The 70,160-nt window shown below is 36.7% G+C and overlaps 1 protein-coding gene across 1 annotated transcript; it reads right to left on the reverse strand.

The window, feature by feature from the left end:
* Nucleotides 1-8,137: 8,137 nt before the first annotated feature.
* On the reverse strand, nucleotides 8,138-58,476 carry SLC9A3 (solute carrier family 9 member A3). The gene is made up of 16 exons (XM_053949416.1): nucleotides 58,287-58,476; nucleotides 33,538-33,840; nucleotides 28,689-28,849; nucleotides 26,662-26,740; nucleotides 25,700-25,877; nucleotides 24,475-24,695; nucleotides 22,376-22,578; nucleotides 21,480-21,569; nucleotides 19,590-19,660; nucleotides 17,271-17,400; nucleotides 13,339-13,454; nucleotides 12,605-12,734; nucleotides 11,915-12,091; nucleotides 11,250-11,325; nucleotides 9,764-9,877; nucleotides 8,138-8,385 (listed from the first exon to the last, which is right to left on the reverse strand). The coding sequence occupies exons 1-16, from the start codon at nucleotides 58,474-58,476 to the stop codon at nucleotides 8,138-8,140; spliced, it is 2,487 nt and encodes an 828-aa protein (XP_053805391.1).
* Between the last annotated feature and the right edge of the window lie 11,684 nt (nucleotides 58,477-70,160).

Consider the following 70,160-nt stretch of genomic DNA (forward strand, 5'->3'; position numbering starts at 1 on the left):
GCTAGTTTAGAGGGTGAACAACTCTAAGGAGATAGAGAGATGATGGTATTTAGGGGATTGGTTGCATGTGAACAGGTTGATGGTCAGTCTGCTCATCTGGTCATGCCCTTCAATTGGTTACTGCATTCTATCCTATCTTATCAAAATCCATTTCTATTTCCTAGGTGAAACTCTTTCTACTCTATACAGAAATGTTCTGAGCCAGTCAGTATGGGATGATCACAAGTTGTGTAATCATCCTGTTGTTTCTTGTTACCTTCCTGCAGTCACTAGATAAATGAGTTTTATGTCCTTGTTAAAACTTCTATGAATTATTTTTCTTGCATCTTGGTTTGTAGATCCAGGATTATTTGTGACTACGTTATTTGGCATTTCTACTGCTTTTACACTGAAGGAAATATTAGTATTAAGATGTCAGCTAAAATTGCACATTATAGAGTTATCCTTTGAAAATATGTATGTGTGGGTAGGAATTAAGCATTGGTTATTAGGCAGGTGATATAGATGTGTTTTTCACCTTTCTATGTTATCTTCCTTTGAGGTCAGTTTTACCCATTTCTGTTTTCATTGTTTCTATTGTGAGTATTCACACGCACATACTTAGCCCCATAAGGTTTCTCCCCATTATTAGCTACTCACACCTTAGCAGCACTAAAGTGATCCTTCTGCTTCAGACTTTCTTCATTTTTTCAGTCATGAGTACAGTTACTCTGCCTTCCAGGATCCCTTTTCTACATGCACACGTGTGCTTCCTGAAAGCACTGCAGTATTCAGTGATGGGGCTGAAAAGCCTCTTCCCTTGTTGATAACACTTGGGGCATTATGCTTTAAAATAAACTATAAATACCTCCTAGAGCCAGTAGGATTTTGTGTTTATCACTTAGCTTTCCTGAAACTTTGCTGTAGCTGATGAAATAATTTTCTAAGACTGGTCAGAACTTTGCTTCTATGATGTTGAATTGCCCCGATCCAGGTGCACAATAATAATAATGATATGTCATATGTCCTTTATGTAAAATTTAAATTATAAATGTTAATTATAAATTATAGATGTTATGATTACATCTCTATATATAACTTGAGAAAATATGCGCCTTTATGCTCTATGGATGAAAATACTGGCTTATAAAGCCAATTGGAATTCTGTCATTGACTACAGTGGGACTAGAACTCTACAAAAAGTGTTACAGCTGTCAGAATGACCCTCAGGAAATCTACCAGTTTTGTTGCTGCTTTTAATGATTTGTGTTTTATAAATGACATGAATTATCAGCTGCACTCTGTTGTCTTTTTTAACTTTGATTTGGGAGCAGAAATACATACTTCTTAGAAGTCTTGAATGCAAAATCTTTTCTAAGTGTAATAAATAAACTATTTTCTAAATCACTTACCAAAGCAGTGTGATTCCACCAAAGTGATGCAATTTATTGCCAAACTTCTCATTCTGATATACTATTAAAACATTTCTATAAAGACATTAGCAGAATAACTTGACTTGTTTAAAAATATATGAAGTAAGTTGACACCTTTTGGAAAGTACACACAAGTATCTCCAAACAACAGCACTCTAAAGAGTGATGATTTAAGGCACATGATTGTTTTGCAACTTTGTTACATAAATGTCTGACTAAACCATGTATTTGTAAAACATAATTTCATATATTTCAATAAGTAGGTTCACAGCTCAGGGAGACAGAATTCATCTCAATGCAAGCAACACTTCTGGGTTTTTTTAACATTGCTAGACCATAGTGCAGCATAATAAACATTATTAAAAAGAACTTTATTCATGGAACAACATATTTAGAAGGAACATAAAATATTTCTCCATTTCACATTTTTGCAAGAAGGTAGTCCATAGTTATTTATTAAATAAATTTATTTATTTATTATTAAATAAATAGCATCTGTGGAATGCCAGGCTTTCCTTTTTCTGACAGAGCATGTCACAAAAAAAATTTAGAGACAGAGTTTTCAGGGAAGTAAGAACTGAATTGGCCTCATCAGAGGTGAATGAATTGTCAGCTGATCATTCCAATCTGATAAACCAGGCCAAAAATAGCTGATACTTACAGCCATATCGTCAGCAGCTCTGAATTTATATTGCTGTGATAGAAATTAGTGGTCCTTGACTGATTAAAGCGTGCTGAAGAAGTAACCAAACACTTTCACCCACTGCAGTATGGTACACATACTGCAGGAAATATGAATGTACAATGAAAGAGTATGCAAAAAAAAGAAAAAAGCATGACAAATTATCAACTGTTATAACTTGTTTTTTTGTATCTACCCTGGTAGAGAGTGGGAGTGTCTATTTATCAATTGCCTGTGATTAAAAAAGGAATTATATTCCACTATTGTGAGTATTATGAGCTATGGGTACATTCTCAAGTGTGGAAACTGAGGACATGAAAGTTTTTTTCATCACATTTCAAACTGAGAAATTACGATAAACAAAAGCTTGCTGTAGACTCAATTCTACTAGAAAACCTCTTCCAGGGGCAGAAGAGCTTCAGGAATTATGCAAGATATTCCAGGGAAAAGTCTCTTTGCTATCAGAATGGCCTATTTTATCCTTCATTTGTTCAGCTGTAGTGATGCAACATATAGAAAATGCTTAAGGCCCTTGAAATAGAGAGGTAAGCCCTTTGTATATAGCGTCTTTCCATTTCTGTTGTTTGAAATGGTGTGATATTCATCTGTTTTATAATACTACAGCCCACAGCCCCCTCGAAAACATACAGGGTCCTGCTGACTTTTCACAGAGACTGCTGTAATGTTTCTGTGTAAGTATGGTAATGTCTATGGATCCTTTTTTCTTTAGGCTAAAAACTTACAAGAACAATAAAAACATATCCTCTAATTTTCAGAATTGCATACTGTTGTCTGTGCAACAGTTATGTGGTGAAAACTCCCATCTGCTGATGACAACTTACAAATGTTTCTTTGGGGTTCCTACCTTTGAAGTATACCTTTGAGGTGTACAAAACCAGATTGGCAATGGTCTAACAAGCATGCAGAACACAGTCCACAGTGTAGTTCTCTTTCTGACTGATGCAGAGCTGATGCACAGCTGATGACCTCTGCGTGATACCAATAAGAAAGGAAAGTTTTATTTCAAAGCCAGCACCTGATGAGCATCTTGCCAATTTTGGTGTTGGTACTTCAGCATTATGCTATGAGACAGAAGGGTAGATTTTTGGCACATTGCACTTCACCTGTACTAACATTCGGGATCAGTCATGGTCCTGTTACATATCTATGCCAATTACTAATATACTTGTTCCAATTATAATATATAGAATGGCATTAATATGCTCTACTTCATCAAAATAGTATGTTTACATATACTCAGTTTCACAAAAATGGTATTTATATAATTGAATTTTAACAAGACTACCTCTGGGTGATGAAGCTTTCCAGTTAGGGACAATGATTGAATCATTGCCCATGATGACAGACAAACAGGCAGCTGCTTGTGGGTTGATACCAAAAGAACCACTTCTCTCTGAGTCTAGTCTCTAGAGGTGTGCGTTTTATATCTGTCTAGGTTTGTATATGGTATTTGCCATCACATCTCTGCAATTTGCACCAGCCTAACATACAGATTTCGGATACAGGACAAAGATAGAAAAAGGATATGGGCATGAGTTTTCACACATTGCTCCGCTCTTCTTGGGTGTCAGGGTAAATCTCAGTTTTGATATCTGACACAGAATCATCTCAAACCCATTCAAAATCTGGGTAGGTAGAGTGAAACAATAATTAATTTCTATAGATAAAGTAAAATTTACCACATAAAGGCCCTGTCTAGGATCCAGTCTTAAACAATTCAGATACCTCCCTGAAGGTGACAGCTCATTTACAAATGTTTTACATTGATATTAAATACAAAGTAGGAACACATTAGGACCACAGATGTGGCTAATCACTTTCCTTCTATTAATGTCATAGAACCTTTTTGATTTATATCACTGAAGATTTCAAGCCAAAATTTCAAGACTTGAATCATCCAAGGCAAAAAGGCCAGAGGACTATACACAGGCATGCCGTATTATACATCTATGAGAGGTCTCAGAGTTTTCACTTTTATTTAGTCTTCATCTGAATTGGCTTTCACTGATGTCTCTATCTGTCTTGAAGGTGATGTAGATCTAATTCATATGCAGTAAGTGTCTAGTGCAATCATAACTATCATTTGACAGAAAACCATGTACAAAAATAAAGGACATTCCTCATACAAGTAGGTGTATACATGCACAGTAGCCAAACTGCCTCTGTACGATACTTTGAACCATCAGCATCCTGAGTCTTTGTGGCACTTAAACCATGTGGCAAAATGCAGAACACCATCTGAGAGACGACTATCTTGATCAGGTATTGAAAATGATACATAAATTAACATGATAATCTAACAGTATTTGGAAGGTATCTTCCAAAGCAGCAGTAAAAATGACAAATATTTACACTTCTGTCTGAGTGAGGCTATTTAAAATAGAGCAGCTTGATTAAGAATATGAAATGAATTGCTTCTGACCACGCAAAGTAAAATTCTGAGCTAATCCTGGATGTTCTTTCATTCCAGTGCTACCGAGTTGAGGCAGTGAAGATGAAGGAAGGAAATGGCCCTCCTGGAGTACTTGATAAAATTTCAAGATTCCAGGACTTTTCTCTCCCTGGAAAGTTTTACGTGAGAGTCAGTATTCCACAATTACTCAGTGACACGAATATTCAAGGATAATATTTTTCTGTAGCTTGCACTTATAAAAGGCACTGATCCATTTCAATCAGAGTAGACTTAGCAGGGAAAAGGTTAACCATTGGCTTCTTCTACTTTAAATTCATATATCATAAATGCTTAATTCCATTACTGAAGCAGCAAATGCAGCCTATTCCTTTAAATGTATTTATGGCATAATGACATAATAAACCACCTCCATGTCAAAAAACTCAAGGATTTACCATTTGAAAATATTATTGGTTTAGCCCTCCAAAAACAATAGATTATTTGTAACAGTCTACGTGAAAAAATAATGAGTCATAATTTCCTCTCACTATGCACCCTTTCATTATGAATAAGAACTAAAAAATGTAAGTGCAGCAGAAAAGCTCAAGTGTTTCTGATATCACAGGACCCTACTCCCTTTCCATCTGAAGCCATCCTAGAGCAGATCCTCTGAACCAAAAAGTTGCTGTCTATTTTTACAAAAGCCTTTTGTTCATCTTCTTTCAATTAAGTCTTTGCTCACAACTGTGTTTCCTCCTGTTCCAAGGTATGTGGCGGGACATGGCAAGATGCTGGAAGAGATGCCAGCTTCTGAAGCTTAGGGTGTTGCAGAGGTTTTGGCCTGTGGAAAGAACGTCGGCTTTGTGCACGTCTCGCTGCAGCAGACCTGTAATTTCCTTCTATATCAAGCAACATTTTCTTCTCTTGGGGCTCCTTCATGTAAGAGTCTTCCAGCCCTTCAAACATAAGCAGAGTATTCTCTTCTTGTGAATTCTCTGACTTGAAGCTAACTTCAGAACAATAACCTGAGTTTACTGTCTCTTTGTTATTCATATCTGTACCTGATTCCCAGAAGAGATCAGGTACATTTGGGTCACATGAAGCAATGTACTCAGAGACAGCAGAAAGAGATATATTCCCTCTGTTTTCCAATGAAGAATAGTTTTGCGTCCAAGGCATTTGAAGGCAAGAGGGGAAGAAGTGGAGGGGATTCACTGAAACACTTCCATTTTGGTTTAGTTGATCATCTGAAGAGGAGTATTCTGTCATTTCAACATTGTGGTCCATATCACCTAGAGAGCACAATTAAATAGAAACACTTGTTTTCTATTTGTATACAGTTTATCTGTTAGTATGCTGGCTATTGGGCTTTGCTTTTGGCTATTTTTATGTAAGTCTTACAAAAGTGAATGGTTAAAGATTGTTTTTTTTTTTTCCCTGAAGAACTCTTTGCTGTATCCAATTCTATCTTGGACAACCTGAAGTGAATTGATTAAACTTCTTATCCTTGCTGAATGTCAGGCAAAACTTAGCTCAATGTTTAGATGAACAACTACCTGTTTCAGATAGTTAGGAGATGGAGCCATTGTCTGGTCACTAAGGTGTATCTTGAAACAGTCCTGATTCTCAGCAAGGAAATATTTCAGAGATTTTTGAAACAAATTGTACTCTTTCAATTGAGTAGCAGAGGGTTTGACTCCAGGGAATCAATCTCTTATTGATCAGAACCTATGATCAGTTTTCTGTATACATTAGGTGTGTAGAGAAACTTAACATTTCCACTCTTGGCTTCCAGTTTCCATTGTTTTTTAAAACCTTTTAATTGAAATTTTAATATCATTCTCCTATTGGGAGAATTTTATTAAGGAGATCATTCAGAGGACTGTTTCAGACAGTAATAAAGGTGTATGCTTACTAGATTGGGAAATCTAACTTTGCAAAACACTTATTAAGAAACACAGTCATCAAAAATCCAGTGATTTTGACATATCAAAGATACCCACAAATGAACTTACACATACCATTTCCTAATAATAACGTGAATTATAAATACAGTAATTAAATGGAGGAAAAGAACAATGGCTTGCAAGAAAATGTTCTGCAGGTCATATGTCAATATTCTGTGACAATGTTCTCAGTGGGGAAGAAAAAGTGAAGAGAATTTCAATGTGGATAAGTGTCAAGGTGAAATTTTCCTTTTGGAATGCTGCTCATTGTTCACACTTTTAATCAGGATATTGGACTGTAATTCACAGTCATTTAACTAATGCAGTGTTTATTGTAAATTATAATTTAAAAATAAACAAAGATGCACTATTAAAAAACTCAGTACTGAAACCAAGCACAGACCTACAAGCCACTCCAGTAAAGAAAGTGATGTGCTTCCTCTAATTACCCTTGGACTAGCACATCTTCTGAAGGGACAGAAGCCAGAACAGAAGAGAAATGGAACTACCTTTTCTACTTCTTCTTAAGAGGTTGTGAAATTCTTCTTATGTCAAAATTAGCAGTATTTATTCATAGCCTGAGGTATTTGTCTGAACAAAGTTTCATCAACCAGCTACAGAATATATTCAGCTTACTTTTTTTGTTGATGCACAGAGGACACTCTGTGACATGTATTTGTGACCATGGATTCCACAAAAGTATATTCACGATGACACAGACTTGTGCATTTCATTGCACAATCCCTGAAGTGCCCAGTGTTCTCTTCAATTACAACTGAACTGTGGACCTGACCCACCTCGTTAGAAGCACTACCTGACTTGATTATAAAGATGAAAGCTGATTTTATGGTGTGGAAAATTTCCATGCAGCAGAAGTTAAGGGAAATTGGGACATTAAATTAAACCCAGAGTCAATTTAATTTTAAGCCTCTAACACATTAGAAGCAACAAGGTATTTGTTGCATCAGAAAGCCAAAGCTTTTCTAGTTTCAAAATAAGGTATGGATTAAGGTAAATTCATAGTTTAAGGATAAAGCTCTAAATAGAAATCTGCTTCTCCACGATTCCGTTGTATAATTATCCCCACAAGGAGACTCTGATGCATTTCAGTAAATATAATTAATTTAAAACCCCTTTCTTATGTAATTTAATGGTACATCAGTAGTGTCACTTAATAGTTGCATTGTACCAGTGTGGCATTTTTTCTTCCTGGACACTGGATAAATAATCTGGAAAAATGTTCACAGGTAACTCAAGGCTTCTTAGCAAGAGAGTAAAAAAATTTTATTCCTTTTAGGGAATTCTGTTACCAATTTTATCATTTAGGACTGACTAACCAGGAAACCTGAAGCATTTTGAAAATGTATGCCTAATATTCTGGTACTTGGAATACTATATTCTTGGCATTTAATATATTGAAGTGAAAACAAAGAGAATGACCCTTATCTGCTGTAAAAGTAGCAAGGCATTGGACCCCAAATAGCTGAACAGCTCTTCTGCAGAAGGAAAACAGAAAGGTGCTTTGTTAATTAAGTCAGAGGGAAATAAAAGATGTTTAGTTGTACAAAGAAATCAGGAAAGAAAGACATTTTCTGAAAGAAGAAAAAACAGAAGAATAAGTTTGCTTCTCAGGATTGATAAGAAGTCTGGTTAAAAAATAAATGTGATAATATCTTTTAAAATATTACATATGTGTTGATTCTGGGAGAAAAGATCTGGGTCGGTCCTCTGGGCCATCTGCTAGCAGGAAGGAATCTGTTGATTTATTGCTGAGCCGGATTGGAGTGAGTCGTCTGAAGTTGTCTGGAGAATATGGGAGCTGCACTCGGGCCCTTTGTGATGGTACCACAGTGTCTTCACCAGATAACCATGGTGAGAACTTCATGTAGATGCTTTGGTCATCATCAGCTGAAAATACTGGGTTATCAATTCCTAAAAAACATTTCACGAGTGACAAATAAAAGTAATCAAAATAATTTCTTGATAATACAGCAAGATGCTTTATAAAAGGAGAAAAAATGGGCTGATACACTGGTATGTGTGTGACTAAGTCAATACACAGACCATTACATATAACCACATATACCTTGGTTATAGCTAGACATATACTGGATTTCAATAAAGAGAAAAATCGCTTGTCACATTAGATTTGCAATTATGTTAGGGATATCTTGAGACAAAAAATAAAATTAATAAAATAAATAATCAGTCCACAAGTGGTAAGCAAGAGAAAAAAAAAGAGCACAACATAAAATAACTGCAAAAAATTCAAATCAAATACATAAAAAAGTAATAAGATATGGAAAAGAAGTGCAAAAAACCCCCAGCTTCACAACTCCATAAACAGATGAGTGTGAGGTAGCTATGGCAGGCCACAAAACAGTCAAAAGTAAGATACAGGAGCTTGTTCATAGAGTTATCAAGTTTGACAAGCTTTTACATAAACATTTTGCATCTTGCCATCCACTTATTTCTAGGTGTCTTTATACATACTCAGACATAGAATTTATCATGAAACAGTGTCATGCATAAACTGCATTTAAGGATGTCTGCCACAAAAGTATGGACACAAGCGTTTTTCTTCACTGTAGGTACCAATTACACATGGAGCAAACAGTGGCATGCTGAAAAAATTTAAACAGAGAAGGAAATAAAAGAGAAATAAAGAGAAATAATAAATTTTATAACTCCATAAGTCATATGATATGGTTCCTGTTATATATAGTTATAAGCTTCCAGTCTAATATTTTGGAGTCTTTCAGGGCTGGAAATCAAGGGCATTAAGTGCTCCAGAAATGCTACAATCTGTCCTTTTCAGTGACTTCTATATTAGCCTGAAAGGATCTGATGGGATTGTGAAAATAAAAGTAGAAATCTTGCCTGAAATAAGAAGAACAAAATTTATCACAATGAAGTTCCAATGCAAGAGAAAAACAATTCCAGAGGGTTAGTACTGGTCTTATGAGATAAGACAATTCTAAAATAACATTTCCTGCTGCTAGACATAATTACTGGCTTTAAAACTGGTTTTAAAGGTAGTCATGTTCACAACTGCTGTCAGTTTCAAATGTGATGTTCTCCATACCTCCAGATGTCAAAAAATCTATATTTTCAGACTGAACACATAAAATCACTCAATAAAAAACGAAACGAAACGAAACGAAACGAAACGAAACGAAACTAAACTAAACCAAACCAAACCAAACAAATTAAAACAAAAAAACCCACCCATGCTAAGTCATCAGCATTTCTAGTACATTTTGTTATATTTGAGGAAAAAAAGATCTTTGTAGGTAATAAATATTTTTACCAGCAGGAGCATCTGTGAAATTTTGTTTTGTCACATTAGCCAGGAAATCAACTCCTTTGCCTAGATGTAAAGTCTCATAATCATTATTTTCTTCTGATTCAGAAAACTCCAAATCTAGAGGGAAAGAAAAAAAAATTAATTTCATTAGAGACTTGTATCAGTTCTGATAGAAAATGCTATTTCCTGCTGGTTTGATGCTGTCATGGTTATCAAAAATACATCTTTAACAAGGACTTTCATCACTTGACACAGGTCAGCATTAGTATAATGACTAGTTTCAAACCTAATGAGGTTATTGCTGCTTTTACTGCAGTAGAATAAGTTTTGCAATAGTTGCTAAATGACTTGCTAAGTCTGTCTTCCAACTAAACTTTTTTGGTGTTAAGTAGATGATGACATCACTATGCAGAGTTCTTTAATAAGACAATATTGAATGACCTACTAATGAATATTTGGAAGGCTCTTCCCAAGCAAAATAGTTCTAGAATATTACACTTGGGGAGCCAACCTGTACTGCTCCTCTCAGTCAAATAAAAATAACACTCAGTAAATAATTCAAAGAAGGTACATAACGAAAAATGTATTTATTTTCTTGGAGGCACTGAGAAAAGATAAATCCCTCTCTATTTTACTTGAGGTGTGTTTGAGATCAAGGAGTTACAGGAATAAACAGAGGGAAGAACACAAATCAAAGTTAGTTCAGTGGCTTTTAACCACATTTCAGTTTTGAAGTGACGTGCATTATTTTATAATTGTATAACAAACATGTTAGCACCCATCACATCTTGCCATGCCTGACACCAGTGCCAAAAAAATGGCTAAAACAGGAAAGAATTTTGGGCTTTATACGCAAAACCAGCTTTTGCTAGGGATAGTCCCCAGGCTGGTCAGCTTCCAGTTACACTTCCAAGCCTGATCCATGTGATAGATATGTTCATAGAGGGTGGAGCAATGCTGGAACTGATCTCTGATTATGTGTTCCTTCCAAAGCTACGCCTTCCTTGAGTTATATCATGCTTGCTTAGCCTTAGCTCTGATTCAGACCCTTCTAAAACAGTGGACTTTAACTCAGATAAGAATGCAATCTCAGCTACTTAATTTTATATGGCTGATGTTTTAAGCAGACATATCCTGCTGTGATGAAAATGTTAGCAGCTCTATGTACCTTATCCAAACAGAAGCTGAAATTTCATTTATATTGTAGCCACTGCATTGTTTTATTTACAGAATATAAATGTGATATTTTTAAAATGTGAGCAAAAAGGCCAACTAAAATTTTGTTTGTCATCCAGATTCCTAAAAAAACAAGTTCTAAACACTATATTTAAGCATGAAACAGATCACCACTCCAAGTTTTGAACTATGACTAGAAGTTCCTTTTTACTTTCAGATTTGCTATGGCATATCATAAAATCTTTTAGTGATGCTTACTGGCAATGTAGCTAGTAAAATTCAGTCAATGAAAACAGTCTAAGAGTCTTTTTACCTTTTTCCTTCAAAGCAAAATCTTGTACTGGATTTTCTGAAGGAATGTTTCCATTTGGTATGACACTGCTATTTCTCTGAAAAGAAAGCAAAAAGTGACCAAAAATACTAATGTCATCAGATAGCAATGGCAGTGACAACCTTTGAAATGATGAGTTCAGCAGAATAAGCCTAAAATCCATTGTATTTTTTGTTTGAGACTCAATACGGATGCCACTAATTTCCCACCTACACTTGAAGTGTGTACAGACAGGGTAAAGAAAGAAACTTTGGCTCTTTCTATACTGTGTGTTCTCTCTTAGTTTCACACAAATTTGGTTGAATGCTCCATGCTATCCTGCTACCTCTATCCTGCAAAATCTCCCCACAGTAGTAGTACTCCCCACAGTAGTAACATGATTCAGAGTCTGTTGTTTTTCAAGTGATCAGAAATCTCTCACTCAGAAGAAGAGTCCCAAAGCATAGAGAAGTGCAGAATGTGAGAAGAAGCCCCTTGAGTTACCTCCTAGTTTTATCTCTTCTTGCTTAGGTCCTCTAAATTCATGAAATTCTATAGGACAGAGATAAGTGCAGGACATAGGACCCTTCAGAATCCTCCCTACCCTTCCCACCCATTAGTTTGTATAATAGGTAGCTACATCTGGGTCCTTGTGAAAGTATTTTTACCCTTTTTTGGCCCCGGTCTCGTTTGTGGATTTTATTGAGCTTCTTTGAATTGTTTATTCCTAGTTTGGTACTCTTGAAAGATTCTAAGCGCTTCCTCATTGTCCTATGGAAAATCTCCTTGTCTTGTTTGTCATCTTCACTGTGCATGATCTCATGTCGACTGTACAGGTGTTTGTGCTGTGGCCAGGAAGGGAAGACAATATTCATTTACTTAGAAATACAGGTGAAAGCCCTGAATCAATGTGTTCAATCAGTGTAATGAAAATGTAAACAACTCTGTAAGAAAGAATGAACTAAAGACTAGCCTGAAGACATTAATGAAACTCCCATTTTTCTTTTTTCTTTATGAAACAGGTCCAGGATTATTAAGTGTGTAAGAGTGGACTGTTATTCAAAGTAAGTTTCTCCCCTGTAAGTGTCTGAATCCCTTCAGTTGATACACTTCATTTAATCCTGATTAGAACCTTTGCTGTCCACAGTTCTGCATTGCACTGGCCCCAGTGATTTCAAAGGCACTAGTTTTTAAAATGCCATGTTCTTAAATGAGACATCATACAAAGAGCCTATCTTCCTCAAGGGTGCGGATTTTGCAGTTGATTCTTTCCTTTTGAGTTTCACTCGCAAGTTTGGTTCCTATTTCCTCTTAGTTTTAGATTAGAAAACAGTCCAATGCTAGCCTCTTGCTCTCACCTCCTGCCTGGGTTTATACAGGTACTGCTGTAGAGTGTGATGAGCGAGGGTATCTTCTGTGTCCCGGATACTTTTCCTTCTTTGCTCTAAAGCTTGCATGTCAAGGCAAACTGGTCCAGCTTTTTCTCTCCTGAAGAAAAACAAAACAGTGGTTTTTGAAATCAGTGATTACTGAAAAGGAAGAAAAACCAGGAAGACGAGGAATGAAAAGGAGAAAACAAGATGAAGTTAAAAAAAAAAAAGAGAGGAAGAAGTGGCTAAATTACAAAGACTGAGTAAATGCCTAAAGGGAAATGTGAAAAGGTCATTGTTTTTTGTCTTTCAGGGGGATGTAGCATTAATTAATTTCACAGTTTACATGACACATAGTCTGTTCAGTAACAGATTCATCAAAAAGTTAAGGAAGGGGCAATTTTTTTCCTTGCCGCTCTCCTTACTTTTTCTGAAGCAAACACAGAAATAACATCTAGCCCCGTATATAACAGTTGGTGAACCAAAGGCAAATGAAACAACTTTAATGTGGATGTCTGCATCATCTTACCAGTCTTTACCAGAAAAAACTGTGTGTAAAATATGACATTATAAATCCATGTATACCCATTTTCTGTGGGAGAAAATATTAATTAAAGTTCAAAAAAGTAGTGATTGAAGCCCCTGTAATTTGCATTGTTCAATTTTTTTAGCAGTGTTTCATTTTCCTCTCATATACCACCCCGTCAGTCCACCTTACTTACAATAAATAAGAGACAGAGCTTTCCACAGTGCTTGGGAGCGGAGTGCTGAAATCCACATTTACCATGTTGTCTGTACTTGGAGAACGTATAAATGCCAGTGAACCTCTACGTTCTCCCTGGTCATGGAAAGAAACAAGACATATTGCAGCTGTAAAAACCTAGGAAAAAATGCGTATCAGAATACAGATAATTTGTGAGACTGTATTTATGCAAATGACACAAGAAGCATGGGAGGAGTTGTATCTAGGTAACACATAAAAACCATTATTAGGTTTTATGGTTTCTTTACATTGAGTGACATTATCCCAACAAACAAAGCAAAGAGAAAATCTATTCCACTCTTAGAAACTGATTTTGAAGAAGTGAATGAATTCCCATGCCTCGGTAGATTTGCAATTTTACTTTGTACAATGCTGCAAGCCAAGAGCATAGGAACATACATAAGGATGATTATGTTTCAACACATCAACACATTATCATTAGCATTTTCAAAGACACAACATTAAGTTTTCTGTTCTCTACCAGACTGGAAGCAGCAAATATTAAGTGGTGGTAGAAGTCTACAAGACTATTAAAAAGAGTTTATGGCATGACAAGATGAGATATTGAAGAGATGAGATTTTCTTTCAGTTTTAAAACTGATGTCACAAAAGTGGACTACTGGAAAAGCTCAGTTTATGTCTTGATATTTTTCCATACACTTTAAGTAATCTCTTGTTTAGCTAAAATATATCTCTTGGGTGACATTGTGGTTACACAGGCTGAAAACATCTATGGTTTTGAATCACAGTGGAGAGAAATCACATAGCAGGTCTCTAGAAATTAAGCAGTAATAATCAAGAAAAATCACCTCACTTGCAGAACAGTGATTTTATCTACATTTCTCCAACTTTAACTGTACTGTGTTCCCTTTACATTTTCATATTCATGGAGCAAACAAAAAAAATGTTTTCTTTTGATGTGGTAACCCACATACGTATCGCGGTATGTGGATTACCAATGGCATTAAGAAACACACTGTGGCCTCTACAGGCAGAAAACTTGAGATTAATAACATCGAATTCTGGAAGAACATTGTCCCATCCATTCTTTTAAGTGAATCTGACTTTCTTTTCAAATCAAGTTTAGTGTTTCATACATACATCATACCATATAATCAGTGAAGGTATTTTGACCAGAACAAGTTATGAACCATGAGTATTTTAAATCACTTCCCTTCAGTTGCTCTGGGTTATTTTCATTTTTCTTGGCTTAAGTTCTCCCCTCTTAACTGTAAGAAATTTACTTAGATAGGGGCTGAACTCTTTCAATTCTTACTTATTATATAGATGCACCACAGCAGCACAGTTGAACAAAGAAAAAGTTATAAAATAATTTTTAAACTCCTCAGTTTCTTGCAAGTAAGAAGAGAGTGAGTAGCTGGGGGAGGCAAGTCTTTACTTGTCTGTGGTAGTCTGTTATTTTACAGTTGGTTCTTCTGTAGTAGGTTTTAATATTCCTTGTTATAAGTTGGTAATGATTCAGTCTCTGTACCCCATTTGGCTTCCCTAATGGTTCAGTCCTGAGTTGTTTGCCACAGTTTTCCCCACCAAAATGTATGTCAATCCACATGTCGATCTACCTGTATATCTCCCTTGTTCCCTTGTCTTACCCCTGTCTGTCAAAGATATCACACTCCTTTGGTTCTGGAGAGTTGTCCTTCATCCCTTCCTCAAAGCAGAATTGGGTTGTAAGGTTTGCTCCCTCCCCATGTTGGCTTCTATTGGGGAGACTTTACCCTGCACCCCTCCCCTAATGCCCTCCTAATGTCAATGGTTGTGTCCTCCCCATGTTCCCCCCATCCCTACAAAAGTAGCCCCTTCAGGTTCAGATTGGGTTCACTTGCTTTGCCCTGACTTCGACATTAAATGTTTGGAGATTCAGACAAGTGTCCCTCCCTTATTCCTTCGCCTTGGTTTCCTCCTGCCCTGTGCCTCTGCTGTGCTACCCACGCTGCAGCAATCACCGCCACCTGCAACAGTCTCGGCAGAGACTCAGGGGCGGCCATGCGCGTGTCTACCCTGCGGCCACAAGCGGGACAGCGAGCTGGCGAACGTCCATCCTGTGGCCGCCAAGAGCCAGGCGCACTTGTCCTGGAAGAAATAACTTCAATTTCAATGTCAGCTTGTAATTCATAGATATTTAGTTCAAAGATATATTTGCAAAGTGAAGTTTTCTTTTAATACATTATTTGATACATGTATCATTGAAGAAAATATTAAAGTGAGAAAGGTGAAATTACTTTAGGATTCACAACTTAAAATTAATTTCTGCTGGAAGAAAATATCTTGCAAAACTTCTGTAGAACTTGGAGAACTTTCAATTTCTTTTTCTATTATTATCAGATCAGTAGACATTTGCCCAACTGGCAAATTGGCAAAAATTTTCTGCAAGGAACAATATGCACAAATAGGATTTGGACTAAGGTAACAAAAAGCAGCTCCGTTGTGTTTCATCTCCTAAAAAATTATTAGTCGAATTTTTAGAAAGCTGTCTTTACTATATGGGATCAAAGACATTATTGGATAAAAATTCTGACTCTAAATCTGCATGCATTAGTGATCTATGCCCAATGCAACTGTTAAAGAGAAAAAACACTATAATGAATCTACTGAACAGATTCAGCAATGAATCTGAACATGAGCTTCATGGTCATCCACCTCAAAGTCATTATCCAACTTTCTTCCTCTGAGGTGTAACCCACAAAGAATCACAAGAAAGAAAATTAGTTCTTGAGCTCAGATGGTCTAAAAACCAAATGGATAATTTACAAAATCTCAAAAGGAAGAATTTGCTTGTCTTGTTGAATTATTCTCCATCTTCCATACTAACATAATTTCTGAATTTCATCTTGTTTTCTCAGTTCAATCTCCAAAATCATATGTTTCATTTGAAGATGACTGCCTGGCTGTAGCTCATTTAAAAAAACAAAAAAAAAAAAGAGCTTAGCAGTAGTAGTAGTATCAATGATAGTAATAGTTTTTACTTAAATTAAAATAATTAACTGATATATCACCTAACTGTGAAAATTAATTCAATTGAAAATCATGGGCATGGATAGATGATACTTTCAAAGACCACTTTTAAAAATATTCCATTTAAAACTATTCTTTACACTGTATCAATAATGCACTTTCGTGACTGTTTGAACTGAGGTGACTAGTTTCATACTGAAGAAGATTAGAAACTCTTACACAATTGGGCAACATTGCCGTAGTACTCCTGCAGAAGGTCAGAAACTTTCTTCAAATCTCCTTCAAAAGCTTCTGTTGCAAGTCTTAAATTTCCCTAACTTCACAATTCTTTGATTGCAATTGATATTTGTAGTATATTTTGCCCTAATTACTGAATCGTGGGTGTTATGATTCCATTGAATTAAAGTTACACTTTTTTTTTTTTTTTTTTTTTCTTTTGTGCATGTTACAGTGATCTGGCAGATTGAGATTAGCAGTCCCACTCTTTGGCCACATATGCACATCATTTGGAAGTGAGCTTCTTCAAATCAAATTTGTCATCATGTGGAACCACTATCCTGCAGGAGCCAGACCCTGCTGACACATTTAGAAAGATAACACCCCTCCAGAATTACAGCATTTTTTTCATGTAATAAATACAGAAATAAAGATATTCAGTAAAATGCAACAGAAATGTACACTGAAGTAAGTACAATATACTAACATTTGGTGATCAGGCACAATATTGAGAATTACAGCTTCTCAAACCAGCAATACTGGCACTCAAAACACATAAAAAATAAATAAAAGCAAAGCGGAAAAAGAAATAGTTTTCCTTTGGGCATCTTCTGCAATAGATCACTTTTAGGTCATAGTACAAATTCAAAAAAAACAAATTCCAAATGACGCTATAATATGTCAACAAGTGTTCATAAGTACCTCAGCCACATAGCTAATTGCATCCTTCAAGTTGAGTTCATGGAAAACATTAAGGATTTGGTCCCTTGATTTTTGAGCAGACCTTCTCATCAGTATTTTTCTGAGGTATTTCCTATCAAAATTGGACCACCTGATAATTTAAACAAACTGTGTTAATGGCAACAAGCAATTTTAGTTTCAAAGCATTTTTAATTTAGCATAAATTATATTTTTTTAGCTAAACACTTTGAAAAAAAGGGTGAACAATGGAAAGTGAGGGATTTGTGTCTTGAAGTTTTTCAATTAGTATGTAAAGAAAGTCAAGGAAAAGCCTGCTACAGACTTATTCAGCTGTCACAAAGCATTTAATCAGTTCACTTACCCAACACTACTACAAGAGTGCTATGATTACAGCATCCAATTTTGGAGTCAGTAACACATTTTATACTTTGGGATATTATGCTACCTTATTTTTTCACTTCTGATTATGTTTAATTTTCTTTTCTTGTTGAGAAAGTAATCTGCTTTTTCCCAGGTGTATTGTAGGACAGCCAGACTAGAAAATCAGTTCAGAATGACAGTGCCCTTCCAGAAGCTCTACCAAAGGGCATTATTCATGCCACTGATGTGCCTTTAGGGATAGTAGCTACGTGTATTTTCAGTGATTTATACTTCCAAGATTGTCTGATAGTAGAATATCTGCCCTGTCATGTTTAGGGTCCAAAAAATTAAAGGCTGTTGTAGTTTCTTCCAACTTTCTCAACACTTCATATAAAGGGCATGAGGCAGCTTTGGTGACTACTGCTCAGAATTACTCTATCCATCTCGCCCAATGGCCATTTTGAGCTTTTGATTCAGATTGCTTAAACCTTTTTGTGTTAAATATTATTCACATAATTGGTAACAATTCCTCTTCTCTGGCCAGAACATCTGACCAGAAGGCTCTAATTCAGGTTGCCACACCTGAACCCATCAGTTAGGATGCTAGGGGTTGCCATTTCTTTATGGAAGCAGCACTTTCATGTACATAGAGTCCAAAAGGCAGGCTTAAGACGGTCTCATTCAAAATACATTTGTCATCAAACCACATACTCAACCATGAATCTACATTAAGCTATTCCTTCTGTTCTTACTCAAGGGGATTACTTCCTGACATGCAAGATCTCACATGCTAATCTGCCACTTTAAAAATACAGCTCTGTCTTTGAGGCAATATATCAAAACTGGAGACGTATTTGCATGTATCATATATAGCCTACTGAAATTTATTCCCAAAAAATAATCTATAAATGTAGACCAAAATAAAGAAGATGCTCTGTCTGTAGTGCCTCAGAAAATTTTTACTGCATAAATAAATGAAGATCAAAAGGAAAGGAAGGAGATTGTCTCTATAACTGGATGCAGGTGAGCAATTCTGCTTGAGTTCCAGTACAAGCTAGCTTCAGCCTAAGAATTTTATTGTTTTGCATGATAATGTGAAACCTAGGCTAACAGACTCAGCTTCTCAGAAAGCATTAAGGTTGCTCTGCAGAAAGCTAACACAACCACATGGCTTTTGGATTGGAATTGGCATGTTGAGTCAGCAAGAGTTTAGCGGGTCAAAACTGTGACTCTTTGCACCTGTGAAATGACCTGACTTCAGGGAGAGAATGGCCTAACTTGAAATAACACTCTTAAGGATGTCCAGATTTAATGTCTTTTTTTCCACATTTATTCATCTAGGTATGGAAATGTGTTCATCACAAGGGCAAATCTTCACATGTAGGAAGGAAATAGTGTATCTTTCAGCTGAGTAATTCTACTTCTCTCTAGATGAATCAATTATAAACAGAGGGGATCGTTCACTATTGGTTTCAGACTAATAGGCTGAAACTGTCAGAGTAATTTCAGAGCACCCTCTGCCATAACTTTCAGAGGTGTTGAACACATCCTTGTAAAGATAGGATAAACAGCTAGCGTAGTTGTTGGTGAGGATTTTTAGTGCATCCACACATAAATAGTGCTTATGAAATGTAGTAGTACAAAGAAAAATCAACATTTACATTCTAGGTGAAAACATTTGCAAATAGTCAGTTCTCAAATCTTGAGAGAATGACCCCTGTATGTGAACTGAGGCACCTGCAAAGGCATAATCTGAACTGTGGAAGAGAAAGGAAAGATTCTAGTTGTAAGGGGACAAAAATACACTGTTTTGACAGTTTTTCCACTATTTTCAGTATTTAACCTCTTTAACTACATTTAGCATCCTTGCTTTCCCTAAGCTCACAGGCTTAAAAAGTTATAATGTACAGATAATATTTCCTAGCAGTATTTCAAAGTTCTAAATTGGTTACTACTTACTTGTCTCTCAGATAATGATGCCCTATTTGTCCAGAAATGTCTTCTATAGCAGAAAGAATGTGATCAAAGGCCTAGGAAAGTGAGAGTGGAATTAATATCTTTACAGAAATGAAAAAGCATAAATAGAAAATAGCTCAATTTATTTCAAGTTCTACCATGTGACTATGGAGAATAATTTCATGGCTGTTATAAACTTTTTCCCCCCATTTACAGAAGTACTAACTACTACAGGCTTTTCTGCAAAGGTCCTGAACTTTCTAACCGGTTCTTCATAAAATCACTTAAGTATTCTTGAATTACAAGGGTCTCAGGGAGAAGGTACTTAAACCTCCATTTTAACATTCAATTTTAAAGCTTTTATGGATTCATTTTATCATCTCCATTTCTGCCCTATTAAGTACATCTGCCACTATTAGTGTAGGTGATTATTTCCATTGAGCAGTTTCCACAGTGATTCTTTTTCAATATTTCAGGAGTTCATAATCCCCTCAGAGTAGAAGTAGGCACCATTCTTATAATATCTAGGGCAAAATTTCATACTGAGTATATTAGCTGGCTGATAGAAATCTGGAGGCTTATAACTCTTGATTCAAACCAAGGCAGCTCCAGGAACAATTTGGCCTTTTTCTGTGTATGGTTATTAACATTTCACTCTGAACATTGGAATGATTACTGCAGAATATACAGGTGCCAGGTTTGGAACAGCAGGGCTGACATTTGGCACTGGTGAGGCTGTATCTCTAGTCCTGTATGCAGTTCTGGGCCCCTCACTTCAGAAAGGACATTGAGGTGTTAGAGTGTGTTCAGAGAAAGGCAACGAAGCTGGAGAAAGGTCTGGAACACAAGTCCTGTGGGGAACAGCTGGGGGATCTGATGTTGTTAAACCTGGAGAAAAGGAGGCTCACTCTCTAGAACTACCTGGCAGGATGTTGTAGGCAGGTGGGTGTTGGCCTCTTCTGCCATGTCTCAAGTGAAAGGACAAGAGGAAATGGTTCTCAGTTGGGCCAGGGAAAGTTCAGATTAGATTTCAGAAAAAAAAGTTTTCCCTGAAACAGTGGTAAGCACTGGAATAAGTTGCCTAGGGAGGTGGTGGAGTCACTGTCTCTGTAAGTGTTCAAGAGTTGTCTGGGTGTGGTACTGGGGGATATGATTTAGGGGTGACTATGGTGGTGATGTGTTGATGGTTGGACAGGATGTTCTTGAAGATCTCTTCCAACCTTGATGATTATGTGATGTCTTATACTCTTCCATCCTTTAACCTATATTTATATTGAAAAGTTATGTTTTCTTTTAATGAATGAAAACTTTATAATGTGGTGTGAAAGTCAATTGGAAGAGTTTGTATTTCAAAATATTCTAAAAGGGCAAAGAAATCCTGGGACATACAATATTCACACTGAATTAAAACTGTTGTCATTAATCTGGAATGTCAGTATATAATTATTCTGTACTGGGCAGCAGAGTATTTTTCTATGTAATATGCAAGCTAAAAAGCCTGCTTTCATGCCTTTCCCAAAAATTAAGTTTTTGAAGAGGAAAAATAAAATTTTTTGGACATGCTTTGCCCTAGCAATCATCAATAATTCTCCTCTTTTAGATGAAGACAAAGAAACATATTCCATCTGCGCTGTTTCCCCAGTACTCACAGCCCCATTGAATTCTCAAGTGAAAGACCAGAACTTTCATTTGAATATCCTCTCACAGGACTCCAATCAAAGAGAAAAACAGCAATGTACAAATAACTTTGGAAATGTTTGAAGGATTTTGCTGTTGAATTTTGATAGGCCACTCCCTTACAAAAAAAGACATTTTCACTAACACTTTTGTTTTCTCTTAAGGTGGTCTGTAAAAATGCAAAAGATACCATTAGTTTTTTTTTAAATATCTTACTCTGCCATGAAGTTTCTCATTCAGTTTTGGTTCTCTGTGTTCAGTTTTCTTCACTTTCAGCCACTGTACCAAAGGTTTGATAGTCAGTCCCTAAGGATTGAAACATGACAATAAATGCTTGGAAGTCCTCTTAGACTTTCCTCCAGCTGGTTAAACAGAAATAAAGCACATTTGTGTTTTATTTGGTGGTTCTCATATTTTCTCAGTTGATTTCTATTCCTTCTAATAGATAAAATAATACAGTACCCTCAGTTCCTATTACAAAGGTTTGAAAAGACAACAGTGGAAAAATATATCATTTATAGGAAAAATATGGTAGTGGAAGAGTAGAAGTGTTTCCTACGCCACTGAATGTGGTATTTTCTCCACAAATCAGGAGTCTGTGAACACAACTAAACTTCCTGTAATACAGTTCAGAAAATATTGTAAGCTGCCATCTACTGACATATTTTCATTTAAATTACTTTTTTTTCATCCAGAAAGTGCTATTTGTTTGGATGTTAAATACTTTCTTGTCCCACTGCTTGCTGCTATTTTTTAAAACAAGGACTGAGACTCAGGTAGATCAGCTTAATGACTGTATCTGCCCATTAAAAGCACTGTTCCCTATAGTTATTCACATGAGGTGAAGGATGTTTAATCAGATATTAACTTGGCACTATTAATACCACACAGCTAAGACTGAACAATTTTTAGCACAGAGGAAATTGTGTTTTGCCCCATGTGGTCCCACATGAAAACATAAAATAGGATCTTTGTTACTAAAATTACAAATTCAATTATGCTTTCAGTTCAGTGAAACAATATGCAACCTTCAGCTGAGAACTGCTTAAGCATTCAGTACATTTGAGGGACTCCTTCTCCTTGCAAGAAGCATGCTGGAGAAGTTAAATTACCTGGAATATAACAGTAAAAAACACAACAATGATAGTTGTGCTGACAAACAGGTTTCTGTCTTTTACTTTATCCCCATCCAGAAGTGCAACAAGAGCAAAAGCAACTGCTCCTCGTAGCCCACCGTAGGACATCACCACCTGGTCTATTATCTCCAGCTGGACAGTTCTGTAGCGGTTAAGAATCCATGTCTGTATGATGACACCTGTAACACACGAATGTCAGTATGTCTAGAAATATCCTTATGGAACGTGGCTTTGAGTAACAGAAATGGTGCCACCAGACTTCCTTTATAACAATCTTCACCATCACCTTCCCCCCCGCCCCCTCTTATCACTGTGTTGCCCACTTGGTGCCTTCTCATTACATCAAGCTGAAGGAATTAGGTGAAGCTGCTTCTGTGAACCAGCAGCTCTTCTGAGAGTGCTGCCCTCTGGCACAGGCACTCCAGGGAAAGTTCTGCCATGTGCTGACCTTGGAAATTCTTTAAGAAATAACAGGTTTTCTGGTACTGTAACCAGTGATATGCAGAGGGTCACTTAACAGAAACAGGTTAAACCAGCACTGATTTAGGGAGTAAGTGTGGTACCTTTTTGCAAATCACTGAAAATTATGTGTAAGTCATTGTCTTATGGAGGGTTGTTTAGTTATGCTAACACTGTCTCCAGGCCTACAGGTAAGATGCTGCCTGCTGCAGGAGACCTAAGGCTCTAGCTGTCTCAATGTATCCTAGAACTCCCTCCATGCAGAGGAAAAACAGCTTTCACCACTCCTGTAACGACATGGCATGTGTGTCCCACTGCAGTAGGCCAGGGCTGTTAACCAGTGCAAAACAGATTCCTCTGTTTTTAAAGAACTTTGAACTTGCACCAAGAGAAGTGTCTTGTAACTGTAAGAAGGGCCTCTGGGGGAGGGGACCTTGGAAATGCTACCAATCTGACTCCTCCACAGAATGAGAACTGCAATTATGTAATGCCTAATATCATCAAGTATTTAGTAATTTGTCAATGTCTAAGATCAATTACTTTAGTGGGTGCTTATTGTTATTGCTGAATATTTACTATTTACTTATTGATTACAGGATTGTTAACCACTCATTTGAGGAATATAAAAAGTGTCAAAGACAAGACACTTTTAAAACACCTCAGGTGCATTTGCAGTTACTGAGAGGCAGCTAAATTAACAATGCTTGCAGAATATTTAGAAAAAGAGGGCAAGGAGCTAGGCACTTCATTCAGCTTAGGAGCTTCTAGACAGAATAAGAACACAGAATCTAGGAAAACTGTCATCTAGGTAGATGTGTGACCTGTCATTTGAATTTAAGTCAAGACAAACAGGCAAATAAGCTGGTTTAACTTATTCCCAGGCATAAGTACATACATGAAATTGCCATGTGTGTTACTCTCTACAAGTACTTCATTCTACACCTTTTTTGCAATTTTAGCAAAACTACAGCAGAACTATGTAGCTGGGCATATCATCACTGGCATTTTGAAGTATTTGCAAATTTATATAAACCCAGTAAATTGACAGTAGGTAATCCCTACCTGCCACAGCCTTATTTACTCAGTTTTTCATCAGTCGCTGAGAATTATTTCGTAAGCCAGAGAACCTGCAGTGTGATTATGTATGGTCTGATATCATTGTGTGCCATAACCTGAAGTCAGCTGTAACATTAGCTTAAGACAATCTCTTTAGTGCCAAATTGAAAGAGTTGAAGGAAAGATATGGCTGACAAGAGTCACATCTTTTGTTAGGCTGCAAGTTAAAGAACAAAGTCCATGTTACTGGGAGATTTTGCCAATACCATTTGCTGGGTCAGCAAAGGTTAGCCACTGCATGATTCATGTTAACTGCTGGGCTACTCATATCTTCACACATCATCAAAAATGACATCCTGCTATATTTTCAGCATATGACAGAACTTACTGTAGAGCTTACTCTACAACTCTAACCCAAATCCAGCAATAAATTCAACTAAAATAAATTGAATGTTTCAAACGGAATAAACATAGAACTCCAAATATTTTTGGTGAGAGGGCTAAAGAATATGTGATTGCATCAACAGTACAATGCAAGGACAGGAAGGTCACTCTCTTACCAATAACTCTATATACAGAGATGAAGACCAGAGTCAACAGAATAAAAGCTGTATTCCAAGTCCAGATATTTGGATCCACAGCTGAAATACCCAGGAACATGAAGATAATAGTTTCTGCTCCACTGGCTAGCATTTTCATAGTATATTTTACAGTTGTAGAAGACTGTTCAGATATGTTAGCCTTGACATATTTCTGACAGCAAATGCCACAGAAAGTTATCCTAGAAAAAGAAGCAATTGTTCAGAAAATATGTGTTGCAACATTTAATATTATTTCCATCTGTCTGTCACATAGTGATAAAAATCCACTATTAATTCCTAAGAAAAGATACATTCATGAGCATTTGTGGAGTCTACCCTTGGTAAAAAGCATATCTCAAACATACATGCTGATGTGACCTCAAGTGGCCTGAAGACAGCATTTCATTAGAACATAACAGACTGTAATTCTCTTTTGATTACCATACTGCTTTCAATGCAAATTTTTGAACCTTGTTTACATTAGTCATAAACTAATGATTTGTTTGCAAAAAGATTTTCAGAACTTGAATACACTTACTACTTACATCTACAAACATGACAAGCAAAACTGAGAAGAAAGGTTTGCTGGGAATCAATGGAGACTAAGAGAAGAAAGACCACAGAGGTACTCAAGCCAAAACAGGCAACATTTAGGCAAACCCTAATGGTCAACCAAGACAGAGAGAGAACAGAGAATAGTGACATTCACATAGTCCCTTAGAAAAATATTGCTTCAGTTTCAAGTTATAGGGAAAGATGTCATAACAAATGGACAACGGTTAAGTTTGCAGTATTATTAATAACAGAGGAAAGAGTCATGTCTGTATTTTGTGAAGGAGTCCTCATGTTGCTCAGCAGGTACTGGAAAACTTGCATTCCTTTTCAAGGCTGAATGACAGGATTGGCAAACTATAATCTAATGCAGTGTGAACATAGTATTATCCAGCATAAACTTAATGAGTCCCATATAATATTATATATGTATATATACTCATATAAAATATATTATACACTTTTAATGTATATAGATATAGATATATAGATATATAGATATATAGATATATAGATATATAGATATATAGATATATAGATATATAGATATAATATAGAGTTGTCCCATATAATTTAGGTTTTCCTTTCAATGTTTTTAAAAACCATATTCCCTTCTCATCTGCTTTGTAGGCAGTAGTAAAAGGAGACTTACGCTAAGATCGCAGAAAGAGAAAGCATCTCTGCTGTGAGGTAGGACAAGTAGGAAATGATAAACACAAATCCAGGTTCAATGATCCTCACGTGCTTGGTGAAACGACTGACCAATGAGAGCAGGAATGCAAAGAAAATGCCAACCAGTGTCCCACCAAGACTCACCACGAAGAATGACACTGAAAAACAAAACACCTAACACAACTTAAACCATAGAAATATAATTGTTTGAACTAGTTCTCTTCCAGAGAAAGGACAGCAAATGGCCAGTAAATCACAGAAAAATTTGGAGGATATGTCAAATTCATTTCTGTAGAAAAACAAGGCTACTTCTTAAGTAAAGAAGTTAAGCCTCACCGTTTTACTTTTATTCAAAACCACTGCATTTCTTTGTACTATTTTTTCCCATGTTCTGTAAATAAATGCTTTTTACAAAAGCATATTATAGAACATGACAAAGTCACTATTAAAACATTTATTCATAAGATAATTTAGTTTCATGCAATGCTTATAATGGGAAATAGTGGCTAAATTTTCAGGCAAAATTTCTTGATAGCTACTGGCAAACATTGCTTGATGGTGATCAGTGATAAGGAGTGGCAGTGCCTGTATGCAATCTCGATTTTCCTGGAATGCAGGGAGACCATAGGCTGAAATTAAGGAAATGCTATTAAATACAAAGAAAATATATATAGCTGTCAGGTTTGGTGTTCTCAACAAATGAACTCCACATCTGTTGAGTGTCCTCAGAAGAAAACAGATCTGATTAAGTTTCCCAAATATTCAGAAATATTTATTTATTTATTTTCTTAAGACATTTGCCTATGCCATACGAGTGTGTGAATATGAGTAATAATGGAAAGGGCTGAAAAACAACAGTTGCCAATAGCATAATAATAATGTTTTGTTTAAAATATTGCATATATACACCAATTCTGTGATACAGAATTAATTTCTACCCACCTATGCCTTTGAGACATTCAATCCCTGTCACATTCGTTGCACCTATCGCAACAAAAGAGTCAAACACATTGTACAGCACCTGGAAAGAAAAGTAGACTAATTTAATAATTGCTCCTGAATTGAGTCTATTAAAATAATCTCCTTAGGGACCTCAACATTATGAAGTCTGAAATTGTGTTTGACTGAGGGAAATTCTATCTGGAGGGAGAATTTTACATTTTCTCAAAATAAAAGAAATGCAGCGGGCCAAGAAGAAACAAAAATTTAAAAAAAGAACACTTCACAACAATACATTTCTCTCTTCAATATGTCACCTATGAAGCATTGTTACATATATTTGTGTTTTCTAAAACACTTCTTGCTGTAAAATCCAAGTATTTGAAAGATTCATTTACTCACATGTATAAGATAAATAAGATACTTAATAAGACAGTAATAAGATGCTAATAATAAGATACTGAATTATGTTGAATATATATAAGTTGAACATAAGAGAGAATATAATAATTGTGCTAAAACTTTTAAAATAATTGATTAGCAGTGATTGAGCTGAAAGTAATGAATTTATCTGATCCATCACCTTATCCTTATATGAGTATAATTTTTGAGACATGCCAGTTTAATCTGCTCTTAGTTCCTCCAGTGGTGAATGAGGCTTTCTCAGCTTTCCTTGTTGCAGCTAAACTTGATAATTCTTATTGTATTCATGTAGTCATGGTATACAGGCTACTTTTTTTCTGTAACAGTAGTCTTTTACATATTTATGTCTAAAGAATGCTATACCATCCACTTTCTTCTGTCTTCCAGTCTTCCCTTTTTCAAGGTAGTAACTCCACTGTTTAAAATTTCCTCATAGGCTGTGCTTTGTAGCTCTGGATCATACTTGCTCTTCTGTTTTTTCATCAATGAACAATCAAACTTTCTTTTATTTGTAGACTGTTTGTGCTAATTTCACAGTAACAAAATCTCCTTTTCTTCTGAAAGCCAGTGATGTTGATACTTGAGCTCATCAGAGGTTTATTTTAATTCTGGCATTACCTCAGAAGTACTAAGGATACCAATATCCAAGGGCAATTAGGTTTCTCTGGAAGCAATACTGTCATTTTCAAACTCATGTGAACAGTTAGGCTGCTGTCAATGACTTTAGAGTGCTTTGCTTCCTTGGCTGCAAAAAGTTAAGTCATTGAGCCTCATGAACATGTCTTACCCTCCCTTGAAGATAGGCAGGAGCAGGAATAGGAAATGATCCAAAAGTGAACTGAAGCTGTACAGAATCTTGTTTGCATAGCATCTTTCTGCCTTAGGATTTCCTGGTCCCTGACCACTAGCACTGCATTACAAAAATATTGACAATTTTATTTGGGAAAAAAAAAAGTGTGAAAAGAAAAGGTGTTTCAATCAAAATATCAGTAGAAATCTGGGATTATTTTACGTCTATTACAGGCTTTCTAAATTTAAAAAATGTTTGCAAAAAAAACCCCAGAAACTTTCTAAAATATCACACAATTTTTTTCCAAACTACCTCTTTGTTATATACCTGTTTGATAAACATCTGATCAAAGTAAAACTAAGGGAGCAGGCATAAACACTTTGAAGAGTATTCTCTTTCTCTCTTTCTCTCACTGGCTAAGGTATGCATATAAATTATGAACATAATACAGATATGGAGAAAAATGTATGTGCATTAAAAAATAACAGCAAAGGAAGGCTTAAAACCCCTGGAACTGATTTCATTAAGTCATGAAAGCCCTACTTAAACAGCAAAGGCATATTGAACATGCACCCCTGAAACTTCATTTGAAGTGTCCAATTCAGGACTGTGTGTTTTATGTCACTTACCAGCTCCAAATAGCTTTCAAGCTCAAAAATCTAATGTTTGTAAGCAAGAGAGAAAACACCATGAGATGCGCTACAGTAGCCCATGAGTAGATATACACAGAGAGTACAATGTTTCTTTAAAGGGAAAAATGCGCTTCAGAAGAAATCCCCTTGAGTTAGGTTGACTTTGGGATATATAATTTACTTACCACAGTTACAGCATCATTCAGAAGGGATTCTCCAAAAACAATGATGAATAGAACTTCATTGACGTGGACTTCTTCAAACACTGCCAGAACAGCTACAGGATCCACAGCAGCAATTAAGCTGCCAAAGAGGAGGAAGTCCAGCAGCCCAGAGTGCAGTTCACCTTCAAAAACAAAGCAAACAAATTATAAGCAGAATAATCTCTGTATTAGCAATAGTACTGACAGACTGGGATATTACAGATAATGCCAAATACTGGAAAAGAGAGATGCCAAGGTATCAACTGGAAAGCGTGTTACAGCGACTACTTAAAAAGTTCTGCACTGAGTCATATTGTATCCTACAAGTTTTGTTGGATTCAACATTGGCCCCTGTGGATCAAAGTTACTTCTGGGAGCAGAAGCAATACTGGCCTGTTCTTGTGACCAGACAGTTCCAGATCTAAACTGGCTTTCTATTTGTGTGTTGCATGGTTTGTCTAATTTGACTAAATTATCCGAGGATAACTAAGAACTCACAAGATGTTAAGAGGGCCATACCAGCACTTCGGAAGTAAATATTCCAAAATATTTCATGTCACAGGTAAAATTTGACTTTTGGTCACTAAGAACCGCTACAGTGGTGTTTAACTGCACTCAGTACAACTGAATACCCATAGTGGCCTCCTTACTCACTGACAGGTGTGGTTAAGCTCCTTGTTTCCAAATTAGGATTCATGAGGCTGTTAAATTGTCTGCAAGTGGACCATAAAAATAGATGAAGGACCAAAAGGTACCTCAACATGTTTGTGTTGCAGCCCCTAAGGAATTTTGGCAATGATTTCAAAAGTTTTGAAGCTACAAAACTCTGGTGACAGTGTAATTCGGTATTTTTTTAAACTTACTTTTAGTTATTAAGGTTATTTTGTTCAGTTATACAAACAGACCAAGACAAGCATTCACTGTCATTTTAAAAGTAGCAGAAAAAGAAAAGAAGCATAGCCACAAAAAATGCTTTGCTCAGCTCCCTAAATACCTAGCAAAATCTACACTCTTCATGAAATCAAAGTCGTAACACAGTCATTTTTTTCTAAGGAAAAGATTTCTGAGCAGTGAAATTCCCTTTGTGTTTATTAATGGATGGAGGAAGCAAGGTTCATTAAGAAGTGATGTTGCCAAAAATTATATGAGGAAGAGCAAAGAAGGAACAGGTTGAGAATTCATTCATTATAACACAATGCAGAAGCCCATGCCCACAATTTTCAGGCATGATTTCTATAGGTAAAGAAGAAATTCAACTATTTAAATGGTTTTGAAGCATGAGTCAGACAATGACAGTCAGTAGCCATAGCCACAGCCACAGGATCAGTAGTGCCTGTAAGGTACTTCAAGAACAGCATGGCCACCCCTCTAGAAAGAACTCTGAAAGGTAATTTTTCAAATTCAAAATGGTTTGTGCTTAGAATGTAATTGAAACGGAAACCAGATTCCAAATAGTTTTGAAACAAAATGGCATAGGCTTATTTACTCAAGAAAAGGATACTTACATGGGCAGTCAGAGACAGGAGTAGACAACACCCTGTTATATGTGACAATGCCCAGTACTCTGGTGGAGCTGCAGATGTATATATTCTCTTAGCTACAATCTGCCAATCAGAATATCTACAAGGTTTCCATACAGTTTGTAGGGGGTATGGCCCTGAAAACAGAAATTCATAGCTTGCACAGATGTATTTTTCAAGAAGATAAATAGTCTTGTTCACACTTGGACCTATGGGGCTGTGAACAAGAACTGAGCCTATCAGTTTTAGTGTGTGAGTGGGATTGAGGCAGTGACCTTAAGTCTGTGCCAAAAATTCTGAGAACAGCCTTGAACCTAAATCTAAGCAATGGTTCCACCAAATGTTGTCCTTCTCAGGCAGGCCTAAGGAAGGAACAAGACCAATGACAATAACTATCAATTATCATGATATAATAGAACATAAGATTTGAAAATAAATTGGCTCACTGAGATTGCTTATCTTTTTTATGTGTTACCAATTATAATAATTGGTACATTCTTTGAAGACTTGCAAATCTAGTAAGGAAATATTTATGGGGAGATTAGGACACATCTATTATTCCTACAAAGCACTGTCAAGACGCCTGGAGTTTCTAAATCAGACTTTCATTTAGAGTAATAACAGCATTGATTTTCAATTGGAACACAACCATGGCTTCCTCCAGCTCATCAGTGACACCTGACCAAGGTAAGTTCACTGGGCCCAGTTTAAGACTTTTAGACACACTCAGCATGTTGCAGCTATCACCTAGATTGTGTCGGAAAAACTATTCTAAGCACTAGTTACAACCACAATACTGCAAGTGTTAGTTCTCCCATGAACAGTGAACAGTTCACTGCAATCAGCAGTTACATAATTCTTCCTATTCAGTGGAAGCAGACTGATGGTTAACAGGTTAATGTGCTAGTCTTTTTATTTCAGTTCTAAAGAAGGATTTCTTCATTACCACTTTCTCCATTTTCCTTCTGCAAATTATTATATCTCAAGGGTATTGAATGCCAACAAAGAGCTGCTTTTATGTTTATTTATGTGGGAAATCTATGCAATCCAATTTGGATTATGCATTCTTATATTGATGGACAGTACTACAAGCTAACTGAATGGCAAAGCTAGAAGTCATTTGGTTTTAGTTCCTCTTAGTCTGAGTGGATTTACATTTCTACATTTTAATGATATTACTTTTATCATTATTCACTTCAATTGCAGAACAAGTGGAATAGAAATAAATATACGCCATGGAGCTTCAACCAGAAGGTACTATGAACTCTTCTAGAAACTGAGCAACGCAACATTCTCCTATCTTCAGCAAGTAACAACAGCAAGGTTTTTCACAGTGTGGTGGTTAGATCTTGTTGACCTCTTTGAGGTCAACACAATAGATTTAGTGGATTAGTAAGTCTGTGCCATGTAGGTATTTTAGACTCCTACTTAGCTTTGCTGGAGAATGACATAGTTTGAATCAGGGGCAGCCTTATCTGGCCTTTTTCACAGCTGGAATTAGAACTCTAGTAGGTCTTCATGGAAAAGACAGGTCCCCACAGTACACAAATAATGCTCTTTATAAACATTGAAGTTTGCCAGACACATCAGTTTATTGTTCGCCTTTATTAACATCCCCAAATTTCTCTTGTAGAGCTTTAGCTATGACCTGTGGTAGGGGCTGATTGTCCTGTGTAGCTGTAAGCTCAGAGTTCTAGTACACATTGTCACTAAAAGATTTGCATACTGATGAAGCAGAACATATAAACATCAAACCCAGTTTTGCAGCTAGTCATGAGTTGTTTACAGACTGGGAGGAGAAGAATAATTTAAGTGAATTTTTCTCCTAAAATAATGTTTTTTTTGGAAAACAGTCAACTTTTCTATTTCACATGTTGTAAGGAAATCAATCCTTTCCCTTTAATGACTTATAGCAACATATTTTTAAAGTAATTATCATACATTATATTTCTGAGAACAAGTTTTTAAGAAAATATTTTTGGTCATATTTTTAAATTGGTCCAAGCATCTTGGATATTTAAATAAAGAAATCCTTTTCCAATCTGCAGTAGAAATATCCCTGTCATATATTTTCTTTCTGAACACCTGATTTTAATTATAAATGTGATATTGTGGATGAAATATATTGCTTAAAGCACAGTAAACCTCTTATCTATCTAAAATTGTCAAAGACTTTTGCATCTGAGCCGTCACCTTTGTATCTTCCTAAGAAAATATTACTGTTTCTAAAATAAGACTTAGAACAAGGTAAATATCTAAAATGTATCCACCATAGCTGTCTATATTACAAACTGCAATTATATAACGTGAGTCTTAAATGAAAGTGGTGATTAAGTACTGCTGGTCTGTGCCTCTTCTAGCAGACCTGTGCTCTTACATCACACTGTAATTAAGACAAAGTGTGTCTTAGAATCATAGAATGGTTTGTGCTGGATGGGACTTCTTACAACGTCCAGTACCACTACCTGGGATACCTTCTGCTAGACCAGGTTGCTCAGAGCCCCATCCAACCTGGCCTTGAACACTGCCAGGGATGGGCCATCCACAGCTCCTCTGGGGAAAGCACTAGCAATATGAAACCCTCACTTTTTGGATTTGTGGTCTAGAAAATTGTGTTTCAGCTACCCTTTCAAGCCCCTTTGGATTGCTCCCATTAAAATGGCTTCCTTTTTTTCTTTTTTTTTTTTTTTTTTTTTTTTTTTTAGTAAGACATCTGCTACTTCATTTTATAAAACCTCTAAATCTTCAGTTACAATTTCCAGACTCAAAAAATGCAAACGAGATATGTAGATGGGTCATGCATATATACCCACTTAGTAGCCACTTAATATTAGATAACACTTATTATATATAACTCTTAATTGCATTAATAACATTAAATACAGTAATAACATCTATTATTAAATAGCAGTAAAATAACACATAATACTAAAGCTGACTTCAGGAAGACACTTTCATTTCAGAGTAACTTATAAGGTTTCTATCACAGCAGAAAGAAACAAGCCCTTTAGTGTGTGTTTTTGTCCAGATGTCCATTAGCAGAAAGAATCCTGAGTTTTATCCTGGGCGTGTGTGCACACATTTAGAGCAGGACAATATAAGAGACATGTATTCAAGTAGCTTTTATACTTTCCTTAGGGAAGATTTTTCCCTAAGGAAAAGATCATTCTTAAATTTGATAAAAATACTACAAACTGCTGCCATTAAAATTGAATTTTTCTGCTGGAAAGTGTTGTTACATTGTAACTTATCACCCATCTAACAGTATATACAGTGGCATTCATAATTGTGTCTTCACAGATCAAACTTACCCATTATTCCTGTCAGATAGACACCATAGAGGGATAAACCAGTTGTGGCAGCATTCCATACTGTCCCAATGACAGCATACAAAAGGATGGAGCCAAGATTTCCAAAGAACAATCTATTTGGCATAAAATACCCAGCATCCAAAACAATGGGGGGCAGCAAATAGAAGAAAAATACGGTTGGTGTCAGGGAGAAGGAGGCAAGGTGATCTGCTGCCCATACAATGCCACCGAGGAAAAGACCAAGGACAATCAGCAGAGCACTTTCTGGTACCACCCGAGTGACTTTGTGGGACAAGTGGAAAACTGCAAGGAAACACAAAAACAGTGAGTCAAAAATTAAATGGAGAAACAATTTGAGCAATGACTGTTGTTTGCTGGCAATTTTGACTCCACACAAATTTTTGCTTTCATTTTGATTAGACCCAAAAGCGTACGTGGAATGTTTGGGATACAGACACTTATAGAATAAAAAAAACCAGAGTTGATCTTCAGATTTTATCCAGCATATTTTAACTTATCTGAAGCCAATATTCCATCACATTTATATCCTTCATTGCATTATCTTCTCTTAACAAGATCTGTTTAGGGAAAGATGATGTTCTGTGCAAAGCAGTAAGTGCAAGGCTGAAAAGCAATGGAGAAGTCCTGGAAATGGATGACATTATGGTTTATTTCTGTAACTAAAAATACACACCCAAAATCCTAATTATTGTCTTTAAAAAATGATCTGTTTATTAACAGGCTTATTGGAAGATATGATAAGGATGCTGAAAGAACTAGTTTCAAGACAACTCTTTTTAAATGTATAAATATTCTGATAATGTAGCCTGCAGCAGAAAAAGAATGAAGCTTAAATCATGGGAGATCCCTTTTGGGCCTTTTCTTTAAGACATCCCTAATAATGATTTCGCATAATTCAGAGGCTTTCTGAAAGAAATGAGTCTTTGTGGGGAATGATTCTGCAGTAGGCTGCTTTCTTTTGTATAAGGTGTCACAAAGTTTGTATGTTATGATAGTACGTAAAATCTGTTAATAACGACAAACTGTATATGATATTTATCACAGCAAAACGTGTAACAGAATGGTGTGGTCAAATTATTAAACTAGCCAATAATTAGAAGTAGGGAAAATTACTGAGTTCTATGAGCAAATCTAAAGAGACAGAGAGATGGCATGACCAGACAGAAAAAAACAAGACTGTTCAAGGTGACAGAAACACAACTAAGACTGCAAATACATGTGGCAACATATGCATTTGATAGGTATCAGATAAAAGAAATTATAGTGCATTTGATAGGTATCAGATAAAAGAAAATAAAAAAGCAGAGAGAAGAACAGAGAAGTCAAGTCTACAAAGATAGATAGGAGGAAGAGAAGTCAAGTCTACATAAAATAGGAGGAACAGGCAGAAGTGTTTGATAAAAAGTAAGGATGGGTGATTTCATTGACTTTCTTGGGATTTCTGTAAGCTTGTCCTTCAGTTTATCCTAAGTAATGATGTGTCCCAGATGGCCTGAACACTGGTACTTTGTGAAACTGACCCAATAAATGTGGCTTTACTTACATAGCTTTGTGTTGAAAATGAGTTACACTTCAGAAAGAAAATTTTAGTAAAAGCCACTAAGTTTCTCCTGGTTTGAACAATAGCTGTGTTGAAGCTGTTACAATGCTAACGCAATTTAGCTAAGAACTAGCTTGGACAAAAATCCATCATTATGAATTCCAGACTATTAAGCCATAGTGGAAGAATCTTTCCAATGACCATGCAGAGATCTAGGCCAGGTTGCTTTACTGAAAGACCATTGTTTTTCTTCCCATCCAAGTATTGTTCCTTGTCAAACATTTACTAGTTACCTTTTAGGGTGTTTTAAGGGCCCCAGTCCTGAGCTATCAGCTTTTGCCTTGGCTGCATCTACACAGGCACCATCATCATTACAGCAGCCCCACAATAATGTGCTTACTTAAGCTATAGAACCTTCATGGTCTCATCAGAATAGAAAACATAAAAGTGACCACAGCATCCCTAAGCCAATAATGAGCGTGAATGTAGATGCTCCTGAGAGTTTGCAGTCAAGACTTGAAAACATGTTGGAACACAGCTAAAAAGTGGGCTTAATACAAAAGCAATCAGACACAAAACCAAACTGCATTCAGTGAAGCTGACTAAACCATGCCAGCTTTCTAAGTCATCAGTGTCATGTAATGAAGAGATGAATGACACTTCACAGAAACAAACACCCTGGTTTTTCTGTTAAGTTTCCTCTCTTTGTTATAAAATCCCATGGGCTTGCATTAAAAAAGAAGAGAGAGGAAATTAAATGAAGAAAAGTAAACTAGCTACTATTCCATGTGTACAAATTGTGGCATTAGCTTCTCAGAAGTCCTTCCTACTAGTCATTCTTGATTCCTTGAATTTCCAGTCAGTGAATTATCAACTAATTTATCACCTCACAGAGAGGGGATTATCTCCTTATCCCTGAAAATGAATGTTGCTGAGCTAGTCTTACTAACCAAAGTCTGTTTTTCCTAATCTTATGTTAGCAGATAAGCCATGACTACAAGAAGTTAAAGTTAAAATTTTAAAATGAACCTGCAAAGACTTTTCAAAACTAGGCATTTGGGAAAAAAAAAAACAATGTCCAGCTAAAATTTCATATTCTGTAGAATTCTCCCCTTTTCAACCAAAACCAGTTTTGAATTCTGGGAAGCTAATCTGATTTTGGTTATAACATTGTCTCCTCCTAAAAGTTGCATTTTCCCAGTGAATCAGCTCTGTCTGGTCCCCTTTAACACCAACCCACTGATTATCTGTGCCAGATTTTAATACTATCAGCAATAAATTCTTCTACTCTATTGGTTTAAGGATGCAGGCCATGGACAGGAAAGATATTGCATGAATGGGGTCTAGAGAAGTCTCTTTTCATTTTTGTATTTGGCCCACGCAAAATCTGAAAACCAGACCGTATTTGTTTTAAGATAACTGCCTAGCTAACTCTTCAGGCAGAAAGCATGCTATATGATTAACAGAAATATGTCTATAAGCATAGAAATAAGTAAAAGGAAAATACCACAGCTGATGAAATTGAATAAAATAGCTTTGGACTGAAATGCAATTGGAACTTAGATTAATGTTTGAGCTCATATTTGCACCTACACAGATTGATTTTTTTTTTCTGGCTATGTGTATAAAATATATTTAATCAAGATTGTACATTATGAGTAGTTATTACATTTGTGGAATTTGATAGAGATAGGTTACTTCCAAATTCAATCCTTAATGTTTATTTTTGTAATTCATTATTCTGAAGCAATGTCTCTGATATGTTCTGAGAGTATTACAAACTCACACAATGATAGCACTTCCATAAAATTTGTCTTTACTTGTCTAAAAGAGATCCAAAAACTATCCCACAAAATTAGTTGTGTCTCCATGACAAAGTGTAACTGGAAGATTTAATTACACCTAAATGTAGCATGAGTGTTTCACCTGACTGAGGAGCAAAATACAGTCCAGCAAGGTTTGTAAACTCCTAATGGACAAAGAGTTTAGTTTGATTCTGATGTGAAAGAAATTTCAACTATCAGGAAGGAGGATATCATGCAGTGCTACTCAGATAAATTACTCTGTTACAGACCCAGAAATGAAATTGTCTACTTTCACCTCTGTTAATAAAGAAAAATACATTAATATATTTTAATGAGGAGAGGAAAAGTCTAAAAGGAAGAAGACCTGTAGATAGTTCATGGCATGGAAGAAATAACTGTGCACAGGGCAATTTTGTGATCTATAAATTTTTACATTTAACATTTAGCATTTGGAATTCTTCTACCTAAGTCTAGATACAATATTAAAGAAAAAGTTAAACATCTGTCTCCCTTCTAGTACATGCTATACCTGGTTTGAAAGTGGGTTGGACTGGCTACAGGGTAAAGTGTGTTTAAATTCAAGCTGAGCAACACCAAATTAGAAGCTTTCTACAAATTAAGAAACAGTTGCACAGTATAAACATCCTGTGATTTTTTTCAGGTGCTTCCTTTGAGATCTAGGGAAAGGGCCTGTGGTATTTAAACTATCTGATGAGCAAGACAAAACAAATTAGCAATCTATGATGTGGTGGCTGGAAACACTTTATTTTGACTCAAAGAATGAAACATACTTTAAGAAGTAAATTGGGATTGATGGCCTTTTATAAATGCAGTAACTTAGATTAAATCTTTCTGTGGAATTTACAGCATTCAATGAAGTATCTCTTGCTTTCTAATGCCATCTCTGACTGGTTTGGAAGATGTGATTCAACAGAATAAGCTTTTTCTCACTTACTCAAAGAAATTAAGTCAGGAAGACTGGTTAAAAGAAAGGAAAAATTAATTTAAAAATAATAAAGAAGAGATACTGTACAATTCATCTACAAGTTGTAATATTTGTAGACACCTAAAAAAATTTCTGAAGTAGGGTTTCCACTTATTTTTTAATTATCTCTAACAAAACCTATTTTTAATCAATAGTGATTTTTTCATATCAAAGAAAATAATTTAATAGCTTAGATCTAGATTTTTTTTGCATTATTTTCAGCTGAAATGAAAAATTCAAGATAGATTTACAACCTTTTGAAAATACAGCACAGCAAAAACAAAAATCTGAAACTACCTATTTAAAATACTGCTAAATTTCAGGATTTATGCAGTCATTTCAACACTATTTCAAATGAATAATTACATTTACATTAACTTTGATAGTGTAAAATCAAGTCTCTGAAAACAGTAAAATAATTTTTGCAGCTATTATCACCAATCACAAAACATACTGCACACGTGCACAGTACACAATGTGTCATGCAGAGAAATCAAGAATTTACCTATAATAATGATGATAATTCTCTGCTGATTTTTTCCCATGTATCTTTGGATAAAATCCAAGGACACATAAAATAATTTAGAAAATTAAAATATGATGTGCCTATCATTTCCATAGTTTCTGTGAAAGCATAGATATGAATCTGCAAATATTTCTATGCTCCTCTTATCAGGATCAGTGGCAGGCATGATGTCTCCCATATGCATTTTCACTAGTTGTTCAAACACACACTGACACTCCCTTATTAGTCTGTTTTCCAGTTCTGACTCTTTATTTTCACTTATAAAGTTGAAGTTATCATACTTCACCAAGCCGTGGGTGCTTCTAATTGGAGGTCCAAGACTTTATTCTCTCTAGCTGGTGAAAACCCTTGCCATTGACCAAATTGAGAGCAAAACACTGCAAGCTCCTTTGAGCTTCTTTACTTTTCAGTGATGCAAATAACAGTATCTCCAAGACAGCACACAATCAGATTTTTTTAATAGCACAAGAAACTTTTTAAGAGAAGACATAATAAATTACGCAGAAGAATATTCTGCCCAACTCTCCTCTAAATATTTTCCAGTAGTTGGGCACTGACCGGCAAGCATGAAATTTTTGTATCTTATCTTATCTACCTGTTCACATTCTCCTTAGCATTATAAAGCATCAATTAAAAAACTGTTAAGTTCTACCATTTTTGCAATTTTTTCAATAGTGCCTTCTGCAGATACATGTTATTATTTAATACACACACACAAAAAATTCCTATAGCATACCTGGAGAAAAATCTGCATTATCTTGCCTGCATAATAGCTGAAAGTATAGTCAAATACTGGTTTGTGACCTAAATTGTATCAACTGTAGCTGGTCAGTAATGTAGTTCAAAAGACTCTGGAAAGCCCTGGTCCATTGCTATTATGTTGGTTTACCTGAATAAGACATGGCCAAACCCTCTAAAACATAATATAGAGCATACATTTTCAAGAAAGGATAATTTTGCTTCTCCCATGCCTAAAAGGCATGGATCCCTGGGTACGCTCTTGCTCCATAGCCCCACACTTTAGTTGCAGCCACATAGTGGGTCACAGCTCAGTCTGACCAGCTACATCTGCCATACCAAGAAAGAAGCAGCAGTGCTGTAGAACTACATACAGCCAATACACACCCCTGCATGAGATTGCAGCATTCATGGTGTAGGAACTGTGTGTAGATGCTGCGACAGAGACAATTGTGTATTTTCTATGTTTGTTTTTTTTAGTCTGCAAAGTCCTTTAACAGACTAATATAGATTAGATTAGATTAGATTAGATTAGATTAGATTAGATTAGATTGTTTGGAGATTGTTTCCCATTAAACTGTTTAAGTAGGAGCCCTGACATCTAAAAAGCAGCTAAGCAGTCACTGTTTTAAAATTACTTCTCACTCTTGGTTTACCAAGGGTCTCATATAATCACTGAGTTTAACTGGCTTCCTCTGGTGTGTGCTGTGGTCCTCTCATGATACTGAGGGCAGTGTATGTCAGTCCCAGTCTGCACATCACCTCATCCAGTCTAACAGTGATTTTTTTCTTATAAAATGGACAGCACAAAACCCTTAGCAAACTTCCCCATTGCAACGGTTTAGAAAATTGCTTAACAATAATGACCGGTTTTGGTTTAATTTTTAATCAAGTTGGCAGTTTTTATTAGCTCTCTTCAATGCTACAGTTACTTTCTCTTCTGTTTATTGGGCAAATTTATTTATACTACCACTTTAATCTCAAATTTATCCAGAAGTTTTGCTGATAAGTCTAATATTTACTTACTCCACTCTTTACTAAGAAAAGGTTTTTGATGCCATTTCCTGTTTAAGAAGCTTTACTTGTTTATAATTCTCCTATCTTTTATTATGGCTCCCTTTACTTCTCAACAGTCATGCCCACCTACTAGTTCCCCAATAAACTTCCTGCACATGCTATACTTGATTTCTTTATACTCTCAGGTCTTCCATTTTCTGCTCTATCCTTGTAATTTTTATTATTTTCACAGATGCACCAGTTTTGCATCCTTCTGTGCACAGACCTCAGTTGTACTGGGTCTCTTTGTTAACATGTCTTTCATGACTTGACTTCCTGAGTTTCCTACTTCAGCAAACACAGCATTTCTTGCCTGCATGGCCATAGGCACACCTTTCAACTAATTACAGCTGCTTATGTAGCCTGCACAGAGTATCTGGGAATTCTCATCAAGAACCATAAATACTAGAAGGGCTATTTGGCTGTTTATCCAGACCTTAATTATCCCACCATCATATTTAATGATCCTCATCTCAGAGGATTATTGCTCCAGCAATAATATGTGAAGGTACACCACCAGCCCTCATCACAGTTAGAGACTTCATTCTGATTTCTAGCCTGAACTCATTCACAGATATTTTATGTCCATTTTCTTTTGTGGAAGTGACACCAATTTCCTTAAATGGCTGGTTTGCCCTAATAATAATTCCTTAATTTTCTATTATATAAGCAGACAGAAAAACATACTTTTTGCTGCTTGTCTCTGGTTTTTGAAAGTAAACTACTTCTTTTCAGTCTTCAACTCTGTCTATTTCAACCTGAGATCACCTTTGTGGATTCAGAGCCATCAGAAATACAGATTGCATTCTGCATGAGTCATAGTAGAAGCAGGTCCAACAGCATTAATAATTTCCTATCACAATCTATAGTTCAGCTACATCCTGGATTCTTTATCACACTGGTGGCTCACAGTCACCCTGTATTCACTTTGTACAGGTGTACCTCTCTTCGCCTTCCCATTCTCATGCCAATTCCTGTCATGGCATCTGAGTGAAACTGCCCTTAGTATTACTGTATTACAACCCTTCCCCTTGTACTCAGGATTATATATTTTTCCTTGTACAATAGCCAGATCTACATGAATACTGATAATGCCTGCAGAAATGTGTCATCAGAAACCTTCAGCAGGAAGGCCCACATCTGTTTAGTGGTAAATCAAAAAAAGAGCAAAACCAAAGCCCTGCATAACACCTGTCCAAAACCTAAACTCTAGTGACTTCCTGTGGCTGAAAAATAATCCTCTTATAGTTCCATACTTTTATCTCATCTTTTCTTTATCCACACAGAAACTATTTTACTCTGTCTTATCTGCAGATGAATTTAGGCTTAAATTAAAGGAAAAATTTCCATTGTGTTCTAAGAGTGGTTCAGTTGAAGAAAGGATTCAAAGCATTAGGGAACTGCATTTCTAGTTTGTCCAGGAAATGTTTGGGCAGACTAGTCAGAACTGAAGCTGATCATTATTATTCTATATTTGCCTTTCTAATCTTTATCAACAAAGTGTGCTCAGATATTTTTCCTGCTCAGGGGACTGATAGCATATTTTATAGTCCTTTGGATTTTGTTCTGTGGACCTTGCAACAACAAAACAAGTGTTGTGAATTGATGTTGCCATTTGGAATTGTATATATACAACAGGCAAAAATCTCTTAAGAAAACACATTTTAAGGATTTCTTCTATCAATAATCCTTAGACAGACATGAAATTATTTTATTAATCAGAACCTTATGCTTTTACCCGATCTAGAAAAAAATGATTTATTGAAAAAAACTTGGAGTTATTTTATATCTGAAGAAACTCAGAGATGTAATATACATGTATTGTACAACAAGACGTAAAAGCCACTTTTAGTATTGGATCTTGGTACTGCCTTAAAATATATTACGTGAGCATGCTTATTAATATGATTTATACTTAATCTTGGACATATTTTTCCTAAGCAAGGCACAAAAGTCCTTCATATGGAGGTACTGGTTTGAGTTTGGTTTAATCCAGCTCAAGAAAGCTCTCTTTATTTGTCACACATGTAATGGTCACCATTTACAAAGTGTACAGCATTGTAATGAGCTCATTAAGGAGGAAATTTTAGGTAGCTGTTTTCTGTAGGTGAACAATTAACAAAATATGTTAGCAATTAAAAATGCAACCAACATACAGGTCAAGGTTTCAGCTGATAGGTCATAACATATAAGATAGCCTCAAGCCAGACTCAAAGAAGTGTATGAGTAAGCAACTATTACCTCTATAAGCACTTAGAACATAATGAAGTTTAAACAGTCAGGCACAGTTTATCATAATTATGCTAAATAGTTCTTTTTTGAAGGGGCAGTCCCACTGCACTGCAAGTGTGGTAGCATTTGGCCCTTATGGAACTGAACAGTACTGAAAGAAAAATGGGAACAGTCAAAAATAATATTTCAAAATGAGAGCAAAGTACACATTAGAAACACCTTGAAATATAGTAAAGGATATAAAACAGGACAGTAAAAGAATCATAAAACTGCTTCACTTGCTATGTAAAGCTATTATAATTAAGTTGCAGTATATTGCAACTGCTCCAGCTTTAAAATTGTCTTCAAAGATTCACTGAAAGTTATTTACAGCAGTGTAAGCATTTTTTTAGTTTTAAAATACCAAACTATTTTCTAGTAATATGGGTTAAATAAAGAAATGCCAAGAACTGAGTTTCTCGCTATGAATTTTAATTTTTTTTCCTTTCAACCTTCATTTTTATATGATAAATTAATTGAAACTAAAACATCCTCATGGGAAAGTTTTGGCATCTGTTCATACAGATAAAAAACTTCATGGAAATGGGTTACTAGTAATATAGGAAGCAGTTGTTCTGTTGTATGATAAATTATGTAAGGAATTACCAAAGCCTGAATAAAAACCAGAATCAGTTCTCCCTGGTTGAGGTCTACAGTAAATGAAGAAAAAGAAGATGAGGAAGAAATAATTTAATGAATACTAATAGTAGGCTGAAACTCTGAAAACATCCTTATATAGTAGCGACTTTCTCTTTCTCCCCTGTACTGCTTCCAGCAAGGCTTAGTAAGGATTGTTGCAGCTAGGAAGGGCATGAGGGACATAATTAAACCCTAAGGGCTAGGGCAAATAGTTATGAAGGCTGCTGCAAGTCATGGGGTAGGAAAGTACTTTTTTTCAGGCACTGGCAGACTGGCTTGCTTCCTGCCCCTTGCATTCCACCCTGGTAAGATTTTAATTAATAAAAGTGGAATAGAGTGGAATTACAGTGGAAGTATTCCTGATTACAGCAGTAAATTAAATAAGCATTACGGTATTCAAATTCACTAGTGATGCCCACAGACAAAAAAAAAACAACAAAAACAACCAAGCAAACACACACATGTCAAGTAGCTACTACTGCACCCCCTGAAAAGCTTCAAAGTTTTGCCAGTGATATGTTGGAGAAGAGTCTCCAGCAGCTTGATAAGAGAAGAGTTTCATGGTGGACTACAACTCTTGTACATAATTTCAGAGACTCAAATATATTGTTTATATGTGCCAGAAATTTGATAATCTCAGATTTTCTAGGTGAGATTTTTAACCAGAAAGTTAGAAATACTTTTAAGATAAACACTCCATCTTGACATAAGGTGTCCAGAATGACAACAGATGAAGTCTCTTCCCATGCTCAACACAATTCAGCAGTGTGTGCTCACAGTCTAGAAATCTGCTTGTATCCCAGGTTGCATCCAAAGCAGCATGGGCAGCAGGGCAAGGGAGGACATTCTGCTCCTCCACTCTGCTCTGGTGAGACCTCACCCGGAGTTCTGCATCCAGCTGTAAGGTGCCCAGAAGAAAGGCATGGACCTGTTGTAACAGGTTCAGAGGAGGCAACTAAGTTGATCACAGGACTGGAGCACTTCTGCTATGAAGACAGAATGAGAGAGTTGGAGTTGTTCAGCCTGGATAAGAGAAGGCTCCAGGAAGACCTTATAGCAACCTTACAGTAGCTAAAGCGGGACTGCAAGAAGGCTGGAGAGGAACTTTTCCTATGGACACATAGTGAAAGGACAAGGGGAAAATGGCCTTAAGCTGAAGGAGGGTAGATACTAGGAAGAAATTCTTTGCTGTAAGGGTGGTGAGGCACTGGAACAGGTTTCCAGAGAGGTTGTAGACTCCTGATCCCTAAAGATGTTCAAGACCAGGCTGGATGCAGCTGTGGGTAACCTGGTCTACGGGAAGATATGTTTGCCCACGCAGAAGAGTTGGGACAGAATTATCTTTAAGGTCCCTTCCCACCCAAACCATTCTATGATTCCACAATTCTGTAATTTTTTAGGGCTTTGGAAACATATCAGTGAATGGTTTATGATCCCAGAGGTTTGTCAGAAAATGGAGAAGCAAGTAAAAACTTCTGTCTTTAAGAATGTTTTAGACATAACATGTCACCTCTTTCTCCATATACTATTATGGACAATATATTATAGCATTTATTTCATGACAAACTAGCTCTTTTAACATTAGTAGTGCTAGTCAGAAAGAATATGGTAAAGAACTGAGCAAGCTGATTCGTGGGAAAGAAAGAGGCAACAATTCTCATGTTACAATAGTTACACAGTACTCTGTCTATTAAGAAAACACCATTTTCACCAATCAGCCTGTAAGTTTCTAGCAACAGACAACAAAAAATGTGACATGCTTTGTTACTGAATGCACTCATTCCTGCCCATAAGAAAGCAAATTTGCTCAGAAATACAGATATGTGATTTATGTTCCCTTGGACTTAAGGGCAAGATGCATTTTAGTTTATGCCACTCTAATTTTATCCTGCAAATGGCTCTGAGATACTGCTATCATTCAATGTGCTTTAGCTCTTGACTTTTGATTTTTGTCCCTACAGCTTCTCCAGTTAAGTAGCATATCAACTCTCATACCTTCATTATCTCATTTGAGAGGTGATGTACACAATGGTAGCAGCAGGAAGAACTGTAATTTAATTACAGTCCTTATACTGCAAAATGTAGTACATGGAAAATAGCTTTGATGTTTTGAAAGGCACTAGGAAGGTGGCAAGATGGCTGGTTTTTTCAGCCATGCATTTGTGTTTTTTAATGCATGCACAGGCAAAATGAGAAAAGATAGTGTGCAAAGAGAAGTTCAAAAGGAGATTAGTTTAATATTACTTTCCACAGTGGAGAAATAAAAAGGAAGGGAACAAAACAACTGTATTTGAAGGCCAGCTCACAACTCAAATATTTTGGGTACTTAAGATGACTGTTTATTACAAGAAAAAAGGAAGGTAGAAACCAGACACAAATCCCTTCCTAAGTAAAAAAATCCCAGAATGCCACATACATAGACTAAGCATGATTCTGTTGTGTGATATATAGTACAAAGTCATATCAACACAGGGTTCTTTTCATTGTAAAATAATGTGCTTCATATAGTTAGAACCCTTCCAACATGGCAAAGATTTTGCATATATTCCTAAAAATATCTGTGCAGAAATTAAATTTTGGGAGCGGTAAGAATTCAGTATGAAACAAATATTACTAAACTATTCACAGTAGTGCCTCTTTTTTACTTTTATTACCACATATATAAGAATTAAACTTCAGTTGAATCCTAAAGTTGTTACAATTTGAAGAGACCTTTGAAGGTCGTCTACTCCAATCCCCCTGCAACAAGCAGGGACACCTTCAACTAGACCAGGTTGCTCAAAGACCCATCCTACCTGGCTTTGAATATTTCCAGAGACTGAGCATCTGTCATCTCTCTGGGTAATCTGCTCCAGTGTTTCACCACCCTCGTCATAAAAAATTTCTTCTTTCTATGTAACCTGAATCTTTTAGTTAACAACCATTTGTCCTAGTTCTATCCCAGCAGGCCCCGCTAAAAAGTCTGCCCTAGTCTTTGTTTTAGGTGCCCTTTAAGTATACTGAAAGACAACAAGTTCTCATCTTGTCTTAATAGGAGAGGTGCTCCCACCTTCTGGTCATCTGGGTGGCTTCCTCAGGACCTGCTCCAACAGGCCCCTTTCCTTCCTGTGCTGAGGACCCCAGAGCTGGACACAGCTGCTCTCACCAGGGCATAGCAGAGGGAGAATCATCCCACTTTGACCTGCTGGCCATGTTGCTATTAATGCAGCCCAGGAAGCAACAATAAAATAAATCAAGGAGCAATACCAATGCCAGAGCAGTAAAAGAAAAAAGGTGACCGATTCACACGTTATTGTCCACCCCTCAGAAAACCCCTGGCAATACCCTGACCCCCCACTGCCTCACAACCCAACCCAGAGTGGGAACCCTCCCATCCTCCCCAGAAAATTACTTAAAGGGTACAGAATCACCTCCTAGCCATGCCCCTCCTGGCTACTGCAAAAATTAATCCTGCCCTGGCTGGATCTAGGATTCTGTGTTTTAGGCACTACAGCAGAAACCCTACCATTGGCAGTGGTACTTCTTCATCTCCCTATAATCAGAAAACATTTATCACATGAGGGCATATCAACAGGATTCTACTGGCTTTCAACACATTGGGGTCCTCCAAAATGCAACAGACAACACAAGCTAGACCAGGCAGCAAGAGGAAAATGTAAGACCATTCTCCTTTACATTTGCATACGTCTTTCCTGACACAAGCCCTTCAGTACCCACATAAAAGCTGAATTTCCACTTGCAATGGCAGATTTATCTTGGATTGCTTTTAATCTTTACTCATAAATCACAATAAACAGAAGGAAACTTCATACTTCCTCCTGCTGTTTTTACATCCTCATACTTTCAAACACCAAACAGCATTATTCAAGTGAACATGCCTTAAAAATTATGGTCTTTGGTAAGGTCAGCTGTGCTGTATTCCTTAAGAAAGGCTAAAGAATTAAGATTCCCGAAAGTAATAATTTTTGTTCAAAAAAAAATTTAGCTTATGTCTTAATTATCATTTTCTTTAGTACAAATATTGAAGATGTGAAAACAAGATATTATTCTGTTTACTGAAAGGCTAGGGAACCTAAGGTTCAAATAAGATTAATGTATTGTGTACTAAAGAATTGCTGCTCTCCTTAAGTCCATGGTAAATGTGACAGTCCTTTTTTTTAAGCTCATGTAAATTGTAATAATCTCACCCTCAGATCAGAGAATGTCTGAAAATTGATTGAATTAACTTGAGCAGAGGAGGGGGAAGGTGAATTACAAAATTTTACTTTTCACTGACTTTGGTGCTGTATCTATCATACTGGAAAAAAAAAAAAAGAATTTTCTGAACTTGTTATGCTAACAAAAATTTTCGAGGAGTGTTGACTTTTTTCCTAAATTTTGTCATGGAGAAATTAACAAAACCCGCCTTCCTTTTCCAGGCACTTCTACTGCTTACGTAATGTAAGTTTTCACTGGTAAAAATTCAGTCTCTGTTACAGATGCTACACAACCATTTAGATATCTAGCCTGAGCGAGCTACTAACCTATCTTTTATTCTTGCCTTGAATCATAAGACTTTGCTCCATGCGGCAATTGGCAGATCCAGCTTCAAATAACCCAGAAGATTTATAGAATTTCTGGAAGCAGGTAGAAGGGTGGCTGCCTCAATTGAAAGAATACTTAGCATGACAGTGAGCTGAAAAAATTGATGCTCAGTGAGTTGATGCCTATTCATCTTCTCTAAGAAATGCTGCCTGTACAGCAAATACACTGTACTCCACAGGATAACATGGAGATCTGGCCTCAGGACTCATGATGAGTCCTCCTGAGGTCAGATTGCCCAAGAGCAAAAGCAATCCTCTCAAAGCTCTACAGAGCAAAGTCCCAAAAATCTTACATTGCTAACTCATGATAAGACATGATTAACAGACATCTTGATAAAATCTGTCAGGCAGTAGTTTATGACAAAGTCCTTTCAATGAATACAAAATATTTTAACAAAAAACCTTTAATGACAGTCAAATGCTTATCTTTGTGATAATAAAGTAACAGAAATTGAGAAATTAATTAATACATTTATGTGTTTGTTACATTTTTAATGTAAATATGGAGATTCTTTCTGCTCTTTTTCTTGTTCTTTCACAATAAAATTCTAATGTTTCCAATGCTTATGTAATAACACCCTCATCTGTAGCTTCCATTCTGCCCTTCTTCTCATACCTCTTATCATACTTTTTTCATTCTTGATCAGGACACTGCTCAGTTCAAAAGTGTCCATTTTTTTAGATGTAGACTATCTTTCTCAGCTCATTATACCAGAAAGATTGTGCACACAAGTTCAAATAGTTTTTTGCCTATAAAGTTATTTGTGATTTCTTTTCTGCATGGCTTCTATGGTACCAAGAGAAACAATGGAGAAACATGAGAATAAACGCAGCATTTAAGCAGTAGTTGTACTTAGAAAAGAAATTACACTATCCTCCACTAATGATCATCCACAGCAGCTGATCTGACCAAGTAAATGAGTTCAAAATATCTTTATCTACAATTCAGTAATGTTTCTAGACAAAATACCAGTCGAATAGTTGAAATGTCATCCTACCCAGAGTCAGAGTTTACACAGTTTTTTGTGAAGTAAATGAAGTTAGCTAAATGAGTATAATTTTGGGAAGGAATAGAAGACCATTATGGCCATCATTTAGTGTTCTTTTTTTTATAAGGACAAAGGCAGTCTTCATGAGGAAAGCCCGTTAAAAATGGACAAACTGAGATGAGGTTGCAAAGTGCCAGGGCTGCAAGTGAAAGACACAGAAGTAATAGCTGCATAGTACAGAGCAGAACCACACAGGTCTGCTTTGTACAGGCGTACAGTTTATGTGCGGGAGACAGATTTGTAGGAAACAGGGTACGCTACAAACACCACCTCCGAGTTTACACATGTCCCTGCTGACTCATTTAGCTTCTGCTTGAGCTTGGTACTACCAGTTAACAGATCTCAACTGCATGTTCCCATCAAGTAATACTATTCATTAGAATATCAGTTCATCCTGGAGAAAGCTTTGGCTAAAATAAGAGATGAAACTCACACTGTATCACTAAGAGAAGGCAGAAGGGTGAGCGACATATGAGTGAAAGCCATTCATAACAGAAAATTGAAGCCACTCTGATGAGAGTACCTAGCTTAGAGGAGAGATAAACTATGCTGGTACTTTGTCATTTCTATAATTCATGATGGCATGACCATGTGGCCTCTATATGACCACCTTGTATTCTTCTATTCTCTGTAGTGTGCAATTTTGTACCAGCTAACCAAAGTGTACCAACTGTATACAAAAATGTTGCTTTCTTTGACCAGGTAAGATGTAGATAAAGGTCCACCTATGTATGACCACTGCTAATCCAAGGTTCTGCAGATCTAACCGCAGGAGCATCTAATTCGGTAAACAGACTTATGAGGGACAAGAAATTTCTCAGGAGAAGTCAGCAGGGTTCACTACATGAAAGTGCTTGACTAACATGATAACAATAAAGTGATGCACGTGGAAGATGAGGGGAGAGCAGTGTCTGACGAGTTTCTAATGAGCCGTCAATAAGGCCTTTGACCGTGCCTCTCAGAACAGCCTCAGGCTGTTGCTGTAGGGGCTGGATGGGCTGCTGTGGGTGGATTGAAAACTGGGTGAATGGACAGACCTTGCGGGTGGTGATCAGTGGTGCAAAGTATAGTCGGAGGCTGGCAACTAGAGGTGAACCCCGCGGGCTCTGTACTGACTCCAGTCCTGTTTAACATCTTCATTAATGGTCTGAATGATGGGGCAGAGAGTAGCATCAGCAATTTGGCTGATGACACAAATTTGGAGGAGTGGCTGATAGGCCAGACGGTCGGGGCTGCTATGCATAGGGATCTTGACAGGCTGGAGAAATGAGCTGACAGGAACCTCGTAAAGTTGGGCAAAGAGAAGCACAGAGTCCTGCAACTGATGAGGAACATCCCCGGACACCAGTATATGTAGGGGGCCACCCAGCTGCAGAGCAACTTGGCAGAGGTGTGAGGGTGTCCAAACACTGGCAAAGGCTGCCCAGAAGGGTTGTGGAGTCTCCATCTTTGAAAATAATCAAAAGTTGTCTGGACATGATCGTGGCAATGAGCTGTAGGTCACCCTAGGTGAGCTGGAGCATAGGACCAGATACTGCACCTTCCAACTTCAACAAGCCTGTAACACTATTATTTTATGATTCTGTGAACTCTATAGGAGACCCAGTATCCAACGGTTTTCCCCAGTTCACTACTGTCCCAAATTCATTCCCAGAACTAAATAGGATGGAATAGCTTAGAGTTAGAATTATTTCAACAGAAAATCTGGATATTTAATTCAAACCAGGTCTTAGAGCACTTCAAACTCTAGACTGTGCATAGACAAAAGAGCAAGCATTCAGAGACTGCTTCAGTCATTCTGGAATGAGTATTTTAACCACTTAAACCACTAAGTAGCATTTATTAACTGAATTTCCTAAGCATATATCTAAGCTGCCAAGGTCTGAAAATTTACATCTAGATATTCACCAGTTTGGTATTTCACTGGAGTAGCATTGTAGCATCTCCAAACTATACCTATATTTAGTTTTATGTATGATCACATAACAACTGTACCTCCAGTACAACTGTTAATGTATCAATATTAACATAATATTAACATAAAGCTATCTTATACTAACTGGTATATTATATAAATATATTCCTAGTCACTATATATATATATATATATATATATATATATATATATATATAAAACTGGTATATATATAAATATTCCTAGTCACTGGAATATTATTATATCACCAAATCAATGATAAAATATTAATTTTAATAAAGCAGCTAGCAAGTCTCTCCATCAGTTTACAATCTATTTGCACCTGGGAGATTTTCATTGTGAAATCTGTCTCAAGACCTTTACTGGTTTCTTAATATTTTCCTCAAAGCTTAACTTTTGAAATTGGCTGAATCCATAAAGATACTAGTTCAAACTATCCCCCCCGCCCCCACCCCATTTTTAAAAAATTGTAATTGAAGCAGAAATAATCATAGCGACATGTTTTTGAAAACCAATCTACAATTTACACTGAGATTTCCTTCCCTGGTGTGTGACTACTGCTATTTTATATTTGACTTTGGCAAAAACTAAGGCATTTTTTCTTTCAATAGATAAAAGCAGAACTTCTCTCCTAGGCACATTTTAATGAATCCTGAATTACTGCTTCTATTTTCATTTAATAGAAGGAGAAAACTCTCCAGATCCAACTGCTTAAAACACCTGTTATTGTAGAGGCCTTTCAGAATACCTTTCAGTTTTCTTCCTCCATGACTGAACATTAAATATTCGTGCCTTAATTAAAAGTGTTTCCACTTGATGTCTTGCATTCCATCTTGATCAGCTCTTCCTTGTCAGCCTGTAGTTTCAGTATTTATGACTTTACAGTGCTTTACATAGCAGCCAACTGGGTATCAAGTCACTCCTTCCACAGGGGTAAATACTCCAAATTGCTTTACAAAAGGAAACAAAGTATTGCAACACAGTCAAACCACCATGCTCTGTTGTTTACCAAGACCGTTTTAAAGGTCTCTCGTTTTTAAACGGTTGCCACTTGACAACAAACTGAATAACAATTAGAGACTCTAGTTCTTCAGGCCATTAGTCTAACGTCACTGCTGCAGAGAAGAGAAAAATCAGAGACATTTTCCTGAAAGAAAAAAGAATACTCAGATAAGAAATATTCTTCTATGACTTTGGACTCAACATTCCATCTTGGAATAGAGCAAGCCATACAAAAGATACAGAAGAATTAAGTAATCCACTAGCCCTTTAATTCAGAGCCATTAAAACTCTGGTAAATAGCGGGGAAAAACTCTTTTAGTTGGATTCCAAACATTTCTTAAAGCAACTTGTAGTAAAACTACTGATTTTTGTCAGGCTTCTGGTTGTACGTGTCAAACAAAGTAATAATTCAGGATTTAAAGTACCAGCTTCCCTGCTAAACATCTCTAACACACAAAGGTCCACAAAAAAACAAAGGGGGACCTCAGAGCCTTTCACTTGAAGTACCTCTGTACGTCTAGAAGGATTTGCTGCTTGGTCTTATTTCTTGTGGGGCTGTGGTCTGCTGCATTACCACATAAGAGATTTACAGTCACTTCGGGGGTTTGTAGATCGCTCTTGGTAATAAGTGGCTTGAGCTCTGAAGACAGTAAATCAATGGTTTCAACAATCCTAAAACTACAGTATTAAAAGGATTCCATTGTTCTGCAGAGAAGGCTGAGCACTTTGCACACAGGTGCCTGAAAGTAATTGATGGCAGAGATCCTTCCTTAGGTATGCATGCCTGAGCTGCATTCAATTCAGGGCCATTCTCAAAATGCCATTGTTTTCTTATGTAATTCACACAAGTTGCCATTGTACATTTGCTATTTGCCAGGGCATGTAATCTGAATCTTGTCAAATTATACTATCCTGATATCTTCTTCCCTGCTCTAAATAATTAAGACTTGAGACTTGCAAGACTTGGAGGGGGAGGGGGAAATATATGTGTGTTACAGAGAGACAGGAAGTATAGGAAAATTATGACTAAGGCACAAGAATAAAATTGAAATAAAATGTGGGAATAGGCAGTCACAGATTATAAATTTAATAAAAATATGGCTCACACAGTTGTTCCTACCATTGGAAATGCAAAGCTATTATTCAGTTTTGGAAATATTCTCTTCAGATGCCTAAAACTTATAAAATGTTAGATACAAAAGGTAATTCTTTAAATGATAGAGATTTTACAATACTTAACATTCCTAGCTCACAGGTATTTTAAACAGCACTTTGGAAAAGGAAATATAGCATCCTACAGAAATGAAGACACTGCAGATATATAACAGTTGCCAGCACAATTTTATAGTGTTTCTATCACAATCCGGGGAGAAAATGCATATGCCTCTGCTCTAAGTGTGCTAACCTGTTTCAGCTTCTACTGACTTCACAATAAAGGTAAAAGAAGCATTTCCCCCGTCTTATCTTTGTCAGGATATGGGTAGGATAGCCAACTCCAGACTTCTTAAGTCACAATGTAAAGACTTTTTCCATATTATCACTTGCTAATGAAAGAAACCTTTAACAAGATCTACAATCATGATGAGGCTGGTAGTTTAAACTTTGCAGGATCTGGTGATATCATCACCTTTGAATCTCTGACTCCATTTTCAGTTAAATACACCCAGTAAAGTTCTGCTAAGCACCCTTCAACATTTTTTCTAACTATGTCATTTACTGAAGAATTGCCAACAGAAGACCTAGTCTCACATTTTTTTTATTTTATTAAAACAATACCCGAAATCACTTTCTCTGTGTAACTGACACTTTTCAGTAGCTAGAGTGCCAGGAGGAAAAACTTTGGAGTCAAATGGGCTTTTGTTATGACAGTTTGCTTTGGAAGGAGGGTTATTGATTTCTTCAAAGAAAATATTGCCCCAGGAGTCTAAATTAGATGGGTGGTTAGACCTGCATTTCACAGTTCCTTCTCTAGCCCATCCCTAACATGCTTAAAATTCTCCACAGCAATTGTTTGTGTTAACAAAATACTCTAAAGAGTTCCTTTCTCAGGGTAGTTTGAGACATTGTGAAGGAGCCCAGGCATGCAGAAACTACACTGTTAGTTGGGACCTATATCTCTGGGTTTAGAGATGCACCGTGCTCTGCAGCTTGTGTCCTCCTGGGGTCTCAAGAGCTGATGGACTCAACAAGTCCATCTGACACAATATCTTCACCAGCCTTCTCCTAAGTGGTTGTTCACTGTTATTGAATAATTTCGTCCTCCCTCCTCCAAAGCATTGTAGCATTCCTGAGGACAGATTTACCAGCTGGATTGAAATTTCACTCCCACTTTTTAATTTCTTATATAAAAGCCTTTAGAATTAGAATTTATACGCAACTACACAGAAACTAAGGAAAAAACCCAAAACCTCAGCATAACCTATACCAACAAAAACAGTTGGCAAGAAGTTTGACTCAGATAATGAAAAGGCTATGTACCCTTCCTCGTTCCTGTTCATAGTCACTCTCCCACCATTTCTTTCAGTTGCATATCTGCATACACTGAGCAAATCCAGAGGGCCAGACAGACAGAAAGGCTGCTTTGTAGGGCTTTTTTTTACTTTGGGACAATTACCTATTCTTCTGTAAAAAATGTTGAAAAAAATGTTATAAAAATATTGGAGTACAGAAAGGGATTTAATCTGCAAAAAGGAATTTTACAATTACCCCAAGATAATCTCCAATGAAGATATAAATACATTCTCTTTCTGTTTCCTAGGATTCTGAACTAGTATAGAAACATGTACTAGATATCCCCCAAGTAGAAAGCATACATTTTCTTTTTTTTTTGTATTGACATGGCCTGAGAAATACTGTCACAAAATTGTATACAATGTTCAGTGTTAAAAAAAATCTTCTCTGAGCCATTTTTAGCTTCTGAGCTCATTATTCCTTCCCTTCTTCTATTTGTTTCCAAAGTTTTCTGATCTTCCACCTGTTTCTACCTCTTTCTGTAGAGACTTTCCTGCTGAAATATTGTTTGTGTCTTCTATGCATCTATTTATTCAAAGTTTATTTCCAAGATGTTATCCATGACAGACATATAAAGAAGAAGAAGAGCACATGGCCAAGTGAGCTTAGAAAGAATGAGAGAGTCTGGTCAGCATACAAGTGTCTTTCATCTTAAACCAGACCTATATTGTGTAAGCATGTTGCTTAAAAATGGTACATCCTTTACCTACAGCGGGAAATGTCTGTACTGACTGTAGCTATAAAGGCATACATGTGTGCATTAGGAGGTTATTCTTTTTCAGTGGTATTGCTTATTTCAGCTGGAGCACTGAGATACCAGTGCATGCCTGAGCTGCAGGATGTGATACTGAGATACCAGGATGTGGACTCCTGAAGTCCTCTAGGAGGGCCCTCAGCTGTACCTCATGTACCTTCTTCATGTAGATAAGGTGACTTTCTGGCTTAGATTTACAAATGTAAGTAGTTTATTGGCCCTATCCCACAAGGATACTCCTCTGTAGTGATAAGACAGCCTACCAAAAGAGGAAATAAAGATCATTAGCCAAAGCAGAACATTGTGAACCTTAAGAATGTTTCACTTGAAGGGAAGAATGAAGAGTTGGAATACTTCAGATTAAGAGGGTCAAATCAAATAAGTTAGAATATGTTAAACAGTAGACCAAGATGCATCAGAAGCTTTGTGGAAGGCACAATTTTTTAAATTTCTATAATGCATGAAAGCCAATTGTGTGAAGACTCTTTTCCACAGTTTCATTTATAGCAATATTTAGAGTTAATCAATAACTACACCAAACTAAAACTAAAAGAGCCGTTTCCTTCTCCAAAAGCCCAACACTAGGCACTTCCTCATGTATTTGGGATACTTATGAAATTTAACATACAATAGTTTATGTTGCAGAATACCTTGTACACAACATGAACATCAAGCCCCAGAAAATCTGAAAAAATCTCCTAATACAAAATGCTTCCTAAGTCATATAACATCATGAACTGAAACTTGTTTTTTACAAAACCCCTGAACTTCCACAGAAATGAAACAAAACAAATCTTAAAAAAAAAAACCCAAAACAACAAAAACCCAAATAAATACAAAACCACTAGTGCTATTCTAATTCAAGAGAAAGCAAAGTATTCTCATATACCTTTATCCCCAGGTACCAGCTGCAATTCCTAGAACACTTTCTGCTGACCCAGTTGTTTATCATCCATCAGAAAAATAACTCCCAATCCCATGAACATAGCCATGGAGAAGAGAGCTTGCATGTGTAAAAACAGCTCCTTCCCTGCTGAAAAACCCACAGCAAAACCAGCACCTTCACTCCACTACAACTGACCTGCTTCAGGTGGTAAAGAAACCCAAGGACAGATGTTCTATATTTTCTTTCTCGGTTCTTTTCTGTCTGGTTTTTGAAAATGTAAACTTTCTTTGATCCAGCACAGGACTTTTGCAATTCAAAATCATCTCATAGATTTCTGATCTACTTTCCAGAACCCTTGACTCACCAAGGCAGACAGAAGGCTGAAAAGCTATTTGTTCCCTTTCTCGCTTACATGAACACCTTAATGATTTCATTAAGAAGGTGTTGAACAGTGAGTGTACATTCTTGCTTTTCTGTGTGTTATTTGTGACTGGTCGGGAAAGCATAGACATTCATAGGCTCTCGGGAATACAGCAGTTATCCATTTCTTCTTCAAAAACTATGCCCAGAGAAGTGTAGCATCAAAAATACAAATGTGAAGAGAGAAACAAACAAAGCTTGAGAGCTTTGGGGAAGAAAAGTGATGGAGCTGATGATAGGTATGATCTACTAATGAGTAACATGCTCTGTGCAGCTGTGAAAGTAGTACAAATAATTTAAAAACAGTATGAGCACCACTCAGCTCATGACAGTAAGTGCTTTATCATGAGTTTATATCAAGGACTTCATGGTTAAATGGCTCATATTAATCTCAACTAATCTCAATCCAGGCCATTGCAATTTAAATACAGTACAATCTTAACTGTCCTGTTCTTGGGTTCAGTGGCTTTAGACACAAACTGATATGGTTGTGCACCACTAATATTACACTGTACAACTGGGCCACATGTACCAAACAGCAAAGCCTAAATAGCACAAGGCCTTAATAACTATACTTACTTAGAAGAGTATCTCAAAAAGAAGGTTCACACGAGCAGCCTGTTTATTACTTTGTTCAGCACAGTTTTATAGATACTCAGTGTTGTCAGTTGTTTCCTGTATATGGTTTCTCCAGCTTTCTAATTGCTATAATTCATCAATAAAAGTCAATTAAAACATAATTGTCTCGTATGTAATCTAGGTGATGCAGCACCTGTCTGAAGACAAACTATTTGCATAGTGTAGTCAAACAGGTTCAGATAGAGGTATTTAGTTATATATCTATGGTTAATCAAATAAAAGCTAAGATGCAAATACTGCTGGAAAATTATGTACAATATCACCCCAACTTGTAACACACTACTCTTTAAAATGCTTTTTTTGGGTTTGGAGACAAGATTTTCCATTCAGGTCTTACTATGCTTCTCTTATGTGCTAGACAGGATATACCTAACTATACCTGTTTAGATCTTTCATCCTCTGTGGCATGAAAAATCTATGGAATGTGATTCTGGTATAGCAAATAAGTATTAACAGTACAAGTTCAGAAAAGTCCTCAGTAGGATTTTCAGCTGACCTTCTGACATGAGACTGATTATAGAAAAGATTTATTTTAAATGAAAATGGCATTTACAGTATCAGCCAAACTGGAGATGTGTTTTTAGATATCCAGAGGCAAAAGGCCTGAAAGTAATAGCAGCAATCAAGTAAAACACATTCTAATTAAACAGTGACTTTTCTCGTTCAGCAAACTGTATTATTCATACAAGATTGCTTTTGGAGAAGTCACAAAGTTCAGAACACAAGAGTTGCACCATTCATATAAATTTATTTAAACCACACTGAAGTTAGGCAAAGTCCTGGCTTTTCACTTATTCCAATTTCTTGAAGAAAGTTCTGGGTGCTCTAAAGCTTATATTTTTTTCAGCTACATCAGATGGTCTGATAATACGTGTTACCTTTCTCTATAAAGGATGCTCTTTCACTAACCCAGCAATGCACCTCAAAACAGAGAACGCTAAGCTCATATGTGCAGTTTGCACTGGTTATTTTTGATGTTACCAACTGATACAGCTAACGACCATAACCAGGAGAAAAGCATATCATAAAGTGCAAGAGATGTTGTGTAAGCAGTAAGGCCCGATTTCTGTTTCACTTTTGCAAAAGGTTTTTCCTAAGAGCAAGAGGAATGCAAGGTCTCAAGGAATTGAAAGGGTTTACAAGGAGTCAGATGCAGAAGCCAGAGTCGTGGGCGGTGAAAATGAACTAGGTAACCTCTCGAGGCTGGTGAAAATCATACTGCTAAGCACCGTGTAGGGCAGTATTATGAAATCAGGACAGAGTACAGTAAACCTCCTGAAAACGGGTCAGCGGACTTATGGTAAGATTTCTTCATTTATGTTGGGTGGGAGAAGGACAAGGGGGAAGGGAAAGGGAGAGGACGTATTAATATGTAACTCCATACTCACCGATTTTGGCCAAGCTGGCCACGAGTATCCAGAGTGCAATGATATACGGCTCCTTGACGTGATCCCATTTGAAAGAGACGATGGCAAAGCTTTGGTTGCTATTCTTATGGCTTTCCGAGCTTCTCTGTCCCAGCGCCGCTGGGAGAGCCATCAACCCCAGGAGGAGCGCCACTCCAGATACCTGCCTCATCTTCAAGGCACACTACGAAATCCTGCTTCCCCTTCCCGGAGAGATCCCGCCTCTTCGGAGGTCCTTGGGGGCGAGGTCCTTGTCCTTTCTCAGAGACGAGCCCGACGGCTGAGGACGGCGGGACAGCGGCGCGCGCGGCCGGCGGCGGCAGGGTCTGTCTCCCCTCCTGTCCCGCCCTGCGCCGGCTGCCCCAGGCGTCGCCTTGCGCGGGATGGCAAAGGACAGGTCAGGGGCTCCGTGCACAAGCAGATGCTTCGAGCTGGGGTCCCGTTGCTCGCCCGCATCTGCTTTTATCAGGCTGTTCCCGATCGGGCGGAGGCGGAGCCTCCCGCTGCTCCCGCAGAGGCTGCCGTGCAGGGACGGCGATGCCCTGGCTTACAGAGCGCCCGGGGGTCGTCGGGCAGCTCCGCTCAGCTCCGCTCGGCCGCGGGGCCGGCCACAGGCTCTGGGCTGTGTCCGTGTGGCCGTGGGCAGCTGGGCAGAGAACAGCAGCGGCCCGGAGCTGATTGCGCTTGGAGCCGGGGCTGGGACGCTCCCGCGGGCATGTCCTAGGGGAGCCCGGGGTCCGCGCCCACACCGGAGCCAGGCGCGCGGGACATCCACAGGTCTCCGTTCCGGCACTTTGGATGCTTTTGTATCAGCTTCCCTCTCCCAGCCCCACGCTCCCGACAGATTGTCACAGAGAAAACGCACTCTTTTCTGCTTCTCAGCCTCGAATACCCTTCTGAGGTCGATCTAGCTCACCGAGGGCACAGCAGCACGTTTCTCAGACCAGCTTTTCCTTCTGTCCACCAGAGAGCACCTCTTCCCACGGTGCGCGGGGAAAGGACACCAGCAGGCAACATTAGGCTTTCCACTTAGGTCTGCTTGCAGCTGTTTATTAAGATGTGCTGTATTAAAAACGCTATCTGTGTGTGTTTGATTGTTTGTTTGTTTGTTTGTTTGTTTTAATGCTTACACATTGAGACCTTTTAGGAAGTTCTACTCTTCCCCTAAAGCCTACTGATAACATTTGCCTGCTATCCTGGATGGTCCATGTTATCATGGGTCCATGGTGCTGCAGGCAGACGACCCATGATAATCATCACCTTGCAGTAAAAGGACAGCAAAGCATCCTGTTCCGACAGGCAGAGCTGAGGGCGCCTTTCCACACACTTCAGCAACAGCAGCAGCAACACCTCTCCACTCTTGTGTACTTCAAAACATTCTGTATGCAGTCTGCTCCTTCTGTGACTTTATGTTGAAAAACACTTCCTTTTTGTTTTTCTAACATCAGCTGGTTTTATTAGAGGTAAAAAATGAACAGAACTCCTTTAACTCTTTTAAAATTATTGGAAGACAGAGAAATTATTTTAATTATTTCAATCACTAAGGAGAAAACCTACACACTTTTTCATAGTCATCTGTCCTCCACAGACACTCCATAAATAAATTAGCTAGTTATTTAAACCTATAAATTTCCATGGAATGTTATTGTCATTATTACCTCAAAGCAAGTGCAGACCCCAAATTGGACCAACTGTCTTCAAACAATGAAACATCTTGGGGACTTTCTTTCCTTCTTCGTTATTTAAGTGAAAGGAAATTATATGGGAAGTTTTTAAAGTGGGAGTAAATCAGAAGACAGAATTGGCAAGTCTTTTTTTTTTTTTTTTTTTTATGACAGATAGCAAAATATCTCCTCATTCAGTAAATGTTGTAGACAAAGACTTGAAGGATTCTTCAGTGTCTAACAACAAATTCCATCTACATTTTTTTTATCTTTTTCAGATCATGACTTGGGCACCCAAATGTTTAGAATTTGCTTCTAAGTTCTGTCACTGTTCTACAAGTGTCTGTAGCCAATGCCTAACATTTCTGTGGATTGCCAGTCAAGAGAGAAAACTGTAGCTGGAAGTAGGTAGATCATTTGTGTAACCTGTTGCTGAACCCCATGGAGAGTATTAGTTCCTAGTCATTAACATGAATTCTGTTTGCTACTATTAGGAGAACCACAAACTTCAGTAGAGACAAGCTGTTGGCAATTTGTTCCAAGTATCCTCATACCACAATTAAACATTTCAGCTGCAGTTAATAAAAGGGCACCACAACTGCCAGTATTCCATCTTATATTCATGATTCTTCTCATATTCAGTTCCAAAAAATGCTGACTAGTTAGAAAAAATCTTTCTATTGAAAGTGCTGAAGCTAGCCATGTTGTCCAGATGGTTATTATTAAATGTGTCATAGATCAAGAATACCTACAGCAGAGCTAGAAAAATGAGAAAACCTTCTCCAGTGGATCTCTTTTAGAGATAAGTAAAGGCTTGGAGGAGCAGCAGTTGAGATCATGCCTCTGATTGCCCGTAGGCAATGTTCTACCCATGACAACATTAACCAAAGCTACATGACAATTCTGAGTTTGCTGGTGGAGGAAACCAGTATTAAGGAAAAAAAGTTGTCAGTACCATCTTCTAAAAACAAGGTTTAAAACACTGTTAAAATGCCAACACTGTATTTCTTTTAAGAACAACAAGTTAATAGTTCAAAGTGTACTTGTGACTGCTTATGGAATTTTTTTAAGTTGATGGGGTATCAAATGACTGTAGATATCAGGGAATTGTAGTGTGATTCATTAATATTTCAGCAGGACAGAGAGAGAACAGAGGAAGGGACTGACAATCATGAATTTCCAATAGGTATACCAATACATGTACAATAAACCAAGAGTCCACTGCGTACACATGAGCTCATGCACAAAATATGTACTTGTACAAGAATACATTTGCATATATGTATTTATTATCAGAGTCCATTTTCTTGTGTGTTCTTCATGGAAGCCCTTACATAGTTTCCAATAACCTGACTCTGTATCAGTAACAAAAAACATTGGTTGAGTATTATGCTTGTAATAAAGATATATCACACAACAGCTGATACTTCCTGACTTCCAGAAAGATTGCACAAGGAAAATTTCTACTTACTGAAAATATAATGGTGTTGTGTTCTGAGCCTTCTTCTTTTTTTTTTTTTTTTTTTTTTTTTTTGGCAATTGACTGAACTCCAGCATTGCCATTTCTGGAAATACTGTGTACATAATGGCTTAAAGAAAAGAATTATGCGTATCTAAGTGTTATACAAGTAGCTTATATACCCTTCACATGACCTGTGTCCTGTAAAGATTCTTTCTTGGCAATTTTTTAAAAGCTGAAGTAAAAGACAATTTCAGTTAAAAAAAATCCCTAAAATTGTATCCATTTTCTCCAGAAAGCACTCACAGTTTTTCAGTTATGCTAATTTAGATGTAGAAGCTACAATTAACTTTTAATATTAGCATTTGCCAAAAATCTGTTTAAGGTGATATGAAATTAAGAAGCACATCCCTGTCAAACTGAGAAATCTCATTAAAGGAAAAATAAATTAATAAATAGCAAATATTTGGCAAGTGAAGTGTGAAAAATCTCCTGATGCAATATAAACCATCATAAATCACTTATTATCACTCCTGTCTTTCCTCAAGAAAATGCACTCTTTTTATATTAATGTCTATTAAATGCATAAGCAGGTTAAGATTTGAATGGAATATAGTTCCAGTATATATTTTTATGCCATAATGCCAACTGTATACAAAGTTAAATAGAATAGTAATTATTGTGAATGGCATTGTACCAATAAAACTGCACAAATTTATGCAGATGAATGAAGAACCACACAAATTTATAGTGAATTTACTTGATTCAACAGCTGACATTTTGCCAACCACTCTCCAAGTGAAATGAGTGCTGCTGTGCAAGTTTATGCTGCAAGGAGTTGGACAAATACTGCTGGACTAAGTGATGTTGCAGAGCACTGTGTTACAACATTATAAATATGAACCTCTGAAATTACATTAGAAAGTATATTAATTCAGCCCACAAACATTGCTACCAGTGAAGGTGAAAAAGATGAAGACTAGGGTGAGAATGAATTAATCAGACAGTTGGAAATAGATTTGGCTAGGAAGAAGAAATTAGTTGAATTCTTCATGACTCATTTCAAGACAAGACTCACTTTAAGGATTGCAAGTGAAAGGGATTTTTCCCAGAACCTTCATTTTTAGCCTCAAATATTTTTTAAATTGGAAGATATTTTAAGCAGATTGTGAGTTTTTTTTGGTGTGTTGTTGTTGCTATTACTGTTTTTAATTAATCCCCCCATTTATATTATATTAGAAGCTAATCTAGCAGGAGTGGGACAGTACAAATGACAAACTGACACAGCCTATGATTTTCACTAAGGAGAGTCCCCCCCATAAGGGATTATTATTATGCCCTCCCATAAGGGATTGTGTGAGCTCTCAGTGTCATGTACAGTGAAAAGGGAATGGGACAGAAAAAGAAGTTCTTACATATCACCAGATACCTGATACTTCTTATAATCTATGTTCAGGAAAAAAAAACACATATTTTTACAAAATGTCATGTGTATTAAAAGTACTCTTTATTTCAGTTCCAATTTCAAGTAAAATTCTTCTATTGTTTGTTAGGACTCTTCTGGGCTTGCTACTAGTCAAAGATGGCCACAGAAATTTTCACCTGTGACAGTTTGCATCTTCCACACTTTCTGTCTTCTACTCACCTCATTCCCATGTTATTGGCATCCTACTTGTATTTCTCCATTCTTTGCTCTCCATGTCTCTGCTGTCTTTCCTTTTCATGCATACCTTTTGTCAATACTCACCAAAAATCCCTAATAGTGAGATTGAAGGAACACTCTAAATGCAATTTGTATATGATGTATCAACCCAATACTTAAGATATTATTCTTTCTCTATCCCTTCCAATTAAGCTTTGTAATTTTTCACCACATATACCCCTTCCAGGTACTCACATCAGCCTGACCAACACAAATGTTTATACTAGACACAAGACACAAGCCATAAAGAGATTGTATTAGCTGATCTTTTAAAAATCAACATTTTGTTTTATGCTAAAAAAGCTGGAGGAAGACTGGGACAGAAATGATAACCATAGATTTCAGAGATCCAGTGGGGGGAAAAGGAAAATAAAGGTGCATCTCGGCATTGTTTCTGTGTACAAGTATTCGGCTTCCTGTAGCTTAACCTGAGAGGAAAAGCAAAACAGATTGATTTCTTAGGAAAACCAGAAAGTCTCTTAAATAAAAAAAGGCAGCTAGGTAGATAATTTCAATTGCTAGCATGATAATTTTACACTTATTTCTTATGTTTATAAGTAGGCTCTGATGTTTCTTGGTCTTAATTTTAGGCTGATCTATGGAGAGGGAATCTTTCCTTTTCTTGACTCTCCATATACCATGCCTCTGTGAAATCCATCATTCATGATTCCCCTGCCTAAATAAATGTGTGCATGTTCACGTGAAAAAGTTTAGCTGATTTCACCTAAAGCTGCTCCAGATTCAATACACCATCCCCAGTACTCCTGTTTCAGCAGGCACATAAATTGATTGTTCAAAAACACCTGTGACACCTGCAGGTGGAGACACTCTGCCAGCCTCGCCAAAGACCACCCTGCTGTCCCTGCCCTCCATGAATTATGTGCTGAGGTCTGCTTATCTGGCAGCAGCCATTCTCCTGCAGTGATTCATGCTTGTTTCAACTGCGAGGCCACAGGGTGGACGTGGACAATTTAACCAGTATGTGAAAACCAGCCACATGAATAAACTTATCTCCTTCTTGCAATCCAAAGCTAATTCCAGAAGATGGTGGTCTACCTGGTCTTGAGGGCACTCAGTAACCTGTGAGGACAGGGATTACCTAAGCATCTTGGATCTGATGATAGTTTAAAGCTATTCCTACCTTTAGGATGCTTCCCAAAGTCAAAATGCCCAACCTAAGGCTCCTTTCTTTCATTGCACATAAAGGAATTTTCCTCTAAAATATTTCTACATCTCAAGGTAGTTGAGATTTTGTGAGTGCAAAACTTCATATGTTTTTTCTTTATCTAAGTTGTGATAAAGGGAAAAGTGAACCTTGACTGAGGAGAGGCAATAATCTTATAATAATTTGCAATTCCTTTGAACTTAAATCACATAAACCAAAGAGTCAAATAATTAAATTAATTACGATGCAAAAAAAAGTCTGCCAATACAATTTATGGCTTAAGGTATTGATTATGGCAATTTTATCAAGAAAAAAGACATAAATGGCAGGTGATACTACTTTGTTGTTGACATGTTCTTTAAAATCTGCTGTTATTTAAGAACGATACATTAGATGTAGTGGTGATTTTTATTAGTTAATTCCAGTTTACTAAAATCCAAACATTTAAATGGAACATACATATTTTTATGAATCTTTCCTTTGGAAGTCTTCGCATGATCAGAATGGTATTCCTGGCTAAAATCACAGAGGAAGGAGAAACTTCAGAGCTGATAACATTAAGAATCTGCCCAGTTTAGTACAAAGACATAAACTTGAATTTCATATATTTCAGGTGAATGCCCTGAACATGACTCAGAAGATTTTAACATGGTTCTGATTTTATTTTATTCTGCACCAAAGCAAAAGCAATTGCTGCAACATCAATTTTTGAGGGGAAAAAAAAAATAAACTTTCCTCCAGTTTGGGTTATTAAAAACAGTTCTTATATTATTACACAAATCTTCACTAAAAGTTACAATCAATTTGAAGAAGTTTGCCAGTGATATTTCAAATATCAATTTAGAAGGAATGCTGTACTTGTTTTGTAGCCCACTGGACAGTAGTGGAGCAGAATGAGAAGAGACGTTCTGTCGTACTGGTGTAAAAATTGACAGAGATTCTATGAAGTCGAAGGGCACTCCACTTTGAATTGAGAGAATCTGAACTGGATTGCTGCTTATCTCACTGAAGTTCCAAAGGCCACAAGGTGCAGAGTATACATAGCATGCACTTCCACATTACCAAAATAGCAGCCATAAACTAACTGACTAAGGTCAGTAAATGGGTAAGCAAACAAGCAAGAGGGATGTTGTCCAAATATGCAAAATAATTTGACACTATTATATTTTATAATTAACTACATCACTCTGCTATGACAAATTTTCTGGCATCTGGAAGCCTTGATTAGAAATATTATTAGTGAATTTTCAAGAATACTGTTTAGAATCAAAACATGATAACTTTAAAGTGAAAACAAGAAAGGAAATTATGAGAATGTTACTCTCATGAAGCTGCACAAAAAAAATTAGTCAGTGGATCCAGGCTATGTTAGGCTAATATATTCTAAACTGCTGTTTCCTACAAAGTCTCATTATTGGAAATACAGAAAAATAAGCTGAACAGTTGCAGAGAAGTATTAGTTTCATCTCCAACATGAAAATAAGAATCCACGTAGTGGATACTTTGGGAAATCTTTCTAAATTTTTCCTGTTTTACCACCTTGTTGACTCTGTTTGATATGATGACACAGGCATGCATCCAGTTTCGGGAGCTGCTGGAAACTTTTTTCCTGGGACTAAGAATTCAATCCTATAACTTGGCCCCTGGGTGCACATTCTCGCAGTTTTCCTTCTATTTCCTTTTTGGACCTGTTCAGGAGCCATTTCTTACTGCAGTGCTGAAGTGAAGCGACACTAAAATCAGAGGTAATTGTTCTGAAAGGCCCTCACTAGCTTAATCTTGGTTCAGGACATCATCAAGTTTTATGGACTGTACATCTTAAAATGTGAAAAGAAACCCCATAGAAGTGCAGGTAATACTGAAGAGAGATACATGATGATGCTATGAAGAGAGATACAAGATGAGACTATGAGGACTGCCCTGGTCACTAAATCCAGTCTCCTAGGACTACAGGCACCACATTGCATATTTCCTGCATACATTTACCACACATTGTCTTGAAAACTTTATCTCAAACAATTTCTGCTGGTTAAGCATATTCATATAATTTCTAGCATAAACTTAATCAGAAAGTTCCTAACTTATTTATTCTTGTATGAGTATTGTCCTTTAATACTGTTTCTTCTTCGGTTGTTGGTTACCCTTTAAAAGGGTAAAAATACACTTGAAAAGAATTATTAATTAATCCTTCTTGAACAGAGTCAACCAGGACACACAGAAGTGAAGTTTTGCTAAGCTTTGTAGGGGCAGCAATACTTCCTCATCACAAAAATATGGCTGGAAGCACAAGTGAATGGTATTTTTTTTCAATGGCTACATCCCAGAACTTATCACAATGCTCACCCCGAGATCCAATATTATAGGCAAGTCCTACTCTTTTCCATGAATTCCAATGAATGAACCTATAGCTAGTTGATTATTGTATTACTATTTTATATCTTTCTTTTCATTATATTAAAATTACATGAGTCCTCCATAACACCATGTCCTTTCAATAGAGTCTTCCTTTATATGGATGGCGACTCCAAACTTTGCATTATCAGCAATCAGTTGTGGATGTCAAAAGCACTAATGAAAATATGAAACAAGATGGGCTGCAGATTGTAGGGTTGAGATATTCTTCTTTGGGTCTTTTTCCAGCATGATTTTCCTTTTGCTTTTTAAATAGTTGTCCCCAGAGATCCTTGCAGTCTACAAAAAACAGCTTAGCACCTTGACAAGATGAACACTGAGAATGTGGTACACCTGCATCAAGCTGAGATAAATACTGACATGTCCTAAGCATATTCTCTGCAAGAGTGGGGAAACAGGATCACACTTGGGCATGAAAAAAATTCTACTTTTCCTCTTGTGCCTCTTGTCTCATAAATGTCTCTTAATTTTTCCTTCTCTGAATCCTAGAACTCATAAGTGTCTATCAAAGTCAGCATCAAACATTATTTTAGAGATCCAGATAAATGTATAGACTTACTGTTCTTGATATTAATATAAAGACAGAGTAGGAAACAGTACATAATTAAACTTTTCATTTTTACTTCTGCTTATTTATGTTTCACTTAACTTTTGCTGTGAAAAGAGGAATCACTGAGTACAGCTAATGCTCCTTATTGATATTCAGTAAAATAATTTTAAAACATTTGAAACTGTGATCTCAATATTCTATGTGATTTACTTACTTCTCCTCTTAAATAAATTTAAAATTTCCTTGGTCTATTTTTACATGCCCAGTTTTACCTTTTTTTAACTACTTGTTTGAGAGAGGCAAATAGACAGGGAGAATGCCACTCAACAGTGCAGTATTCCGTATCTGAGGAAACCACACAAACTACAAGGTTTTACTTCCCTATTGCCTTGTACAATGACTATGACAGTCCATCTATTAGGTCAGGCGATAAATCTTGGTTTATTCTCAATCAGTTTGCATGACCTTGCATCATCATGTTCTGTGCCACTGACAACTATCTTTATCCCGCTCCTCCACGTCAGAGCAGGAGTAAAAATAACCACAGCCATGTTGAGGCAACAGGAACCTTCTAAGGCAATCAAGTAAGCAAGCTTAGGATCTTTAGTGCACTATAAACTGTTGTCCCATATAGATGTGCATACCAGCTGCATATTAAAGTTCTCACTCTTCAGCTAAATCTCTTTGAAACCTCAAGGATGACATATTTGTTAATCAAAGGACACTATTTGATTTTCTGGCCCTACATGAACAGACATCTCAACTTGCTAAGAGAAATTATGATGTCCCAATGTATATGTTGTGTTCCTTTGGCAGAGTCCTTAGATAGAACCTTAGTGGCATTAAAAAGCAGATCTCAAAATGCAAGTAGTGTAAGATAAAAATGTATCTCTCTTCTACATCAAAGAATATGTGTTAATTATTTTGGATAATTACTAGTTACAAAACATAGTGCATAAGGCACTGCATCCTTGACTACTATAGACTGATCACCAAATCTAAAGATGAATGAAACTGCTTGTCATATCATCTCTTTATTTATTCTGGTATATAGAGTCTTTAGATAAGATTGAATACTCTGGATTATCAATGGTGGTAGATCTACAAGAAATATTAGTAAACATCTCTGTTTATTATTTTTCTCTTGAACAAATGTGTTTTCTTTCTCTCACATAATAAATTATGGTAGATTAAATTTTGCTCTCTTTATATATAAATCAGTTTATCATGATTTAGCTGATGGTATTAATATGGGGCACTATTCCTAAAATCATATTTACTTTTCAGTTATATCAATGGAAGTATGTTTATAATGACTTGTAGGCTGTGGGAGAGAGGAAGGAGGAAGAGGCCCAAATGTATTTCAGTGGAAGTACGTAATGAAAATTCTTTTAATATTCTTTAGACTACAAGCTACATAGAAAGAAGTCAATCCCAGTCAACTACAATCAAAGCACCTTCAAAACCTGCTGGTTGCTCAAAATTGTAACAGGAATTGGAAAACAGCGTTCAAACAAAACTCCAGGAATAAACACACAGTTTCCTTCCAACAAGAAATACCAGGAGCATAACTATCCCGTTCTTGAACTCCTTACTAAGCAACAGGTACTTGCCACTGTAATGGAACTAGGCGACTGGTCTGAATCAGGGTGACCTTTCTTATATTCTTATGTTCATATCTCATTTAGTTCTAGCAGTGGTGCTTATTAGTAACACTTAACATGAAGCTTCATGTCCTAGAAAATAATCTAACAAAAGAAAAAGAAGCTAAACAGTGTCAGTTTCTCATTACAGGAGAGGTTTCTGAAAGGTCAGAAAGTTTCTGAAATAGAAAGCAGTAGTGCATGAGCAATACAGTTTAAAAAGAATTAAAATCCTCAGTAGGGCTGAGTCTAGACAATATTTTGAATTATTAAACTTTACATAAGCAAGATGAAATTTTAATAAAATTAGGAGACGTTAAAGCCTGGAGAGTTGTAAAAAAATTTAAAAGACAGGATTAATATTTACAGAGCAGAGTATTCAGTGATTTTATTATTTACTTGAAATAATGTGACCCATGCCTACATGAACTGACTAACGTCTTTGCCGCTCCTACCTCTAATTATTAGGATTGTAGTTATGGACTGAGTGATTTTTTCCTGTTCATGAGTTTTGAGTTTATTATTCTACAATTTCACAGAATATTTCCTTGTTCCTGTTATTGATAGGAAGAACAAAAGATTCTGCTGTCTTGTTTCCTGTGTTATTCTACCATGCGTCTCTAGCATATACACTTTTACTCACTTTTCTCTTAATCCATATAATGCTTTGAACCTTTTCTTTAGATGCAAGTGTTTTGCCATGCTTCCCAGATTCCTCAGTGTGGCTTCATTCTGAATTACTACATCAATATTTTGGAGTGGGATACAATTTAATTTAACCTTATGTTATATACCTCACTAAAGTTAAGACCATACTCACTTCAGCATTCCCTAATCAATGGAAAGACACAGGCAGTCCATAGGGAAACTCAGGATATTCCAAAATAAAAATTAACTTCTTTCTGGAGATACCTCTTAATGTTAAAAGTAGGGTTAAGTGGTCTATTTTCGTAATTCAGCTATCTCAATGATACTCTTATTACATGAGAAGAATGTGGACTGAAGTCAAAGATAGTGAACAAAATATTCCAAATAAGATTGTAATTTCTCTTTTTCTTCTCCTTTTCCTATTTTTAAAAATAATTCTAATTTCTGTTACACACTTGACAGGGTTGTTTCATTTGGGGGGGTGGTTTTTGAGTTGCCAAGAAATGATTATATAAAACCTGTCAAGAAGATGACAAGATTTACTTCAGAATTTTCTGAGTGGTTCCTCACAGTCATGTCTTTCCCTGACTAGTTTCTGTAATGTAATGTCACT

This window comes from Vidua chalybeata, chromosome 1 (assembly GCF_026979565.1).
Source record: "Vidua chalybeata isolate OUT-0048 chromosome 1, bVidCha1 merged haplotype, whole genome shotgun sequence".
Lineage (NCBI taxonomy): Eukaryota > Metazoa > Chordata > Aves > Passeriformes > Viduidae > Vidua > Vidua chalybeata.

What these genes read in the sequence shown, in the direction of transcription:
- SLC9A3 (XM_053949416.1), bottom strand. Translation starts at nt 58,476, where the DNA reads ATGAGGCAGGTATCTGGAGTGGCGCTCCTCCTGGGGTTGATGGCTCTC. An exon ending in GGCCAGCTTGGCCAAAATCG is followed by an intron (nt 33,841 to 58,286) that starts GTGAGTATGGAG and finishes GTTTCCTTGCAG; the next exon opens with TTTTCCACTTGTCCCACAAA. An exon ending in TTTTGCTTTGAAGGAAAAAG is followed by an intron (nt 9,878 to 11,249) that starts GTAAAAAGACTC and finishes CTTTCCCTCTAG; the next exon opens with ATTTGGAGTTTTCTGAATCA.